At 46.2% G+C, this 60,948-nt stretch overlaps 1 protein-coding gene and 1 long non-coding RNA gene across 3 annotated transcripts; one reads left to right on the top strand and one right to left on the bottom strand.

Annotated features, from left to right (window-relative positions):
- Nucleotides 1–15,529: 15,529 nt before the first annotated feature.
- TBPL1 (TATA-box binding protein like 1) lies at nt 15,530–32,871 on the bottom strand. Its single transcript, XM_044291240.1, has 7 exons — nt 32,720–32,871; nt 26,513–26,691; nt 26,306–26,388; nt 25,502–25,565; nt 20,547–20,650; nt 20,368–20,462; nt 15,530–15,919 (listed from the first exon to the last, which is right to left on the bottom strand). Exons 2-7 carry the CDS (start codon nt 26,645–26,647, stop codon nt 15,840–15,842), a joined length of 561 nt encoding a protein of 186 aa, XP_044147175.1. The 5' UTR covers nt 26,648–26,691; nt 32,720–32,871; the 3' UTR covers nt 15,530–15,839.
- On the top strand, nt 32,085–42,962 carry LOC122935474. 2 transcript variants are annotated; one of them, XR_006388793.1, is made up of 3 exons: nt 32,085–32,772; nt 40,988–41,141; nt 42,219–42,962. It is a non-coding gene; the product is annotated as an uncharacterized LOC122935474 (long non-coding RNA). The 2 variants fall into 2 exon arrangements; XR_006388792.1 differs by lacking the exon at nt 32,085–32,772 and adding an exon at nt 32,981–33,094.
- Nucleotides 42,963–60,948: the final 17,986 nt, after the last annotated feature.

Below are 60,948 nucleotides of genomic sequence, written 5' to 3'. Positions count from 1 at the left end.
TGCCATAAATACAGTATTGCAGTTGTTAATATCCCTTTAAATTGTATTTTCAGCCCTTGATGTTGGTTCAGTCTGACAATGTAGCCCTCACCCAGAAAACGTTGTGCACCCCTGATCTTAATCAAGCATGAATATTTAGAGATACTATATGCTATCTGGGAATATTATTTTCACCAACTTCACGTGTCTGATACTATTACTGCCTTTAGATACTTCTTATAATAACTTGGAGTTATGCCCTTCTATACCTTTTATAATAATCTCGACTTTAGCCATTATACACTCACCTAAGGGCTCTTTCACACTTGCGTTCTTTTCTTCCGGCATAGAGTTCCGTCGTCGGGGCTTTATGCCGGAAGAATCCTGATCAGTTTTATCCTAATGCATTCTGAATGGAGTGAAATCAGGATGTCTTCAGTTCTGGAACGGAACGTTTTTTGGCCGGAGAAAATACCACAGCATGCTGCGCTTTTTGCTCCGGCCAAAAATCCTGAAGACTTGCCGCAAGGCCGGATCCGGAATTAATGCCCATTGAAAGGCATTGATCCGGATCCGGCCTTAAGCTAAACGTCGTTTCGGCACATTGCCGGATCCGACGTTTAGCTCTTTCTGAATGGTTACCATGGCTGCCGGGACGCTAAAGTCCTGGCAGCCATGGTAAAGTGTAGTGGGGAGCGGCGGAGCAGCATACTTACCGTCCGTGCGGCTCCCGGGGCGCTCCAGAGTGACGTCAGGGCGCCCCAAGCGCATGATATCACGTGATCGCATGGCACGTCATCCATGCGCATGGGGCGCTCTGACGTCATTCTGGAGCGCCCCGGGAGCCGCACGGACTGTAAGTATACCGCTCCCCCGCTCCTACTATGGCAACCAGGACTTTAATAGCGTCCTGGCTGCCATAGTAACACTGAAAGCATTTTGAAGACGGATCCGTCTTCAAATACTTTCAGTTCACTTGCGTTTTTCCGGATCCGGCGTGTAATTCCGGCAAGTGGAGTACATGCCGGGTCCGGACAACGCAAGTGTGAAAGAGGCCTAAAGAACTATTAGGAACACCATACTAATACGGTGTTGGACCCCCTTTTGCCTTCAGAACTGCCTTAATTCTACGTGGCATTGATTCAACAAGGTGCTGATAGCATTCTTTAGAAATGTTGGCCCATATTGATAGGATAGCATCTTGCAGTTGATGGAGATTTTAGGGATGCACATCCAGGGCATGAAGCTCCCATTCCACCACATCCCAAAGATGCTCTATTGGGTTGAGGTCTGGTGACTGTGGGGGCCATTTTAGTACAGTGAACTCATTGTCATGTTCAAGAAACCAATTTGAAATGATTCAAGCTTTGTGACATGGTGCATTATCCTGCTGGAAGTAGCCATCAGAGGATGGGTACATGGTGGTCATGAAGGGATGGACATGGTCAGAAACAATGCTCAGGTAGCCCGTGGCATTTAAACGATGGCCAATTGGCACTAAGGGGCCTAAAGTGTGCCCAGAAAACATCCCCCACAACATTACACCACCACCACCAGCCTGCACAGTGGTAACAAGGCATGATGGATACATGTTCTCATTCTGTTTACACCAAATTCGGACTCTACCATTTGAATGTCTCAACAGAAATCGAGACTCATCAGACCAGGCAACATTTTTCCAGTCTTCAACAGTCCAATTTTGGTGAGCTCGTGCAATTTGTAGCCTCTTTTTCCTATTTGTAGTGGAGATGAGTGGTACCCGATGGGGTCTTCTGCTGTTGTAGCCCGTCCGCCTCAAGGTTGTGCGTGTTGTGGCTTCACAAATGCTTTGCTGCATACCTCGGTTGTAACGAGTGGTTATTTCAGTCAACGTTGCTCTTCTATCAGCTTGAATCAGTCGGCCCATTCTCCTCTGACCTCTAGCATCAACAAGGCACTTTCGCCCACAGGACTGCCGCATACTGGATGTTTTTCCCTTTTCACACCATTCTTTGTAAACCCTAGAAATGGTTGTGTGTGAAAATCCCAGTAACTAAGCAGATTGTGAAATACTCAGACTGGCCCGTCTGGCACCAACAACCATGCCACGCTCAAAATTGCTTAAATCACCTTTCTTTCCCATTCTGACATTCAGTTTGGAACTCAGGAGGTTGTCTTGACCAGGACCACAACCCTACATGCATTGAAGCAACTGCCATGTGATTGGTTGACTAGATAATCGCATTAATGAGAAATAGAACAGGTGTTCCTAATAATTCTTTAGGTGAGTGTATATCTCTTATTTATTTGTCCATGTAATATTTATTTTATCATATGGATTTAAAGGGAACCTGTCACATTGAATGTGGTGTCTGAGCTGCAGGCAGCATGTTATAGAGCATGAGGAGCTGAGCAGATTGTATATAGTTGTGGGAAAAAATTCTGTATAACTGTATTTCATTTATATGAATTCCTGCTAATTCTGGGCTTTGAAGTCAAGGCACTGAACAACGGAACGCAATCACAGTCAAAACTGACTGCAATTGGGTACCTACTCGCGCGGGTTTGCCGCAACACACCTTATCCGGACACGCTCGTGTGATAGAGGCCTAAGTCCTTTTAGTGATTGACAGCTTTCCCTTTATGACTGTGTATGCACAGATTGACACTGTTCAGTGATTGACAGCAATCTGTGTATACACAGTCATAAAGGGAAAGCTGTCAATCACTAAAAGGACTTAGGCCTCTTTCACACGAGCGTGTCCGGATAAGGTCCGGATGCGTTGCGGCAAACCCGCACGAGTAGGTACGCAATTGCAGTCAGTTTTGACTGTGATTGCGTTCCGTTGTTCAGTTTTTATCGCGTGGGTGCAATGTGTTTTGCACCCGCGTGATAAAAAACTGAATGTGGTACCCAGCCCCAAACTTCTTCACTGAAGTTCAGGTTTGGGTTCAAGGTTGTGTAGATTGTATGATTTTCCCTTATAACATGGTTATAAGGGAAAATAATAGCATTCTAAATACAGAATTCATAGTACAATAGGGCTGGAGGGGTAAAAAAAATAAAATAAAAATTAACTCACCTTAATCCACTTGTTCGCGCAGCCGGCATCTCTTCTGTCAGTAAACCCACTGTCAGTAAAAATATACTGAAATATGAACAGATACATGTAACCCTTTAAGGCCCGGAAATGTATTTATTTATTTATTTTATGCGTTTTTGTTTTGCGCTCCCTGCCTTCCCAGAGCCATAGTTTTTTTTTTTTCTGTTCACATAGCCATATGAGGGCTTGATTTCTGCGGGACAAGTTGTACTTTTCAATGCCACTATTTAATATATGATGTAGTGGGGAAAAATTCCAAATAGGGTGAAATAGCAAAAAAGAAAAAAAAAAGAAAGAAATTCCACCACAGTTTTACGTTTTTATTTATTTATGATGTTCGATGTACGATAAAACTGACAAGTTACTTTTATTCTACAGGTCAGTACGAATCCGGCGATACCTTATATGTATAGTTTTACTTGCGTTTTGATAGTGATAAAAAAAATACAAAGTGGGGAAAAATTGAGATTTTTGTATAACTTACCAGTAAAATCTCTTTCTCGCTCTTCCTTGGGGGACACAGAAGACCTTGGGTATAGCTCAGCTCCCTAGGCGTGACACTAAGTGAAAACTGTTAAGCCCCTCCTCCACATCTATACCCTCAGCCTGAAGAGAGAGACTGCCAATTGAGAGTCCAAGTAGTGAGAAAAGGCAAAGTCCAACAAGTGGAACCAACAAGCCAACTACCCAATGGGTAAAACAAACTCGGAAACAGTGTAGAAAAAAACAATGAATGGGTGGGTGCTGTGTCCCCCAAGGAAGAGCGAGAAAGATTTTACTGGTAAGTTATACAAAAATCTTGTTTTCTCGCCCATTTTCCTTGGGGGACACAGAAGACCTTGGGACGTTCAAGAGCAGTCCAAGAGGGGAGGGACCACAGCACCAAGGCGAAGCACCCGAAGGCATCAAGGAACCGCCGCCTGCAGACCCAGGCGGCCCAAGGCATCATCCGCCGAAGCCCGAGTATGCACCCTGTAGAACTCGGTAAGGCGTGCAAGGAAGACCACTGGCCGCCTTGCACAAATGCATGGCCGAAGCCCAATGCCTCCGGCCCAGAAGGCACCGACCGCTCTGGTGAAATGAACGGTGACACCAAAGGCAGAACCCTGCCCTTGGTGCGGTAACCTCAGCAATAGCCACTCTGATAAAGCGGAGGAAAGCCACCCTGGAGGCCGTCAAACCATTGCACAGACCTCCGGGAAACACAAGAGACCGAACGTCGGCAAGAGTCGGAGATCTCCAAGTAAAAACTGCAAGGCCCAAACAACGTCCAAATCGGTGAAGTGTCCGTTCCTGGGGGTGGGAAGGGGAGGACGAATGCCTCGTTGAGATGAAAGGCAAACACCACCTTCAGAAGGAGGGAAGAGACGGGATGGAGAACAGCCCTGTCCTGGGGAAAGACAGAAGGCTCGGAACAAGAAGGGCCGCCATTCAGGCACCCATCAGAGACACAATGGCTACGGAAACACAACCGTACAGGACAGAGGGAGCAGAGAGAACTTCTGTAACGGCTCCAAGGGAAAGATTGGAGCGCCGAGAGCTCAGTATGTAGTTCCCAGGGCGGTACCAGAGGACAGTACAGAGGAACTAAAGAGCCACTCCGTGGAAGAAGGTCTTGACAGGCCCAGAGGGCCGGGCAACGCTGGAAGAGGAAGGACAGCGCCGACACTTGACAGTTCAAGTAGCAGAGTCCCAGTCCCAGGTCCAGGCTGGACTGGAGAAAGACAGAACCATGGGGAGAGAAAGGCAGAGTGGGGGGGATACCCAGCTTCCCACAGAACCCCAGGTAAAAACTCCAAGTCCTACAACAGATCCTGGACAAAACACGGCCAGAAGCAAACACTAGCGAGCACGCTGGAGTCGCCTGGGCAAGCGGGTGAAAACCCAATGTGATCAGGCGCAAACCAGTAACACGGGCATAAGGGTCGGCAAAACTGGTGGGTCGGCCCCCGAGCAACGTTGTCCCGTATCCACCCGGAGTGGGGGAGCAGAAGGACAGACGGAAAGGAACCGAAGGGTCCACCCAGCATCTGCCAGGACAAAACAGGCTAAAGTCCATGCCGATGTAGCCACCACAGGAAGACATTCTACAGTCCCGGTGTGGGAGAACTAAGGACAATCTTGACCGAAGGGTAGTCCTCCCAAGTTACCGAGAAGGTAAGTCTACAGCAGGACCATTGCCTAGAATGAAAAACGCAATCTGCACCCAGCGGGAGGACAGAACGCGGTAGACCCGGTGAATAGGCACACATCTAGTACAGCCAGTGTGAACAAGGGAGACAGTACGAGGCCAAAAGGAACACCAGAACCATCCACATGAACAACCATGCTCTCCCCAGAGGTGAGGGCAGTGAAGGAACAGCCTCTGAAGCCTGGTCGGGGCAGAAGCCACATCGCAGTGATCTGTACCGGGCGGGAGCCAAACAGAGCCGGCGAGAAAAAGCAGTCGAGACAGAGGCCGGCATAACAACCACCAACCGAAAGGAGGAGTGGGCAACAGGGAAGCCATAGGACAGCTCAAAAGCAGAGCCCTGCTACACTGTTAGACGCCCGGTTCACCGCCTCGCAGAAGGCGAATACCCTGAAGAACCCAAGGTGGAGGTCGTCCGGACCTGGGTAATCAAGCACCCAAGAGAAGTTGGGTGACCTTCCCGAGAAGAGCGGCCCGAACCTGGTAGCAGATCAGACTGAAGCGCAGAGGGCTCCAACAGGAAGGACTCATACCATACTGCATCCGAAGAGGAGGAAATGGTAGTAGGCGAGGGAACTGTAGTCCCGCCAGAGCCAACGTAGAATTCGAGGAGCGCTGCAGACAGCACTCTCGACCATGTGACCACTAGCGCAGGGAAGCAATGCCGCGGGAGGACAAATGGGTACGCATCTAGGAACCACAAACACTCCCCGTGCGGAAGGGCCAACGAAATAAATGAGTACCACCCAGCTCGGTGCAGTAGAGAGCAAGTAGAGCCCGTCCGGGTCAGGTGGACAGAATTCTCTCTTTAGAGAAGAGTGCAAGGAAAGGAGACATACGTACGAGCAGCCCCGTAAGCAGTGAGAAGGCCAACCCACCTATGGGAAGAGAAGGCATACACTGCCCAAACAATGCACAAGAACGTCTGCTCACTGCAAAAAAGTCACTCAGCGAAGAGGGCCAGCCACAGAGTGCCACAGTATCTACGGAAGTCCAAAGTGCAACTTGAAAGGGAGTTATGCACAAGACTAGTATGGCATGCAATGGAACGCAAGTAGTCCGCCCCGAAAGGGGGTGATGCCCGGTACAAAATGTACAAAATGTACAAAATGTACCTGGCAAACTGCAGTCGGCAAGAGTGCAAAGGGCCGCCCCAAAAGGGGGTGATGCCCAAGGCCGTACCTACTTCAGAGAAGTAGGGCATACCATATTTCGCCCAGAAGTGGGCCATGCACATGGCCACACAGTATCCAGCAGGAACGCAGGAGGTCCACCTAGTGAAAGGGGGACATGCACAGGGTTACCCTAGCATTAAGTGAGTGTGCAATAATTCACCCAACACCGAATTTTGTGAGAGTGCAACTACTCTGCCAATGAAGGGGGACATGTACAAGTCCAGCACAGCACATACAGTGGGATGCGAAAGTTTGGGCAACCTTGTTAATCGTCATGATTTTCCTGTATAAATCGTTGGTTGCTACAATAAAAAATGTCAGTTAAATATATTATATAGGAGATACACACAGTGATATTTGAGAAGTGAAATGAAGTTTATTGGATTTACAGAAAGTGTGCTATAATTGTTTAAACAAAATTAGGCAGGTGCATAAATTTGGGCACCACAAAAAAGAAATGAAATCAATATTTAGTAGATCCTCCTTTTTCAGAAATTACAGCCTCTAAACGCTTCCTGTAGGTTCCAATGAGAGTCTGGATTCTAGTTGAAGGTATTTTGGACCATTCCTTTTTACAAAACATCTTTAGTTCATTCAGGTTTGATGACTTCCGAGCATGGACAGCTCTCTTTAAGTCACACCACAGATTTTCAATTCTATTCAGGTCTGGGGACTGAGATGGCCATTCCAGAATGTTGTACTTGTTCCTCTGCATAAATGCCTTAGTGGATTTTGAGCAGTGTTTAGGGTCGTTGTCTTGTTGAAAGATCCAGCCCCGGCGCAGCTTCAGCTTTGTCACTGATTCCTGGACATTCATCTCCAGAATCTGCTGATACTGAGTGGAATCCATGCATTCCTCAACTTTGACAAGATTACCAGTCCCTGCACTGGCCACACAGCCCCACAGCATGATGGAACCACCACCATATTTTACTGTAGGTAGCAGGTGTTTTTCTTGGAATGCTGTGTTCTTTTTCCTCCATGCATAACGCCCCTTGTTATGGCCAAATAACTCAATTTTAGTTTCATCAGTCCACAGCACCTTATTCAAAAATGAAGCTGGCTTGTCCAAATGTGCTTTAGCCCACCTCAAGCGGCACTTTTTGTGCTGTGGGCAGAGAAAAGGCTTCCTCTGCATCACTCTCGCATACAGCATCTCCTTGTGTAAAGTGCGCCGAGTGGTTGAACGATGCACAGTGACTCCATCTGCAGCAAGATGATGTTGTAGGTCTTTGGTGCTGGTCTGTGGGTTGACTCTGACTGTTCTCACCATTCGTCGCTTCTGTCTATCCGAGATTTTTCTTGGTCTGCCACTTCGAGCCTTAACTTGAACTGAGCCTGTGGTCTTCCATTTCCTCAATATGTTCCTAACTGTGGAAACAGACAGCTGAAATCTCTGAGACAGCTTTCTGTATCCTTCCCCTAAACCATGATGGTGAACAATCTTTGTCTTCAGGTCATTTGAGAGTTGTTTTGAGACAGATTGAGAGAGAAAATTAAAAGAGGAGGGAAACTTACAATTGACCCCCTTAAATACTCTCTCTCATATTTGGATTCACCTGTGTATATAGGTCAGGGGTCACTGAGCTTACCAAGCCAATTTGAGTTCCAATAATTAGTTCTAAAGGTTTTGGAATCAATAAAATGACAACAGTGCCCAAATTTATGCACCTGCCTAATTTAGTTTAAACAATTATAGCACACTTTCTGTAAATCCAATAAACTTCATTTCACTTCTCAAATATCACTGTGTGTGTCTCCTATATGATATATTTAACTGACATTTTTTATCGTAACAACCAACGATTTATACGGGAAAATCATGACGATTAACAAGGTTGCCCAAACTTTCGCATCCCACTGTACAAGGCCATAAATCTCGTGAGCGTGCAAAATTCAGCCCATGGAATGAGGGGTGGTCACGCACAAGGCCAGCACCGTATCCAACGGGAGTGCAAGCGTTCCACCCATGTTAGAGGGCCATGCTCATGGCCAGCAACGTATCCGGTGAAAGTGCAGTATGCCGCCCAGAAAGGGGGGGGGGGGGTCATACACATGGCCAGCATAGCATCCAGGGAGAGTGCGAGCACCCTGCCATGTATGGGGGTCATACACATGGCCAGCAACGTACTGGCGAGAGACAAACACAGTCAGTGAGAATGTGTGTATGTCGCCTGAGGAAAGGAGGCATGCCCAAGGCCGGCAGCGAATCCAATGAGAGTGCAGCATGCTGCCTATGGAAGAGGGTCACGCACATGGCCGGCAGCGAATCCAGTGAGAGTGCGTACACCGCCCACGGAAGAGAGGTCATGCATATGGCCGGCAGCGGATCAGTGAGAGTGCAAGCATCCCGCCATGTATGGGGTTCATGCACATGGCCAGCAACGTACCGACGAGAGAACAACCACAGACAGAGAGAGTGCATGTATGCCGCCTGAGGGAAGGAGGCATGCCCAAGGCCGGCAGCGAATCCAATGAGAGTGCAACGTTCCGCCTATGGAAAGGGGTCACACACATGGCCGACAGCAAATACAGTGAGAGTGCAGCGTTCCGCCTAAGAAGGGGGTCATGCACCAGGCCAGCCCGCAGTCAGGGAGAGTGCAGTATCCGCCTAGGAGGTGGGGTCATGCACATGGCAGGCACCATAACTGGAGAGGGTGACGAATGCTGCCTACAGAAAGGGCTGCATGCACTTGGCCAGGGCCGTATCCGCCTAGAAGGGGAAAATGCACCTGGCAGCGCCGCAGCCGGGGAGCGCGACACCATGCCACCTATGGAAGGGGGGCATGTATACAGGCAGCACTACTGAGATGAGGCTGCAGCGTCCTGTGCAGCCCACAAGAAATCTGTTAGTTATCTATTTATTTATTATATTTTTATTTTTTATAACACAGCCTCCCTGAGGCAGAAAGGGGAGCCACCATACAGGGGCACATATTCTCTGAGAGGCAGGAAAAAGGGGGGTCAGCCATACAGGCCCTTTGGGAGCCGGCCTGTACCCAAAGGGTTAACAGGGATCCGGCCTGGGGGGGCAGCGCTGCGATTCTCTGGGGGCGGAGGAACCTCCAGGCGGGAAGAATTTGCACCTGGAGAAGTTCCCGCGCCCTCCAACAGAGGCCGAAATTTTGCGGCCTAGTAGGCCGTGAAGCCGGGGCCGCACAGTACTCTGTACCGCTGGGACCTGAGGCGGAGTGGCGCATCATACCGGCCGCGGGTGCCCACCCCGCGGGCCAGAAGAGTCAGGGGTCGGATGGAGCGCCGGAATTGCGGCCCAGCAGGCCGGAAAGCCTGGGACAAAATTTGCGGCGCCCGGCCAACCGGAATGCACCAACAGTCGCCCGGGGCCTGTTGGAGCATTGTGTTCAAGTCCAATGCCGGCCGCGGGAGCCCACCCCGCAGGCCGGAAGAGTCAGGGGCCCGGATGGAGCGCTGGAATGACGGCCCAGCAAGCCGCGAAGCCTGGTCCAAAATTTTAGCGCAGCCCGGCCGCACCGGAATGTCCATGCCGGCTGGAGGCGAGGCCTTACGCCACTGCCGTCAGGAGTGGGCCCCAGCCCTGAGCAACGCCCCGGTAAGGAGATGGGGGGACCCCGAGACTGGGTGCCCATGCGGATAGAGGAGGAACCGGCAGGAGAAGGGAGGCAATGCGGCAGAACCTATGTTGCAGCATTCTGCAGCTAGCGGTGGGGAGACAGCCAGCTGCATGTCCTATGGGGGCCAGGAGGGGGGGAGCAGGGAGCAGATTGCTGCCCTGTGGCACCCCAGGGGCCAGCCTAGGTCCAGCAGGGGAAGGGTCCAGAGGCACAGTATGTGGGTCAGGCACGCAGGAGACCGGGGTGGGGGGGACGTAGGGCTGGATAAGCCACTCTCTCACCATCAGCCGTCTTCATCCTCGGTCCGTTCCAGCAGGGTCGCCCCTTCAGCCACTGGCACCGTAGTGGCAGGACGCTGGAAGAGGGACTTGGCGTGCGGGGGATCCTTGCGCTGGCGGGATGCAGGGGAGCTAGGCTGCCCTGGTCCACCTTGCATTCTGTGGGGGAGGCAGCAGTGCGGGTGACCGGCACTGGCGCAGCTCAACCCCGGGAGAAACAGAGAGGTCTAGTGCGTCTCTGTTGTCCCTGATGGTCTGGAAGAAAAATAAAAAAGTAAAACTCAAAATTTAAAACAACAAGGAGAAAAACATGTGTCTCCTTGGACACTAAGCAAAAACTGTCAGTCTCTCTCTCCAGGCTGAGAGTATAGCTGCTGGAGGAGGGGCTTAACAGTTTTCACTTAGTGTCACGCTTCCTAGGGAGCTGAGCTATACCCAAGGTCTTCTGTGTCCCCCAAGGAAAATGGGCGAGAAAATGTTTTATTTTTGTTGCCATTTTTTTACCCCTATAACTTTTTTGTAATTATGTGTACGGAGCTGTATGGGGGTTTATTTTTTACGGGGCGATCTAAAATTTTCATTGATATGAAAGTATATGTATGACTTTATGATCACTTTTTATTAAAAAAAAAATGGTAGAAAATTAAGTGACCCAAAAACGTCAAATCGTCCATTTGGACACTTTTTTCTGTATGGGGAATATATTTTTATACTATGGATGTTTTTGCACATCTCGACACCCATGATGTGCATTTTTTATTTTTATTTTTTTTTTAAACTTTATTTTTATTGCTATTATCATAACCTCCAATGCACTTGCATTGAAATCTATGATGATTTTACTACTGTCCTATGGAGCCCTATTACCAGGCAAGGGCTCCATAGGAAATACCGTTATTCACAAAGACAGGGGCTGCTGCACACAAGCTCCAGCTCCTCCGAACGCTGCATGGGGGAGCCGGGGCATTACTGGAAGCGGGCACTTCCGGTGTTTCATGCGCTCAGATGCCATGGTAGGAATTAACCATGGCAACTGAGGGGTTAAATGTCCGCGATCAGCATTACTGCCAGTTGCGGGCATGAGCCGCGGGTGTCTGCTATAAGAAGCAGTCGACCATGCCTGGCTATGGTGCCGGCAGAGCTCAAGGGCGGGCGCTATCTATAAAGACCCTGCGAGCGCCGTACATGTACAGAGCTGGGCGTTAAGGGTTTAAATCAATGGGTACGTGTGCTGCCTGTGGCAAATGCGGACAGCACACGTCCGTGAAAAACAATGAGGGGAAAAAATAAAATGTAGACTAGGTCTAATTCAGCTATTTCCGGCCCAGTGCGAGTCTAACTTCAATGGAACGCATGTCACTTCCGGTATGGGAATTGCTGGAATGCATGCCATTCCTACCGACATTGTAGTCAGGAGGCAGGAGTTACCTTGCAAGGTGTGATCATATGACTCCCAACTGACCAACCATGAACAGTAACACCATCAGGAGGCGTTGGTCCACCGGAGGAGTCATAGAAGGCTATAAAAGGAGGCAGATTTTCTATGATACACGCCCTTAAGCACTTGGTTGTCCCATACCCCCTGATGACGCTGCTGAGTGCAGGGGACACACGTATGAAGTATAACATCTTTTAATATGCGGACTAGCAGATGGAAGCAATAGCTATTAGACTGGCTGTCCGGCACACCAGTCTGAGATAGGGAGCTACAATTTGAAAATATAACTGACCAGTAAATAACTGACAGTAGTGACTACATAGGTCAACACCTATGACATTAGTGATTTTAAAATCACTTTTTCATTTCATAGCCAGATTTTTTTTTTCAAAGGAAAAATGAAATAAAGTAGTAGTTTTAATTTACAGTACCTATTAGGGTGGGTTCACACGGTTTTGTCATGCATTTAACGTACACAAAAAAAAAGTGTATATATGTGAGGCATCTGTCACCACAGAGGTCCATTTAAGTTGTATAGTTTTTTTCTGTTTTACTACGTTAAAAACGTACAAAACGTGTTGTGAACCCAGTCTTAGAGGGGTGCCGATTTATCAGTGGGCGATTTTTTTTTCTCTCCCACTAAAAAGTTACAATACTACACATTCCTTTCCTATATATCGATTTCTTTTGAGGCCAATCAAAAGTCCTTCAGTAGCAACCTAGTCGACAATAAGAAGAAAGTACTGTTAAAAAATTTTAAGATGGATATTGGCCCCTTTTCCCTACATCGGCTGCACATATGGCATGTCCACCCTTAAGGGTCCATTCACACATCCGTTTTTTCTTTCCTGATCTGTTCCGTTTTTTCAGGAACAGATCAGGACCAGATCTGGACCCATTCATTTTCAATGGGTCCTGGAAAAAAATCGGACAGCACAATGTGTGCTGTCCGTTTCCGTTGTTCCGTTCCGCATGTCCGTTTAAATATAAAACATGTCCTATTCTTGTCCTGAAAAATCGGATCCTGGTACAATACAAAGTCAATGGATCCGCAAAAAACGGATGACATTCGGATGTCATTCCGTATGTCATCCGTTTTTTGCGGATTCCGTTCCTGGAAACACATAACAAATTTTTTTATTTATTTTTTTTTTCAAAGAAATCCAAACAACTTTATTTGATTATTGAAATGTATACATGTTTCCGTTTTTTGTGGATCCGCAAAAAAACGGATGACATACGGAAACATTTTCAGGAACAACGGATCCGCAAAAAACGGACCGTTTTTCAGGATGAAAAAAAACAGGACGTGTGAATGGACCTTAACTGTGTTTTTTTGAATCCCACTCACTTCTTAAGCAAGATCTGCACAAAAATCCATACAAGAAATTTAGCATAATGCCTTTTCACGTGGACGCAGCCTAACAGAATATTTTCTTCTATGTGGTTGCAGCATGCTTTTGTCTGTTTTGTATACCTATATATACACACATACGACATGCTATATGCTACAAACTGTTTTCTCATTTAGTATCAATTTAGAGAGCATACTACTGCCCTCTGCTGGGAAGAAAAAGCTATAGCACTTAACCATGACAATTTTTAACATCTCACACTACCATCAGAGGCTCCACACAATGATATTCTTCCCATTAAAAGGGTTGTCCCATATCAACATTTATGGCATATCACTAGGATATGCCACACATGTCAGATAGGTGTAGGTCTCACCTTTGGGACCCATTCCTATTTCTAGAACGGGACTCCTGAAGTGAAGGGAGATCAGCCACCCTCCATTCATTGCTATGGGAGTTCCAAAAATAGCCGAGCCAAGCTAATTCCAAGTCCCATAGAGTATTATTGCCATGGAGAAAACCTATTACTCTAAAACATTACTTTTATTCAATATAATAAATCCCCAAAAGTAAAAAGAATAAAAAAAAATTGATAAAAATAAAAAAAACATTGATGAAAGGGGTGTAGGCATTTCAGGGTCTACCACCAATAAGCAGCACTGCACAGTATACAGATGTGTCTATACCGCCAGTCATAGCAGGCAAAAGCCAAGATCCACAACATTAATGTCAGCAATTCATCTGTTATCAGCATCTATTCTTTCAGCAGGGTTCCTCACAATATAACGATGATAACGGCCAACATATCATCCAAGTGTAGACATCACATTTTATTCATTTCGCCACTGATGGCAGTGATTTTCAGACCATTACACTTGTCCCATTATCAGGCGATATAATCCTCTGGATGTAGAGAAACGTCTTCATTCACATTCCATCTGGTCATGCAGAGGTTCCTGGGGTTAAATTTACTCATCTGAATAAATGAAGCCCTGTGGATCAATTTGGAGTTAGATACCAGTCCTTAGTTCCACTTTTCAAGCAATGGATGCGTACAGGAAGCTGGCCCTATTGCTGCCAAGGCTTCCCCTACCTCATCGATGCTCAGCAACCCTCCAGCTATTGTAAAACTACAACTCCCACCATGCCTTGCTGTAGGTTGTCTGGGCATGCTGGGAGTTTTGCAACATCTGGAGGGCCGCAGGTTGGGACAGGCATGCCAATAGCACCACAGGTCATATCAGCACACAATATAGAGTATCAGTGATATGCTCCCCCTTAAACTCTTCCCCCCCCCCCCCCCAAAAGGGGTTTCCGGCCTTGGAGCATACAACCATTGGCGTCCTCCTGAACATAAAGAAAAAAACTACTCACTTGTCCAGTCGCACAGCACAACGTCACTACTGTGAGGTAGTGTTCGAAATGCTTAGACCTGTGATTGACTGGTGTTTCCTGTTTGTGCAGGTAACGGAAGTGGATGGAGACTGAGCAGTGGCGGGACCATGGACAGCCGAGAAAGTTATTCTGATGACGCACCCTCCATCTACAGATCATTGTCTTCCGCTGGATCTTCGGGTCCCATTAGGATTCATTCAGACGAGCGTGTGCAGGCCGGAAATGACTTTCAGCCTGTGAGCATGATCGTCCATTCTGTACACTGCACGTCTCGCATGGCATTATAATGCTGTGTGTCTCTGCATTTGCTTATTGCCACAGAATCACAGAGACAAAGCTGTCACTATGATTCTGTAGCAACAAGGTCATGCAGAGACACACAGCATTATAAATCAGTATAATGCCACGTGCTCCTGCAAGTCCTGAACGGAGTATCACGCTCACACACGGGATGCGATTCCCGGACTGCACTGCTAGAGTGAAACAGTCCTTATAGTGGATCCACCTAACGATCCTCTCTTGGGCGAGCCCATCCCTACTTACTACTAAAGGCAAACTAAAACTAGCCATAGAAATGGTGTGAACCACAGCCATCTGCTCCAATGGAATCAGCTGCCCTACAGAACCTTTGACTGCAGCATAGGAATATGAAAAAAATAGACTTGTTAATCAATTCATTTTTATTAAAAAATATTTACATGACCAAGAAGAAGAAGAAAAAACAAAAAAAAAAAAAAAAAAACATTTGTGCTATGACAACAGAACATTTATAAAAACACATTCGATGAGTGAGAAGAAAACTTTAACAGTTTCTTTGGTGCCCATATAAAAAAAAAAAATTAAAATTAAAAATTTAAAACCATAAAATGAAAATAAAAAAAAGACTATAAATAAACCACAAGCTCAAACAGAGGGGTTGCGTTAGTGCACATAATTACAGCTCTCTCCGTCAGAGTACATGGGAATCACTTCACAAATAAATAGCACAGTTGTTTCAAAGCAGCAGGTCCAAGTCTTGTAAACTGTCCTTTTTCTAAAAACACAGAAACGTCTCTGGATGCAGAGTCTGAACACTGTGATAGACGGCGGGTAATATAAAGAGTTGTCCCTTTGTTGGTCCTATTTATCTGATCAAGTTAGATTTCTTTACATCTAGAGCAGGCATGCGCAACCTGCGGCCCTCCAGCTGTTGTAAGACTACAACTCCCACAATGCCCTGCTGTAGGCCGTTCCGGCATGCTGGGAGTTGTAGTTTTGCAACAGCTGAAGGGCCGCAGGTTGAGCATGCCTGCTTTAGATGTCTTCTTAAAAAAAGGTGCATGGTCATAAAATCTCAATGCAGAAGTGGTTATTTACAAAATTTGTTTCCTGCTTCCAAATACACACGGGTAGATTTGCTCCACAGCGGTGGCAACGGACTTCACATCTGGACCTAAAAGGGGGGAAAAAAAAGAAAGAAAATTCTACGAATGAAAAATACCAGAGCAAGAACGAGCAGCATTGACATCAGAAGACAAAGGCTAATTGTGGGTATTTACAGGGGATACGTGGTTTATGCAACTGTAGGCATCATGCAAACAACCTTCATTTGTTCCGCATCAGATCCTCATTTTAAGAGGATGCATAAAACGTGGACAGAACACTGTGCGGAGTCTGTGCCATGTCCATTCTCAGCTTACACAGCACCCAGACAGAAACACTGCCTGTTTGAAAGCAGCCATATGCCTCATGCACACGAGTGTATTTTCGGTTCGCGTCCGATCTGCTATTTTTGCAGGTCAAATGTGGACCCATTCATTTCTATCGGACTGGAAAAACGTGGACAGTCCATAGATGTCATGCATGTGCCGACCACATCTACCGTCCCACAAAATAAAAAATTGCCATTTATACAGTAGGATGGAATGGAAAAGTGTGGGACACGCACAGCCGGTATCCATGTTTTGTGGATCCCATGTTTGCAGACCGCAAAACAGATACGGTCGTGTGCATGAGGCCTTACAGTCAACTCGTATTGTGTTTGCAGTTTACATCAGCACTATACATTGGGAGGATTTCCTGATGTACATCTCTAACAAATGCCTCAAATGTATCCATAAAGGGGGCTTATGTTGCACATAGGCTCACCAGTTTAAAAAATGTATACTGTGAGGTATCTATTGTATAACAGAGTGGACTGCGCTATTCTATGGATATAAATAAAAAAAAACAAAAAAAAAAAACCAACAACTCATGTATACTGCGCCAATTAAGACCGAAAGGACAGTTTTGGCCTGAAGCGATGCAATAAGTTAGACATGTCAGCGAGAGAGCTTTCCTGATGTCTATGACAGTGTAACTGCAATGCGAATATGGCCTTAAAGCAACAGCAGACTATTTAAAGTTAAAGGGTTTCTCCTCGGTTTTACCTAAATTCTGTGCATCATCTACCCGACCAGATGTGCTCCTGTGTCGTCCTGTTCTGCTGCATAATGTACATGCCGGAGGACAGGAAGAAACATCAGCGGACGACGTCACAGCCAGTCAAGCAGTCGTAGCCAAGATGGCGGAATCGGCGGCGCGACAGAAGGGTAAATTCTGCTGAAACTTTCTCTCTTCCATAGGTTAACAGATACACAGAATTTAGGTAAAGCCCGGAGAACCCCATTAACTATAGCTGCACGGGTAAAACTAAATCTTGCCATTACCAAAACGTTATACTTTTGAAGTGAGCACATGACTTTCCTGTCTCTATCCCTTCACCTACCTACCTACAGGGGCAGACTGGCCATATAACCTACGGGGAAATTTCCCAGTGGGCTATTGCACAGGGGGCTGCCCATGCCCTCCTCATGGCCGCTGGCCAGATACTTCAGTACTTCCTGAATTCTACTGTATCACCATCCTTAATATGGAGATAGGGCAGTAATATATGCTGCACTGTGGTATTTGGTTTTGTTGGGGCGGTATTTTGTGCTGCGCTATGATACTGCTGGCCCTGCCTACTTGTGGTTTGTGTTGGCCCGCGTTCTGTCAACTTGGAGTCACCTACAATTTGGGGCCACTTAGTTTTTTTTTCCAGGGCCACTTTAAAGGCGTTTTGCCACTTCAGCAAATAATATTTATTATGCAGAGAAAGTTTCCATGGTTACGACCACCCTGCAGTCCAGCAGCATGGCGGTGCTTGTACACTATAGATAAGTACCAGCTTACGTCAGCCCCCACGGTCCCGGCCACCAGAGAGGCAGGCAATTTTTCTTATAGTGTGCAAGCACGACCACCACTGATGGATTGCAGGGTGGTCATAACTATGGTAACAAGCAGTGTATAATGTGATGGAAAAATGTATGAAGCCAGCAAAGGAGGCAATATGGATAATCACAATACATTAGTAAGTGCCTTGTATTAACTTTCTCTACATGATAAATACCACTTGTGAAGTGAGACAACCCCTTTAAGACTGCCCCCGGTCAATTATCAGTGACAGAGTTATGTACATATGTATACACATTTAGGACTCATGCAAACAAACGTATTTTTGGCTTGCATTTCATAGGGATCAAATGCGGACCCATTAATTTCTATGGGGCCGCAAAAAAAATTGTGGACAGCACACAAATGTTATATGAGTGCTGTCCACATCCATTTATTATGTAGAGAAAGTTAATACAAGTCACTTACTAGTGAATTGTGATTGTCCATATTGCTTCCTTTGCTGGCTGGATTCATTTTTCCATTACATTATACACTGCTCGTTTCCATGGTTACAACCACTCTGCAATCCTTTTATTAAGAAAAAATAGCAGTCGCTCACGTAAGCTGGTACTTTTTTCTATAGTGTACAAGCACCGCCATGCTGCTGGACTGCAGGGTGGTGGTAACCATGGACACTTTCTCTGCATAATAAATGCTAGTGGCAAAACCCCTTTAACCAGTTCACATCCGGGCCATTTGCCCCCTTCCTGACCAGGCCCAATTTTAAAAACCTGACATGTGTCACTTTATGTGGTAATAGCTTTGGAACACTTATTTATCCAAGCCATTCTGAGATTGTTTTTTTGAGTCAATATATTTCACCTTTATTTATGAAAAAATCCCAAATTTACCCAAACATTAAAAAAATTAGCAGTTTTCTAAATTTCAATTTCTCTGCTTTTAAAATAGAAAGTGATACCTCATAAAATATTTATACGTCTACTTTATGTTGACATCATTTTGTAAATGTCATTTTATTTTTTAGGACGTTAGATAGCTTAGAATTTTAGAAGCTATTCTTAAAATGTTTAAGAAAATTGCCAAAACCCACTTATAAGGACCAGTTCAGGTCTGAAGTCACTTTGTGGGGGGCTTACATAGTGGATACCCCCATAAATGACCCCATTGTAGAAAATACCCCCTTCAAGTTACTTAAAACTGATTTTACAAACTTTGATAACCCTTTAGGTGTTACACAAGAATTAAAGGAAAATGGAGATCAAATTTTTTAATTTCACTTTTTGGGCAGATTTTCCATTTTAATCCATTTTTTTTCTTTAACACATCGAGGGCTAACAGCTAAACAAAACTCAATATTTATTACCCCAATTCTGCAGTTTACAGAAACACCCCACATGTGGTCGTAAACTGATGCAAGGGCACATGGCAGGGTGCAGAATAAAAGGAACGCCATATGGTTTTTGGAAGGCAGATTTTACTGAACTGGTTTTTAGATGCTTTGTTGCATTTGAAGCCCCCTGATGCACCCTTACAGTAGAAACTCCCAAAAAGGGACCCCATTTTGGAAACTAGGGGATAAGGTGCCAGTTTTATTGATACTATTTTGGGGTACATATGATTTTTAATTGCTCTATATTATGCTTTTTGTGAGGCAAGGTAACCCAAAAAAAATTCTGCTTTGGCCCTGTTTTTATTTTTTACAACACTCATCTGACAGGGTAGATCATTTGCCATTTTTGAAGAGCAGGTTGTTACGGACGCAATGATATCAAATATGTCTACTTTCTTTGTTTGTTTGTTTCAGTTTTACATAATAAAGCATTTTTGAAAAAAAGTTATGTTTTTGTGTCTCCATTTTCTGAACGTCATTTTTTTAATTTCACTGCCGATCGTCTTGTGCAGGGGCTCGTTTTTTGCAGGAAGAGTTGAAGTTTTTATTGGTACCATTTTTGATCATTCATTATAACACTTTATGGGGCAAGGTGACCCCAAAAAAATTGGTTGTTTTAGCAGTTTATTTATTTTGAAAGCGTTCACCTGAGCGGTTAGGTCATGTGACATGTTTATAGAGCAGATCGTTACGGACGTGGCGATACTAAATATGTATACTTTTTCTTATTTAAGTTTTACACAATAATCGCATTTTTGAAACGAAAAAAAAATAAAAAATGATGTTTTAGTGTCTCCATAGGTTTTTTTAGTTTTTTTTTTTACCAATTGTCTTAGTTAGGTTCTCATTTTTTTGCAGAATGAGGTGACTGTTTGATTGGTACTATTTTAGAGGGCATAGGCTTTTTTTTTTTTTTTTTTTTTTTTTTTACGGTGTTCACCCCCCTCGGGGTCACATGACCGCCGAGCCGAGACAGGAAGCACATAGTGCGTCCTGATCTTTACACACAGCGCTCGTTGAGCGCTGTGTATACAGAGATCTAGAAGGCAGGGATACCTGGGAACTGACCCTGCCTTCTCTCTGGGTTGCCCTGCTGTCACTGACAGCAGGCCCCCCGCTCTGCAGCTGCACGATTAGCGTGCAGCTGCCATCTCTAAATGGACGTTCAGAAACGTCCATTTAGAGATAGAGATCCACCTCCTGGACGTTTATAGTCAACGGGCAGATGGGAGGTGGTTAAGTTCCCAGTCCGCCACTGCCCAGCAACTTGTTTGTACCGCATGTACAGTTATTACCTGTGACTGTAATACTTCCGGTGGAGAAGATCTGCAGTGTTGATCTTAAAGACTTTATCCTATAGCAAACGGCAGGGTGAAGTTCAGGTTCATAACTGCAAATACAACAACATTTTTTAGTCTTAATAAAAACTGTGGGGAAAAATAAAAAAGGAAATACAATAAATGAGAGCACTTGCCTGGCATAAGGTCGGTTATTTTTCGTAAATTCCGGTAGTCTTATTTCAAAAGGCATAGTGCACACTGCCAGCACATTGACAACTTTAAACTCAGTGAATTTTACCTGTTACAACAAAATCAAATGTACCATGTGAGAGACAAGCAGCCGATGAGCCATACAGAAGGTACAGAAGTTGAAGTCTGTGGAGGCAGCCTGGCTGAACCCGACATGTGCCAGTGATGTATTCTCCCTCCCTACTGAAATAAATACCTACACTTTGCCATCTTCCCAGACTCCCCTATTAAAGGGGTTTGTCTAGGATTTAAATATTGATAGCCTATGGTCAAGATAGGTCATCAATATCAAGTCAGTGGTGGTCCAACTGCTGGAAGGGGCCATGCACAGCCTCCGCTGTCATGTCCACTGGTCTCATGGCCTTTGTGCAGAGCAGATTAGACATCCTATAGTTGTGCAGCTAGTTTTGTAGAAGAAAATTATCTATGAATTCTAATCTTGTGATGTAAATTGCTGATCCCCATGGACTTCTGAGTTCAAGGGGTGGTCTCACTTAACGATTGACACACAAGCAGGTATACCCTCTTAACCCCTTAGAGTTAGGCCTAGTTCACATGTCAGCGATTTCAATCAGTGACTGGGAGCCAAAACCAGGGGTGCAGCCTACGAAGATGTAATGTATAATGGAAAGATTTACGCAGGTTCTGTGCCTTTGATCTGCACCTGGTTTTGGCTTTGATGAAAATCAAAGACGTGTGAATTAGGCCTTAGTGGGAATTAACGCCTTTTGATGAATGACGTACTATGTACGTCATGATGTGGCGTTAGATAAGGCAACATGATGTGCACAGTACGTCATGAAATGAAAGTGTTACCGCAAGTATACTTGCGGTGACACCGGCATTTTAACAGGTGTCACGGACAGCGGAGCTGTCCAGGAACCCGCCAGAGGACCAATCACTGTGGTCCCTGTTTCACGATTGCTGTAATAGATCTGAGTGACCAATCGCAGCGCATCCTGCTTGCCGGCTGGGAAGAAAATTAAAAAATTAAAATAAATCACACAGCGCAGCTCTGATTTCCTCATTCTGACAAGTGAATTATTACACCACACAGTGCCCCAAACACACACACTGTTCCCCTGACACCCCATCCTCCAACCACCGTTACTCCCCACAGAACTTCAGTGTTTTGTTTTTTTATAAAATAGTGTAGGTTAGTGTTATATACAGTACAGACCAAAAGTTTGGACACACCTTCTCATTCAAAGAGTTTTCTTTATTTTCATGACTATGAAAATTGTAGATTCACACTGAAGGCATCAAAACTATGAATTAATACATGTGGAATTATATACATAACAAAAAAGTGTGAAACAACTGAAAATATGTCATATTCTAGGTTCTTCAAAGTAGCCACCTTTTGCTTTGATTACTGCTTTGCACACTCTTGGCATTCTCTTGATGAGCTTCAAGAGGTAGTCACCTGAAATGGTTTTCACTTCACAGGTGTGCCCTGTCAGGTTTAATAAGTGGGATTTCTTGCCTTATAAATGGGGTTGGGACCATCAGTTGCGTTGTGGAGAAGTCAGGTGGATACATAGCTGATAGGCCTACTGAATAGACTGTTAGAATTTGTATTATGGCAAGAAAAAAGCAGCTAAGTAAAGAAAAACGAGTGGCCATCAGTACTTTAAGAAATTAAGGTCAGTCAGTCCGAAAAATTGGGAAAACTTTGAAAGTGTCCCCAAGTGCAGTCACAAAAACCATCAAGCGCTACAAAGAAACTGGCTCACATGGGGACCGCCCCAGGAAAGAAAGACCAAGAGTCACCTCTGCTGCGGAGGATAAGTTCATCCGAGTCACCAGCCTCAGAAATCACAGGTTAACTGCAGCTCAGATTAGAGACCAGGTCAATGCCACACAGAGTTCTAGCAGCAGACACATCTCTAGAACAACTGTTATGAGGAGACTGTGTGAATAAGGCCTTCATGGTAGAATATCTGCTAGGAAACCACTGCTAAGGACAGGCAACAAGCAGAAGAGACTTGTTTGGGCTAAAGAACACAAGGAATGGACATTAGATAGGTGGAAATCTGTGCTTTGGTCTGATGAGTCCAAATTTAAGATCTTTGGTTTCAACCACCGTGTCTTTGTGCAACGCAGAAAAGGTGAACGGATGGACTCTACATACCCGGTTCCCACCGTGAAGCATGGAGGAGGTGGTGTGATGGTGCTTTGCTGGTGACACTGTTGGGGATTTATTCAAAAGTGAAGGCATACTGAACCAGCATGGCTACCACAGCATCTTGCAGCGGCATGCTATTCCATCCGGTTTGCGTTTAGTTGGACCATCATTTATTTTTCAACAGGACAATGACCCCAAACACACCTCCAGGCTGGGTAAGGGCTATTTGACCATGAAGGAGAGTGATGGGGTGCTGCGCCAGATGACCTGGCCTCCACAGTCACCGGACCTAAACCCAATCGGGATAGTTTGGGGTGAGCTGGACCGCAGAGTGAAGGCAAAAGGGCCAACAAGTGCTAAGCATCTCTGGGAACTCCTTCAAGACTGTTGGAAGACCATTTCAGGTGACTACCTCTTGAAGCTCATCAAGAGAATGCCAAGAGTGTGCAAAGCAGTAATCAAAGCAAAAGGTGGCTACTTTGAAGAACCTAGAATATGACATATTTTCAGTTGTTTCACACTTTTTTGTTATGTATATGATTCCACATGTGTTAATTCATAGTTTTGATGCCTTCAGTGTGAATCTACAATTTTCATAGTCATGAAAATAATAGAAATAGTTTGGAGTAGTGTTAGGGTAAGAGGTTTAAAAAACAAAAGTGTTAGGGTTAGCAGATTGAAAAATAAAAATGCTAAAATACCCCTTGTGATAATTAAAAACTTGGGCCTAAAGCAGTGGTCAGCAAACTGCGGCTCTAGAGCCACATGCGGCTCTTTAGCCCCCTGATATTGGCTCTTCCATGTGCGGGCTCACATGTACAGTGCGATAGCATTTTTGTTGCCCATAGCAAAAATAGGCAGGAGGGTGAAGACCAGGAAGCGGTGAAGGCTCTGTACTCACCGCTTCCTGGTCCTAGGTTGTAGGCTGTGCAGGGCTGCGCACAGTGTGAGGCGCTCTGTGGCGTCACGCTGTGCACACCAGTTCACAGCACAGCCGACAGCAGGAGGAACACAGAGCGCGGGTGGTGAGGCGCAGCGGCATCCAGGAGCCAGAGAGGCAAGTGCTTTTTTATTTTATGAAACTTGGGGCTGATCTGAGGCAATGGGGTGTTGAGAATCATAATGGGGGATATGAGAGGCATCATGGATGATAATGGGGCTCTTATCTGAGGTTTGATTGAGGGGGGTCATTTACTTTAGGGTCTGAGCTGACGTCTGATCTTAAGGAGGTCTTATTAACATTGGGGTTCTGATTAGTGGTCTGACCTGAGGTGTAATGAAAAATATATTTTTCCATATTGTCCTTCTCTAAAACCTACGTGCGTCTTATAGGGTGAAACGTTGTGGAGTGAAAGAAGATGTAGTGTCGAGGATTGAGAAATGAAGTAAATAACAATGTACCTTCGTATAGATTTGAGGTTTTAAGAAATTTGGCTCTCAAAAACAATAAAATCGCTGTTTTGTAGATATTTGGCTCATTTTACTAATAAGTTTGCCCACCACTGGCCTAAAGTGACATTTTCAGTAAAATATGTAAATTTTTCTTTTTTACAGCCAAGGGTTTCTAAATTCTATGAAGAGCATATTGGGCCAAAGTGCTCACTACACCCCCTTAAAAATTCCTTGGGGAGGGGGGGGGGGGGGTGTAGTTTCCAAAATGGGGTCACTTTTTGGGGGTTTCCACTGTGGGGTACCTTCAAATGCGACACAGCGCCTGAAAATTAGTGCCATGAAATCTGCCCTTCAAAAGCCATATTGTGCTCCATCTTGTTTTAAGCTCTGCCGTCCGTACGCCCCTATAGCAGTCGACAACCAAATATGGGGTGTTACGGAAAACTGCAGAATCAGGGTAATAGATAGAGTTTAGTTTGGCGGTATGTAAAATCAGTTTTTAATTACTTTAGGTGTGTAGTTTCTACAATGGGGCCATTTTTGGGGGGTTTCTGATATGTAAGGCCCACAAAGTAACTTCATAACTGAACTGGTGCTTAAAGTGGGTTTTAGAAATCTCCTTAACAAATGTAAGAATTGCTTCTAAAATTCTAAGCCTTCTAAATCTCCTTAAAAAATAAAATGACATTTTCAAAATGATGCCAACATAAAGTAGACATATGGGAAAAGTAAAGTAATAACTATTTTGTGAGGCATCACTGTCTGCCTTAAAAGCAGGGGACGGATCCGTTTGAAAATTGAGCCATATTGTGTCAACTTCAAACGGATCCGTCCCCATTGACTTACATTCTAAGTCTGGACGGACCCGTTTGCCTCCGCACGGCCAGGCGGACACCTGAATTCGGGTGTCCGCCTGCTGAGCGGAGCGGAGGCCAAACGGTGCCAGACTGAGGCATTCTGAGCGGATCCGCATCCACTCAGAATGCATTAGGGCTGGACAGATCCGTTCGGGGCCGCTTGCGAGAGCCTTCAAACGGAACTCACAAGCGGAGCCCCGAACGCTAGTGTGAAAGTAGCCTAATATTGTAACTTGAAGGACCACTGCATGTAGACATTGCTTTCAGGGCCTGTTCACATCTGCGTTGGAGGCTCAGTTCAGGGCCTGCAGGCAGGACTTTTTTTTTTCATTTATGTGCCAAATCCGGCAATTCCATTGTTCTGCTCCTCTGATGTGAACATGTCCTTATGTGAATTTCCTGATCTACCTCAGTCAATATGCTCAATTTCAGAAACCAAGCCATCCACATAGCAGCCATAACATGCATTGTACAACGGAACCCATAATTCACGCTACACCAAACTTAGAGAAAAATACTTTACCAAAAATCCAAGCTTCTGCAGAGAACGAGCCAATCTTCTAGCACCTAATTTGGCTTCTTCTTCACTGAAACACAGAAAACACAATCCAGGTCATCATTGGGTGGTCAAGGTCCAGTCTGGGTTTTTCTGCTTATTCAGACTTTTTATTTAAAATATTTTTAAACGTGTAAAAATGCCAAGAATGAGTTTGTGTTTTTTTACAAGCGTTTTTTGGTGGAGCTTTTTATGTTGTTACATGCTTTTTGCCATTTTTAAGTCCTATAGAGAATCAATGGGGGAAAAAAACACTAGAAAAATGGGGAATACGCAAAGAATGCTGACCTCCAAAAAAGCCACACAGTAAAATGTATTTTATGTAGTGCATTTTATATATCACTATAGATTTAATTGTGAAAAACATGTAAACGAGGAGATTTTCATCAAAGCGATGGGTGGTAAACAAGCCTTCTACTAACAATTTCTATATAGGTACATGCATTTCTACCACTCATGATTACTGCCCAAAAGTAGAAGATTGAAATGATTACAGACCACACCAAACATCCACTCACTGCCCCCTCCTACCCACGTGCTGGTAGACCCTGCACAGTGCCCACTATACTCATGTATGCTATAATATGAGAAGGATCAACCTTACTGCAATAAATTGCTGTAGTATTGTTATGGCGTCTCTGACCTACTGCATAGAGCTTTTACCGGAGATGAGCACCACTAACAGAATCGCTTGCCTGTTCTTTGCTATAGCTGTGACTACAGGAGGGGCTACTTGTCTCAGGGTGGCGCTAATAGGGAAGCACATTTTACCTGGTCGCTCCTGTACAAATTATTTTTCCTGATGACCAGATCGTTGCAGTTATTTTGGGTTTTCGGAGTTTCATCAAAACCTTCTAAAATGTAAGAAAAAATATAAATAGTTACAGCAAAAAGCCTTTATGCATCCCTGTGATTCCATCCTTCCCGATCTGCAAAACTGAGGACAGTAAAAAGGACGTTCTTCACCAGCATACTTACTCCAACTTCACGCTTGTAGATGACATTTACCCCCTCTAATGCAATCTTCCGCAGGTTTAAATGGCATCTTGTTCGGAACACGCAGACAACATTGGTAATTATGATATCTAATGCCACATCACTGTCTGCATCCATTGAGGTGACTTACTTGCAGCCGGCCCCCACCATGAGAATACGCCCTGGGAGAAAACAGAAGTTTATGTATCCTCAGAAGGTCAACACGTCAAGCCAACTTCATGGGTAAAGCATGCTTTGCCAGCTATTCTTCTAGCCTCCGGGTAGTGGAGAGGGGAAAGAGCATCTGCCAGACCCCACTGTTAGTCATGTGCATGATGCCTGTACATATTTAGTGGTCTGCAAATTATGGATACTGGTCATGTTGCATCCGTTTTTTTTTTTTTTACTTCAATGGGTCCCTGGTCTGTATTTTGGGGCCAAGTTCTATCTTTTTGTGGAACAGATATACAGGTCATCCATGTGCTTTCCGCATCCTTATGTCTTTCCCGCAAAATGATGGAATATGTCCACAAAATGCAGACCACAGACCCACTGAAGTCAATAGGACCTTCTGTAATCGACCATTTTAGTCGCCAAATCTGATTCTACCCGAAAATGACAAACTGGTGTATTAGCATAGGGAAACTGATCCCCCTCACTTCTTAGCACAGATACCCAGTACACTGGTGGTCACCGCATCCATAGCAATAGGATTGGGAAGTGGTCTCACGATTTACCCCCATGACCACTTTCCTGGCCGAGTCCTCTATCCCATCAGTAGACATGTGTAGTAGAATCTCCTGTAGCTAGGCATGTGTTGGATGCATTCAGCTCCAGTGCAGAACAGTATATAGCGGAGGAAGCGCTTTTGATTGCTATGGATATGAAAGCCGCAAGTGTCCGCATTTTACACAAGGTATCCATGGGATGGGAGCTTGAACTGGAATGAACCCACTCATTTATAGCCTTTTAGAGAGTTCTTCAGAAAGTGGCCAACTGGAGCTGAGAAATATGAAATTCAGCCTAACTTTATAGGGCATAAGACTACAATAGAGGAGGGCTTTCCTCTGTAAGGCCCCTTTCACACGAGCGAGTTTTCCACACGGGTGCAATGCGTGACGTGAACGCATAGCACCCGCACCGAATCCTGACCCATTCACTTCAATGGGTCTGTGTACATGAGCAGTGGTTTTCATGTATCAGTTCTGCGTTGCGTGAAAATCGCAGCATGTTCTATATTCTGCGTTTTTCACGTAACACAGGCCCCATAGAAGTGAATGGGGCTGTGTGAAAATCACATCACATCCTCAAGCAAGTGCGGACGGATGGTTGCTAAGAGACGTTTATATACCTTCAGTATTTTATCACGCGCGTGCAAGACGATTTAAATCGCATTGCACCTGCGAGATAAAACTGAACGCGATCGCATACTAAATTGAATGACTTGCTTGCAAAAACGCGCATTTTTCCCTGAACGCATCCGGACCTAATCCACTCATGCTCGTCTGGAAGGGAGGGGCCATAGAAGTGAATGGGGCTTCAGTGAAAAACGCATTGCATCCGTTTTCACCGATAGTTGCTAGGAGATGATGTTTGTAAACCTTCACTTTTTTTATCACACGCGTGAAGAACGCATCAAAACGCATTGCACCCTCGCGGAAAAAACTGAACACAATCACAGACAAAACTGACTGAACTCGGTCGCGAAATGGTGCGAGTTTCACTGAACGCACGCTGAATACATCCGGACCTAATCTGTCAGATGCTCCTCTGGATAGATCATCAGCATCTGATCGGCGGGGGTCCGACACCGGGGACCCCCGCCGATCAGCTGTTTGAGAAGGCAGCGGCGCTCCAGCAGCACCGCGGCCTTCTCACTGTTTACCGCTGGCCCAGTGACGTCACGACTTGTATCAACTTGCCTGGACGGGGCTAAGCTCCATTCAAGTGAACAGAGCTTAGCCCTGCCCAGGCCAGTGATACCAGTCATGACATCACTAGGCCTTCTCAAGCAGCTGATCGGCGGGGGTCCGGGGTGTCAGACCCCTGCCGGTCAAATGCTGATGATCTATCCAGAGGATAAGTCATCAGTTTAAACAAACTGCAGAACCCCTTTAAGCATTACTAAATTAAAGCTGCTTCCATTTTTAGGGTAGATGGGCGTCTGACCACAAGGATCCCCACCAAATCTGAGTGAAAAACATCCCATATTTCCTGACAATACACCTTTCTGTCCAAAGCTAGGAGTATATCCCAGAAAGGGCTCGTTCACACAAGCGTTTTTTGCGTTCCGCATACGGGCTGTTTTTTGTGTTCCATATACGGTCCGTATACAGAACCATTAATTTCAATGGTTACGCAAAAAAAAGTACTCCATTTGCATTCCAATTTTGTATTTCCGTTTTCCGTTCCATTGAGAGATAGAACATGTCCTATTATGTTCCGTGGCTCCATTCAAGTCAACTGGGTCCGCAAAAAAAAAAAAAAAAAAACTGAACACATACGGAATGTACTCCGTATGTCTTCCGTATCCGTTCCATTTTTGTGGAACCATCTACTGAAAATGTTATGGCCAGCCTAATTTTTTCTATGTTATTACTGTATATGCCATACGGAAAAACGGAACAGAACCGTAAACACTACTGAAAAAAAACAACAACTGGAAAACGGATCTGGAAAAACAAAGGCCTACAAAACACTGGAAAAAAAAACATTCAGTCGTGTGAACGAACCCTGTTAGCACAACTAATCTCGGGGGAAAGGTTTTCACACTCCTCCCTAATGACATCTGACCCATGTCACAATTCGCTCAGTTCCAAGTGTTCGTAATGACAGTTGTCCAGTGTAAATGAAGTATGAAATCATATGATTGTACTTCCTACGGCACAACCTGCTGCGAGGTCTATCACATCCTGGACAGTGACCTTTAGGCTGGTTTCACACGGGCGTTGCGGATTAGGGGCCGGATGTGTTCAGGGTGCGTTCAGTGAAACTCACACTATTTTGCAAGCAAGTTCAGTCAGTTTTGTCTGCGATTGCGTTTAGTTGTTCAGTGTTTTCCGCCCGGGTGCGATGCGTTTTGATGCGTTTTTCACGCGCGTGATAAAAAACTGAAGGTTTACAAACAACGTCTCTTAGCAACCATCAGTGAAAAACGCATCGCACCCGCAACTGTTTTTTTGAGTCCCTCACTCATCTCATGTACAGGACTCATCTCCGGTTAATTTGCATATGGATCAAATCGGTTTTATACACAATAAAAGCACACAGAGCTATGGGGACTGGGTATTGTGGATGTGCTAGCGGCCATCTAGCAATCCATGTCCTCATCTCTATACCCAAAATCCTGGTGACAGGTTCCCTTTAAGACGGTCCACCGCTCCATTCACTTCTATAGGACTGAAGGAGCACCTTCTACATCAGGCATGTCCAAACTGCGGCCCTCCAGCTGTTGCAAAACTACAACTCCCAGCATGCCTGGGTAGCTTACAGCTATTAGGGCATGCTGGGAGTTGTACTTTTGCAACAGAGGGAGGGCTTGGACATGCCTGTTCTACATCTATCCCATAGTAGTGTATGGAGCAGAGGACCAACGTGCGCACTACCATGTCATTCACAGACAGGACTCGGGAGACCCCTCCTCAGATCGCTGAGGGACCCTTTGTGATCAGATATTTATCCACCTATCTTGTGGGTAAGATGACAAATGCTTTTCGTGGGATACCTCCTTTAGGCCCCATTCACACGTCCGCAATTGCGGACAAGAATAGGCATATTCTATTAGTGCCGGCAATGTGCGGTCCGCAAAATAAGGAACGCACATTGCCGTGTCAGTGTTTTGCAGATTCGCACAACACTCTACGGACGTGTGAATAGAGCCTTAGGCTGGATACCCTTGCCATACCTTCAATATGCTGAGATCACACAGTTGGATGTAAAAGGCATATAAGAAGCCCAAGCGTGTATATTAGTGGTGCACAACCTGCGACCGCTATGCCATTCAGGCCCTGCACCAGGTACCCAGTGTTCCCTCTATGGAACAGTATATACTATAAATGTCTGACTGTTCAGCACTTTAGAAAGGAGGACAAGAGGCGGCCATTAATCTCTCAGATGTGTATACCCTAGGAGGGTTATCCAGGTTCTGAAAACTGATGTTCTATCATTAGGGCAGGTCATTAAAGGGGTTGTGGAAGTGAATAGATAAGATATCCCAGGGCGCAAGAATCCAGTCCAGAAGGTGATAGTGAAAAGATACTTTTATTGCAGAAGTACAACGTGTTTCGGGGAGTAGTTCCCCTTCATCAGGTACAGAACACTGCATATCAGCTTCTGGACTGGATTCTTATCTATTTACTTCTGTATCCTACCACTTCTTGGAGACCTCAGGTATCTCCGACAAGAAGTCATCCCTTCGCGGCTGCAGATCCACCAAATCGTGACTCCAGTACACGTCTTGACAAGCTTTCACTAGAGTTGTGCCTACAGGTAGCACAACCATCAAAGGTGAGCCTTGTACTGGAACCATTTATTTTACCTGTCTACCAACGGTATTACCCTATGGTGCGCCCTGTTTAATTTTCAATCCTGTGGATTTAATTAAAGGGGTTGTGTCACTTCAGCAAATGGCATTTATCATGTAGAGAGACACTTTCTAATGTATTGTGATTGTACATATTGTCTCCTTTGCTGGCTGGATTCATTTTTCCATCACATTACACACTGCTCGTTTCCTAGGTAACGACCACCCTGTAGTCCAGCAGTGGTGGTCGTGCTTGCAAACTATAGGAAAAAGTTCTGGCCTATGTGAGCTCCCATGGTCCCGGCCACCAGAGAGGCCAGCACTTTTTCCTACGTGCAAGCACGACCACTAGTGCTGGATTGCAGTGTGGTCGGAACCATGGAAACGAGCAGCGTATAATGTGATGGAAAAATGAATCCAGCCAGCAAAGGAAGCAATATGGATAATAACAGTACATTAGTAAGTGGCTTGTAGTAACTTTATCTACATGACAAACGTAATTTGCTGAAGTGACACAACCTCTTTATTATTAGGTCATGGGGCACCAACTCTCAGCATCCCAGCCAATCAGCTGCTTGAGGGGGGTCAGAGTCCTCTGTGGTGCTCCGCATCGAACCACAGCTGTACATTTAGCAGTGGCTGAGCATTGGTGCCATCAATTTTAAAGACCTGAATTGAATAAGGCTCCATTCACACATCCGCAATTCCATTCCACATTTTTGCTTTCATTTCTATGGGGCCGCACGATGTGGGGCCTGGATCCGGAATTGCGGACCCGCACCCCTGAGTCCACAATTCCGATCCCGAAAAAAATAAAACATGTCCTATTCTTGTCCGCAATAAAAGAATAGGCATATTCTGTTAGTGCCGGCAATGTGCAGTCCGCAAAATGCAGAACACACATTGCCGCTGTCCGTGTTTTGTGGATCCGCAAAACACACATGGATGTGTGAATGGACTCCAAGTCCTTTAAAGGGGTATGCCAGTAATTTCAAGTTATCCCCTAGGCACAGGATAACTATTAGATCAGTGGGGGGTCCTACTGCTGGCACCTCCACCAGTCTAGTACACTGAAGGGGCCCCCAAAATGAATGGCCTGGCAGGTTCAACACACGCACTGTGCTTCATTTATTTCAAGGCCCCCTGTGGGGTACAGAACCCCCCATTCTCATGATCAGTGGGGGTCCTACCTCTGATCTAACAGTTACTTTTGATCCTGTGGATATGGGATAACCTGAAATTACCTTAAAGTGTTATCGTGGCCCTTGGGAGTGTCATAATCTGATGCGCCCACTGGGCACCTCTGGTGTAAACTATGATTTTGGAGAAGCCCAGGGTATCCGGTCTACAGATCCCATTCCAGCAATCATCTGGGGGTAAATGGGCACTTCAGCAGAGCAGCCCATCAATAACTGGTGCACGATCCTTTGAATCCAGGGGTGATGGGAGACATGAGGGGGTGGATCTCCTTCCTGTAGGCTTGTGGGTGCACCTGTCACCCCCTGCCCTATACAATATACAGGGGATCTGTGCACAGAGCGGAAATCATGAGGCTGCATATAGCAGGCAGGTCCAGCAATGAGGTCATCCAATCCTGCAGGGCTACCACAAGGTGACCGGGTGACACAGATCCAGCATTGCCCCCGTAGTAATTAGTCGCAGCTCAGCACCCGCCTCCCCGGACATACCTGCTCCGGCACCGTCAGAGCCGGTACAGCCCGCGGCGCACGGCGATGAAAAGGTAAATAGGACTGTCCCGGAAGCAGTGGCGGGGACCTGGTTACCCTGGCGTACACTTCCCTGCCGCCCCGCCCACTGCTGCAGCCACCGCCAATCAGCGAGCCGTACTCAAGCCACCAGTGGTGTTCCTCGTGTTTCCCATGAAAGCCTTTGGAAAGAATGAAAGGCAGGCTGTGATTGGCTGGCAGCTGGGACGTGACGGTTGGTTGGGAGATGCTGGCTGGGTGCTCTTTGTTTGGAGAAGTTGGATTGATTATTCACGATGGATGCGGGCTTCCTGGGAGGGGATAGGAGCGAAGAGCAGGCCCCGAGGACTAGAAATGGTGACACGCACTGACCAGATTACTGAATAAACTAAGGAGGACAGGCCCTTTAAATAACACCAGGACTATGAGATTACAAGTCTGTCCTCTAGTTACAGTTTCCGTTAGGGCTCATTCAGACGGCGTATGCTGTCCGCAAAAAAGCGGATCCGTTTTTTTGCGGATTAGAGGCTGACCCATTCACTTCTGTGGGGGTCCTTTTATTTCATTACACTGCTCCGCAAAACATATAAAACATGTCCTATACTTGTCAGTAAAAATCGGGACTTGGCCCCATTGAAGTCTACGGGTACGCAAAAATACATGCTAAACTGTCCGCAAAAAAAAAGGATCCGCACGTTGCGGACAGTATATGGCCGTCTGAGTCCTTACAGTAAGGGTCCATTCACACGTCCGTATGTGTTTTGCGGATCCACAAAACACGGACACCGGCAATGTGTGTTCTGCATTTTGCGGACCGCACATCGCCGGCACTTGATAGAAAATGCCTAGTGTTGTCCGCAATTGCGGATAAAGAATAGGACATGTTCTATTTTTTTTTTGGGAACAGAAGTGCGGATGTGTGAATGGGTTCGCAATTCCGTTCCGCAAAATGCGGAACAGAATTGCGGACGTGTGAATGGAGCCTACGGCTGGGTTCACATCACGTTTTTGGCATCTGTTAAAGGGTTTCTACCACCAGAATTACTGTTATGTAGCTGACTGATATAGCGATGCGCTAATGTCAGCACTACATAACAGTATGTTATTTACCTTTCTCCCTGCAGCCGTTCTGATAAAAAAAAACACTTTTATAATATGCTAATGAGCCTCTAGGGCAGGGATGGAGAACCTTTTAGAGACCGAGTGCCCAAACTGCAACCTAAAACCCACTTATTTATCGCAAAGTGGCAATACGACAATGTAACATTTATCATTTAGCTATAATAGCCCGCCTACATTCAGTGCGCTGCCTGTGCTGTTCATAGTGTGCCCTGCGCTGATAATGGCACGAAACATCTAAGGCAATTTGGTACACCATAGACTTTTTCCAGGGTGCGGGTGCCCACAGAGATGGCGCCGGGTGCCGCCTCTGGCACCCGTGCCATAGGTTCGCCATCACTGCTCTAGGTGCTATGTGGGCGTAAAATCAGCACCTAGAGGCTCCGTCTACTCACCCTTTATCCCGCCCAGGTCCTCTGTTCTGCCCGCCCAGCTCCTCTTGGTTCGCAGCATTGCTGACGAAATACCGCGCCTGCGCCGTTCAATTCTGTATTCGGCGCAGTGAGTGAAGGACTCTCTCCTGATGCCGGCTTCCTCACTGTGACATAGTTGGCGCAGGCGCAGTCAGGAAGCCAGCATCAGGAGTGCATCATTCACTTCCTGCGCCGAATACAGAAGTGAACGGCGCAGGCGCGGGATTTTGTCTGCAATGCAGGGAACAGTGACATCAATCAAGAGGAGTGGGCGGGCAGAACAGGGGACATGGGCGGGATAAAGGGTGAGTAGACGGAGCCTCTAGGTGCTGATTCTACACCCACATAGCACCTAGAGCATATTATAAAAGTGTGTATTTTATCAGAACGGCTGCAGGGAGAAAGGTAAAAAACATACTGTTATGTAGTGCTGACATCAGCGCATCGCTAATGTCAATCAGCTACGTAACGGTATTTCTGGTGGTAGAAGCCCTTTAACGTATACATTGGGAAAAAGGATGTAAAAACAACACACCATGCTTTTCTATCCTGCAGAGTCCGGTAAAAAAAAAGTATACGTTAACAAACACGTTTTTACAATGGAACTTAAATGGATGGGAAAAACATGCCAGGTGGAGAAAGGTCATGTGACTCAGTGTTCAGTGCCAGTGTTGTGTCAGTGCACCTGTGCTGTGGTATCATGACGGCGCACTGCAGCAGATCCAGGTCTTCTATCTTCATTCAGCAGGACCTGCGCTGACATCACTGAGCGCGATTACGTCATCAAAGGTCCTTTTGCAGGTCCTGAAAGAAGACGATGCCGGCTGCGCGATCAGTTGGATAAGGTGAGTTTATTTATTTCTTTTTTAACCCCTAAAGCCACATTTTAGTAAGCATTCTGTATTAAGAATGCTATTAAATAATTCAGTAAATTGACTTTTATCAATTTACGAACATCATCTCCTAGCAACCATGTGTGAAAATCGCACTGCATCCGCACTTGCTTGCGGATACTTGCGATTTTCACGCAGCCCCATTCACTTCTATAGAACATACTGCGGTTTTCACGTTGATGCGTGACAAACATTGCTCATGTACACAGCCCCATTGAAATGAATGGGTCAGGATTCAGTGCGGGTGCAATGCGTTCATGTCACGCATTTCACTCGCGTGGAATACTCGCCCGTGTGAAAGGGGCCTTAGTGTTAGGGTGATATCAAAAATATTCCCACAATCACAATATCAAGAAATGTACCCATTTATCCCATACTACGGGGGCCACAAGGAGACATTATATTGTATCGGACAGCAAAGAGACATTATACTGTATGGGGGCCACAAGGAGATATTATACTGTATGGGGGCCACAAGGAGACATTATACTGTATGGGGGCCACAAGGAGACCTTATCCTTTATGAGGGCAACAAGGGTACATTGTATTGTATGGGGGACACAAGGAGACAATATACTGTATTGGGGCAACAAGAAGACATTATGCTGTATGGGTGCAACAAGGAGACATATTATATGGGGGCCACAAGGAGACATTATACTGTATGGGGACCAAAAGGAGACATTGTGCTCTATGGGGGCTACAAGTTGTAGCCCACAAACAGTATAATGTCTCCTTCTTGCCCTCATACAGTATAATACCATCTTGTTGCCCTTGTACAATATAGAGTCTTTTTGTTGTCCCCATCAAGTATAATGTCTTCTTTTGCCCCAAACAGTATAATGTCTCCTTCTTGCCCTCATACAGTATAATACCATCTTGTTGCCCTTGTACAATATAGAGTCTTTTTGTTGTCCCGATAAAGTATAATGTCTTCTTTTGCCCCAAACAGTATAATGTCTCCGTATTGCCCCCATACAGTATAATGTCTTCTTGTTGCCCCCATTACAGTATGTCTTCTTTTGACCCCATACAGTATAATGTCTCCCTCTTGCCCTCATACAGTTTAATGTCTTCTTGTTGCACCCATACAGTATAATGTCTCCCTCTTGCCCTCATACAGTTTAAATTTTTTTGCTGCACCATCTGGACAGAGACTCCCTCTGTCTTCCATCGGCACCCCACAAATGCGATCGCGGGGTGTTGATGTGTATGAAGGCTGCCTGGGTTCTGATGTAGGCCCCCAGACCAGCCTTCAGTTTTATGGGCCAGTGCGTCTTATAGGGCGAAGAATACGTTATTATATCTTTTTATCACTGCTGTGTCTTGGTCTTTGTGTTGTTTGCCGTGACACATTTGCCATGCTTGCTGGTTGCCTGGGGCAACGTGTAGTTTATTTTTTTATATATTTTTTTTTTAAGACAGACCAGACAGAACAACAACTAGACATACAACATTAACCCGTTCACACCACACATAGAATAGAGAAAGGAGGTGAAGGTGATATCGAGATGACATCGATGTCTCACAAGGTGGCCCTCAAGGACTGGGCAGATGGAACACCCAGGACAGGAGCATAGCTCCAGCACCAACAGAGGCTGGAGGACAACTAACCCCAGACTACCAGCCACAGGCTAAATAGCACCAAGTGACCACACTCAGCTAGGAACTTAACCCCACACGCACCAGACAGAGAAGGAGAAAGGAGCAAAGCACACACATGCTGCATAAACAACGTCTGTGCGATCAAGTGGATGAGGTGAGTTAAATTTTTTAAAATTTTAACCCCACAATTGACCTTTTACTTAACATTCTGAGTTAAAGAATGCTATTATTTTCCATTCTAACCATGTTATAATGGAAAATAATAAAATATACAGAACACCGATCCCAAACCCGAACTTCAGTGAAGAAGTCCGGGTTCGGGTCCGGGTGCCACAGTTATTTTTTTATCACGCGTGCAAAATGCAATGCACCTGCACAATAAGAATTAAACATCGGAACGCAATCGCAGCCAAAACTGACTTCAATTGCGTACATACTCGCACGATTTTCCCTGTTCGCAGACGCAACGCATCCAGACACGCTCATCTGCAAGGGGCCTAAGATCTTTTGGACTTCCATCCAAATAGCTCTTTGATTAACACTCCTTTTTTGGAATTTTTTTTCCTTCTTCCTTTTCAATTTCAGGATACTTGTTGCACTGTTAATTTTAATAAACAGCCAAACTGCTCTAATTTTTTAGTGCAAGTGAAAAATCATACAGAAATTTCCATTTCATCCACCATGACGGCCCACAATGAGATTGACCCTTGACCTCTGTAGGGGCAGGAACACATAGAGAGTTTAAATTCCCCCCAACCCTCCACCTCCTCAGTGCTTTCCTGCCCCTACAGGGGCCAACATGTGTAGAGAGCCCTCCTTCCAGGAGGGTAGTAACGTTATTCTTTTACAGGAATCTCCTGCTGGCCTCCCGCGGCATGGGCTAAGGCTGGTCAGCATGGAGCAACAAGGACCCTCGTCTCGGCTTATGCTGAGGCCTGCGGTCCTTCCCTACCTTCAGACCTCCTTCCTTCTTCCGTGAAGCAGTCTGGGGTGCCGGCTTCACGAGGTGTCTCGCGCACTGCACTTGGCGTCCTCTTTCTCTGCAGCATTTGACCGGCAGGGGAAGTAGGATGGAGCGTATTAGGAGGCGGGCCGGGCGGCACACGTACCCTTTAGGAGGCTGGTGCGGCGCAGGCACATGCCGTCAGCCGAGGCGCCACTTGATGACGTCAGACGCCGGGACAGAATTCAAAAGGAGCGCGGTTTCAGTCAGCCCTTGCCTGTAAGCACTGCGATGTCTGAAGCACCTACTCCCCGCCAGGAAGGCTCTGATCCTTCGGCCATCAGTACCGTGAGTCCCCTCTGGGGGGGGGGATTGTATTTCAAATTTTTTCTTTTCATTTGAATGCTAATTGCGGTATATCTGGTTGCTTCCTCACTTCCAGGGAAGCAAAGAGTCCAAATCCAAAGTAAAACTCTTAAAGTGCTGTGCATGCTCTAAAAGGCTCCCTGAGAATTACAAAAAAAAGGCTGTGCAAACCCTGTACAGCAGAAATATGGAAAGAAGAGCAACCAGCTATTCTTTCTGAAATGAAAACCTTTATTGTGGATGAGATCAAGTCTTCTTTGGCCACTATGTCTGCTCCCACTAGTAACCCCAACCATTCCAAGAAACGCAAACTTTCCGTTATCTCCTCATCAGATGGCGAGGATGTAGAGGAAGCCTCCGTCACATCCAGACAAATTCCTAATGAGGATCCCTTGTCAGAGGGGGAAATTTTGGAGGAAGATAAAAAATATTTTTTCTCCTCAGAGGAGATGGAGGAATTACTAAGAGCTGTCAGGTCCACAATGGGAATTGAGGATACCCCTAAGCCCCGTACTGTCCAGGATGAAATGTTTGGGGGTCTTAGATAAAAAATTTCCATTGTCTTCCCCATAAACGAAAACATATGGGAAATGATCATGGAGGAGTGGTTGGATCCAGAGAAGAGGCTAGGGGTCCCCAAGGAGTTTAGGAACAGACTCTGCTTTGACCCAGCGGAATGCAAAGTATATAATCAGACCCCTAAGGTCGACATACAGGTTGCCAAGGTGATAAAGAAAACTGCTCTACCTTTTGAGGACTCCTCTCAGTTGGGTGATCCAATGGATAGAAAAGCAGACGGGCTCCTAAAAAGATCCTGGCAGTCAGCAATGTTCGGAGTTAAGACAAATATTGCAGCAACATCCATAGCCAGGGCTATGTATATATGGCTAGGGGAACTTGACGAACACCTAAAAAACAAAACTTCCAGAGAAGAAATCAGGGATTCTATCCCACTCCTTCGATACGCCACAGCATTCTTAGCAGATGCCTCTGCGGAATCCATCCGTTTTTCAGCCAAAGACACTGCTCTCTCTAATGCAGCCCGGCGAGCACTATGGATGAAAGCCTGGTCAGGGGACAAAGCATCCAAAGCCAAACTCTGCTCTATCCCATTTTCTGGGGAATTTGTTTTCGTTCCCACTGTAGATAAAATTCTAGAAGTAGCAGTGGATAAAAAGAAAGGGTTTCCGGAAGACAAGGAATCTAAAAAGAAGCCCTTTCGTCAGTTTCAGCCCCAGCAAAGATCTTACAGGGGTAAAGGAAAAACTGGCAGATGGAGCTATCCTAAAGGGGGAAGAGGGAGAGGCTTCATACTCAATACCCAAAACAGACAGAATAAACAGCAATGACGCCAGAGTAGGGGGGAGACTGATAGGTTTTTTATCTTCTTGGGAATGAATCACCTCAAATCCCTGGGTTCTAAATGTAGTCTCCCAGGGCTACAAGATAGAATTCACATCAGTCCCCACAAGAAGAAGCTGTATCTCGACCCAGAACAAAACAGAACTTCCAAAAATATGGCAGGGCGTCCGAGACCTCATAGATGTAGGTGTAATTCAAAAGGTCCCAGTACTAGAAGAAAGGAGGATTCTATTCCAACCTCTTTCTAGTAAAAAAAACAGACCAGTTCCTTCGAACCATAATAAACTTAAAGCCTTTAAACAAATCCATTCTATACAGGAAGTTCAGGATGGAAACCATCCCATCCACAATTCCTCTGATCCAGAAAGGAGCGTTTATGTCGTCAATCGACTTCAAAGACGCATACTACCATATCCCTATTCATCATCTCTCTCAGAAGTACTTAAAAGGGATGGACAGCTTGATCCACCACTTTCAATATGTCGCCCTTCCTTTCGGCATCTCCTCGGCACCCAGAATTTTCACAAAAGTCGTGGTGGAGATGGTGGCCTATCTTCACCGGGAGGGTATAACAATTATCCCGTACCTCGACAATTTCCTAAAATCCCGTACCTCGACGAAACTCCTAATTCATACGCATCCCGAAATAGTACCAATCAAATCGTCACTTCATCCCGCAAATAATATGACCCTGCCTAAGATATTAGGTAAAAAAATATATAACTCGCAGACATTGGAGACATATTAGGTATCGCTGTGTCCGTATCGACCGCCTCAATAAAATATCACATGACCTAACTCCTCACATGAACAGTGCAAAAATTTTTTTTTTTTAAGTTGTAAAAAAAAAACATTTTTTCTCACCTTACTCACAAAAAGTGTAATAACCAGCAAAAAAAAATCATACGCATCCCAAAATAGTACCAATCAAACCGTCACTGCATCCCGCAAATAATAAGACCCTACTTCAGACAATCAGCCAACAAATAAAATAAAATTATGGCTTTCAGAATGTGTAGACACTAAAATCTAATTTAGTCAGCTGATTGGTGGGGGTGCCATGCACCATGCACACGTGGCGTCTCCGGTCTCTCTTTCTGCTAGTTGTTGATATAGCAACAGCAAACAGCTAGAGACAAGAGATCTTCATACAGCTGATTGTCAGGGATGCCGGGTGACAGACACACGCCAATCAGATAATGATGACCTTTGCAGAGGATAGGTCATCAATACAAAAAGCTCAGAGAACCCCTTTAACCTCTTCACTACCAGTGCCATACATGTACAGCGCTAGAGCAAAGTGCAAACATGGTGCCCACTTATGCCAACTAAAATAAACTCCCACACAGCTCAGTAGATCTAACTATACAAAGGTTATTGGTGTAAGAATATGGGAGTTACATATTTAAATTATTATTAAAAAATAATACAGCTATCTGAACAGAAAATTAAATAAAGTTAAGTCTCAAGGAAGATAGAGCAGAAAAAATGTAACTGTAAGTAAAAATATGTATGGTATACTAATTGATTACTCTATTTTTCTTTTTAGTAAAGATAATCAAGACCAGATGGCAAAGCTGCAGAGACCAATTTAGGCGTGAGCTGAACGAGAAATCAAAAAGTGGTGATGCACCTCTATCCAATTAGCCATACCTTTATACTCAGCAGCTCCAATTCCTAAAAGTTATTATGGATATGCGTCCGTAAGTAACTATAGTACATTTTTTAAAATAACATTTATTGACCTAAATGTTACACCAACAATTGGAGAAGGTAACGGTTATTGAGTGTGTCCGGCTTCTAGCTGCCAATCAATCACTGTGCCATAATTTATATAGCACAAGTGATTAATCAAGCTCTCAGTCCATGGGTTATCCAACCTCTGAAATGCCATCCCATATGTCCAGTTCCCTCACACAGATAGTACTTATCTCACTCCCAGGCACCCGCATCACTTCAGAATCCTGTGGCCTGCTATTGGTATATTCATTGCTACAGGTAGATGCTGAACTGGCCGTGCGTGGTTCAGAACTTTTGCGGGTGCCGTAGAGCCAGGCAAGTAGTATCTGTCAGAGTTGTTTCAGGCATATGGAGGACCATATCAGGGTTTTGATAACTAATTACTTATAAATGTATTTCTATAGAAGAACAAAATTTGGCATAGCTGTGCACTCAATTATTTTCTAAAGTTCAGTAGGAATGATTGGGAAAATGCTCTGCAGAAGCACATCCACAACTCAACTTCTATGGTGCTGATAAAAATAGACGAGCCACCACTTGGACTTTGGTGGAACTATCATTAACAACTTGCATATTAGTTGCAAACTCATTGAGGGCTACTGCACACGAAATTCTGCACCCCATGCTACGGCATGCATACGGCGGGTACGCAATATACACAGGCACCGGCCATCTGCAGCCCGCATCAATGATCGCAGACCCATTCACTTGAATAGGTCCGCCATCACGAAAATGCGGTGCAGAACGGAGGTATAGAACCCCACTGAAGCACTACAGCACTGCAAAAAAGTAGTGCATGCACTACTTTTTAGCATACCTCACAGATTACGGACCAATTCAAGTAGAATGGTTTAGGGACAGAGGTTTTCTTTACAGGCAATTGCCTGCTCACTAGCAGAGAAAACCACTGCAATTACAAGCAGCAATCTTCTCCACAGTATGAGAAGGAGCGATTGCTAATGGCATTGCTTATTCCCATATAAATTTATTTTCATCCTGCTGCATATTGATGTTATTTTTATTCTTCTATCTATTCCAAGGACTGTTGACAATCTGATGGATGAGGAAGAGGCACAACCTGGGGCTTCTGACAATCCTGAAAGACCTATAGAAACATCGATGTCACAGCCTCAAACTTCGACCAACGAAGAAGCAGGACCATCTATGCAGGTGGAAGTTTCTACATCACCGCATGTAAACCCACGCAGTGCTAGACCAAAGAAGAGCCAAAGTCAGCCTACTTCTGTGTCAATTACACGGGAAATAATAGATGCTCAGGTCCTGGAGTACTTGAATAAAACCAGAGATGAAACTCCAGAAGACGGCATGATGAAGAGCCTGGGCAATTTTTTTTCAGCTGGGTTCCACGAGAACGTCAACCCCATTGTATGTGTTCTATGAACTTATTGTTGGAGTTATACATGGGTGAAAATGACCCCTCAGAAGTCCACGAATATCTGGAGCAGGCACTATCTCGGCTTATCCAGAAAACACATTTGAGCCAAGCGACCTCAATGTCTACTAACTATCCTCATCCAACTAATTATCCATATCAAAATCCGCCTCCAACTCGACATGGCCAAGAATATTTTGCTCATGATCCGAGGCCTAATTATTCTGCCCAACGGCCACATCAACCTGAGCAAGTGGATGTTCGCCCACCATCTAATCCACCTACTGGATCCTTCTCTCAGGATCTTTACGATCTTTAATTATAGTAAAATTAAGTTTAAGTTTAAAAGTTTACTTGTTGTAAATCTGAAAAGCTCTTGATGTTATTTTAAAAAAAATTGCAGTAAAAATAAAAATATTGTTATTTAAAAATCTTGAATTTGTTATGGTTTATATAAGAACTAGAGATATGAAAGGTATAGGAGAATCGGCTGATGTACAGAGTAATGACAGTGCAGCGCCTCAACCTTGGATGAAAGAAAGACCAGGGACGGGTGAGTACCGGAAGCACTCGCAGCGCTTCACTCCCCGCTCCCGGCACCTAATGCATACTAGTGAGCGCTTCCATAATTTAAGCGCTCACTAGGATTCACTTTATAAGACGCCCAGCAATTTTCCCACCACTTTATTGGGAAAAGTGTGTCTTATAAAATGAATAATACTGTATATATATATATATATATATAGATAGATAGATAGATAGATAGATAGATAGATACAGTTTATACACCTGTATACAGCATCAGCCCTCCTAGGCACACACAAACCAGACATGGAGATCTAAGTACAAATTGTCTGGGGATGTAGGCTTGCTCAGATCCTTGTCACTTCATGTCATCCAAGACAGGCAGGAAGCAGTGGTGCTGGGACCTTGCTGTACACTGTGAAGGGGGGTCATCAGGAGTTATTTCAGGGCCGCCTTTTTACATGGGCCTACACCGTCTCTACTGCTCCATGTGTCTATCTTTTCTGGAGGAGAGGAGCTGCTGTTATACAGCCGTTGTGGGACATCTCCCAGCCTTCCTGAATGTCAGTGCTTTACTGTTGCTCAAATTGAGGAGGGGGCACCCCAGAAGTCATGGCGTGGTTATACCTGTTCCATTCATCCACAGAAACCTGGGGTATAAATTATCGTCTTAATCCCACTACTGGGACTTGCACCTACAACAAGAACGCAGCGTGTAGAGCTGTGGCTGGAGTACACCAGATTTCCCGGGATCCTTCCACCACCAAGTGCTGCTCCCATCTAAATGATTGGAGGGCAGCTGTGCATGCACAGTTCGCCCTCCGATCATTTCCCAGCTCTGTTATAATTGTCGGTGTGTCTCCCAGTAGTGAGACCCGCAACATGTGGTGAGTGCGATGACATCATCAAAGGTCCTTTATACTGCCTGAGCAATCAAGTGGATGAATAGAAATTTTATTTTTCCCCTGAAACACTATTTTCCTTAGCATTCTGTCTAAAGAATGCTATTATTTTCAATTATTATAAACATTTTATAATTTGAAAATTCTAAAATCAACAGAACACCAAACCAGAACTTAAGTTAAGAAGTCCCTGTTCGGGTCTGGGTACAACATTTAGTCTTTAATCACCCGTGTAGCCACCTATGTCTTAGGCCACCAGAGAGGCAAACGCTTTTTGCAATTGTGTGCAAGCAAGACAACCGCTAATGTATTGTACAGTGGTCAGTTACCATGGAAATGAGAAGTGTGTAATGTAAGAGAAAATATTACAGCCAGCAAGTGAATAAAAAAAAATTATATACTTACCTTTATTTTTTTATTAAACACAGCTCTCCTCTTTTCTCAATAGATGTAAAACACTGGTCTCAACATAGTGCAGGTACAATTGCATCTTAAATTTTTTTTTGTATTGACAATTTTTTAAGATGTCATTTGTAATGAGGCATTCAAAGGTATTAAAACCAAATTAAAAAAAATAGTTACAAAAAATTAAAAAAAATTATTATTTACTATCAATATAATAATTGTAAATTGATAGTGGAATTTGGAAATTACAAAATACCTCAGCCCGCAAGCCCACGTCAAGGGTCCTCATTCTTTTGCGAGTCCCTAATCTAAACTAACAACAGGGGTACTAACTAAGCTAAGAAAAATCTAATTTAATAGTAATTAAAATTTCAGAATCAAGCTGAAATCAACGACTTCCACGGATGGCTTCCAACTGCCACGGTAATGCCCCCTCTGGACTGCAGAAAAAGTCGGCATAGAGTTCCCGAACAGCAAGTCCTGCTGTTCCAGGTCGTCCAGTCCGGCTCTGGTCAAAAATGACAGAAGATGTCATATTTTGACCAATATCTGCATCTGAGGAGGCATCGTGAATGCTGGTGAAGTTGTGTAGCAGTACACAAGCCTGTATCACCAGGGTGGCATTGTCCGGATTCATCTGTATGGATGACATGAATACCCTCCACTTTGTGGACAGTATTCCGAAAGCACACTCCACATACTGACGGGCACGAGTCAATCGATAGTTGAAGAGACGCTTCCGGTCATCCAGATCACGTCTAGGGAAGGGCCGCATCAGGTGGGGTGACAATGCAAATCCTTCGTCTGCCACGATCACAAATGGAGCCGGCGGACCTGCAGATCCGGGAAGTCTTCTTGGTTCTGGCAGGGCAAGCCCATTCTGGAAACGCTAAAGATGCGATTGTCAGAAGTGCTCCCATAGGCCCCCGATGTCCACAATTACAAACCTGTAATTACTGTCAGCCAAGGCCATCAGCACTACAGAAAAATACTGCTTGTAATTGTAGTACTGTTACCCTGAGTGTGACGGCATCTTTACACGGATGTGTTTTCCGTCCAGTGCCCCAATGCAGTTAGGGAACTGCGCAGATTGTTGAAATCCCTCAGCGATACGAAGCCAATCTTCCACTTTGGGGGTGGGCATTAACGCTTCTCTGAGTTGCTGCCATATGACTTTACACGTTTGACAGACAATCCCAGAGATTGTTGAGATCCCAAGCAAAAATTCAAAGTGCAGCGAAGCAAACGAATTTCCAGTTGCAAGGAATCTGTGGAAAGAAAAAAACATTTTTTATATATTATATTTTTTAAGCACATTACAAATTTTACATTTTTAATTGTTTTTACCTCAACGTGACTATAACGCTTTGCTCTGCAGAGATACTGCGCCTCATACTCGTGTCCACAAAGTTCAAGTCTGGAAGTAGAGACACCAGCAGATTATCAAACGCCTCTATGGACATACGGCAGTAACTCTGGAACTTTAAGGGGTCCTGACGCAGGTCGCTGCATATTGTGTGGAATTGTCCCTTCAGATGACGCTGAGCGACAATAGGATGAACCCAATGTCGCCTCCTCCTCTCCGGTTCTTTGTCCAGCATCGCTGCTTGCTGTCCAAATTGCCGAGAAAGGAGCCAACGGAGGAGAACTATATCTTTCGGCATGATATCGTTTCAGAGAATGCTAGAAAAAATGCCTATATCAAGCAAAGATTTCACACAGAGCTCTTAACGACACGATGAACCAAACAAAATGGCACCTGAGGTAAAACCAGTCATTACTTTTATTATTATTATTTTTTTGATAAACCATTACAACTTTATTAGCATTTTTTATTTACATTATGTTATCCGTTTTTACGGATCCGCAAAAACGGGTAACATACGGATGACATACTGAAACATTTTTGCGGAACAACGGATTCGCAAAAAACGGACCGCAATTCCGGATATAAAAATGCAGACGTGTGAATGGACCCTTATAATGAGCAGATAAAAGGTCCAGAGTTCATTTCAAGTGTGCTATTTGCATTTGGAATCTGTTGCTGTCAACTCTCAAGATGAGATCCAAAGAGCTGTCACTATCAGTGAAGCAAGCCATCATCAGGCTGAAATAACAAACAAACCCATCAGAGAGATAGCAAAAACATTAGGTGTGGCCAAAACAACTGTTTAGAACATTCTTAAAAAGAAGGAAAACCAAAAGACCCGGAAGACCACGGAAAACAACTGTGGTGGATGACTGAAGAATTCTTTCCCTGGTGGAGAAAACACCCTTCACAACAGTTGGCCAGATCAAGAACACTCTCCAGGAGGTAGGTGTATGTGTGTCAAAGTCAGCAATCAAGAGAAGACTTCACCAGTGTGAATACAGAGGGTTCACCACAAGATGTAAACCATTGGTGAGCCTCAAAAACAGGAAGGCCTGATTAGAGTTTGCCAAGCGACATCTAAAAAAGCCTTCACAGTTCTGGAACAACATCCTATGGACAGATGAGACCAAGATCAACTTGTACCAGAGTGATGGGAAGAGAAGAGTATGGAGCAGTGGCGTAGCTAGAAATGACTGGGCCCAACAGCCAATTTTTTAATGGGGGCCCCCCCTCCACCAGTCATTTTTTCGCAACCCCTTCTTTTCATGCCGCCCCCATTCCTGTGACTAGTAAAGATCGCTCTCTCAGACCAGGCTCGGCAGGTGTTCCATCCGTTTCCTACACTGTCTATACTGTCACTGTATATCATTTCATTGTGTAATACTGTTAAGGGGGCCCTGACAAAATCTTCCCCTATAGGTACGCCCCTGGTATGGAGAAGGAAAGGAACTGCTCATGATCCTAAGCATACCACCTCATCAGTGAAGCATGGTGGTGGTAGTGTCATGGCGTGGGCATGTATGGCTGTCAATGGAACTGGTTCTCTTGTATTTATTGATGATGTGACTGTTGACAAAAGCAGCAGGATGAATTCTGAAGTGTTTCAGGCAATATTATCTGCTCATATTCAGCCACATGCTTCAGAACTCATTGGACGGCGCTTCACAGTGCAGATGGACAATGACCCAAAGCATACTCTAAAAGCAACCAAAGAGTTTTTTAAGGGAAAGAAGTAGAATATTATGCAATGGCCAAGTCAGTCACCGGACCTGAATCCGATTGAGCATGCATTTCACTTGCTGAAGACAAAACTGAAGGGAAAATTCCCCAAGAACAAGCAGGAACTGAAGACAGTTGCAGTAGAGACCTGGCAGAGCATCACCAGGGATGAAACCCAGCGTCTGGTGATGTCTATGCGTTCCAGACTTCAGGCTATAATTGACTGCAAAGGATTTGCAACCAAGTATTAAAAAGTGAAAGTTTGATTTATGATTATTATTCTGTCCCATTACTTTTGGTCCCTTACTAAGTGGGAGGCACATATGCAAACTGTTGTAATTCCTACACCATTCACCTGATTTGTAAATACCCTCAAATTAAAGCTGACAGTCTGCTTTAACGCACATCTTGTTTGTTTCATTTCAAATCCATTGTGGTGGTGTATAGAGCCAATAATGTTAGAATTGTGTCAATGTCCCAATATTTATGGACCTGACTGTACATTTCGCATAAACTTTATGTAGCTATATACAGTATGTGTGGTCTGAAAATGTAGAAAATCAAGTCTAAGTGGGACTCAAAGAAACATTTAAAGGGAACCTGTCACCGGGATTTTGTGTATAGAGCTGAGGACATGGGCTGCTAGATGGCCAATCCGCAATACCCAGTCCCCATAGCTCTGTGTGCTTTTATTGTGTAAAAAAAAGGATTTGATACATACAGTATGCAAATGAACCTGAGATGAGTCCTGTCCCTACCTGCTACTGAACACATGCAGCAAAATTTTAGGCATTGTTACTAAGGACCTTGGATCAGCATGAAGATACCTAGTATAAGGCCTCATGCACACAACCGTGTGTCCACCATCTGCAGACGTGGACCCATTCGCTTGAATGGGGTCCATGATCCGCATGCAATGGTCAACACTGCATGCTTTACTTTTTGCGGTGTTTACAGAAAACTCAACTAAGCACTCCGTAATGCTTCCATAGGCTTCCGATCCGTGCCTCTGTTCCGCAGCACACCATATCTTCGGTGATACGGTGCACACGGTCTGTGCCCTTATTTTGCGGACCGGCTGTTTTCGGACCACCGTACGGGCACGGACCTGCTATGGCCGTTTGAATGAGGCCTAAGGGACAGAGAAGAGCACAGGAGAGGTGAGAACTGATTTTTTACGACCACTAGGACACCCTACTTATCACTGATTTTGATAAATAAGAGCGTTAGATTTATAGAGCAAAAAATATATTTATGGTTAAAAATTTTTACTTTTTAAAATTGATATGAAAGTTAATAAATTAATTATACCATATTTAGTCTCTCCATTTCTACTGACTCCAACTGACATCCAAAACTAGCTTTGACTCTGACTCTCCGAATCCGTTGTAGCTCTTACCTGTGTGCGCTGTGTTTTATTTGTATTAATGTCTTTTTATAAGCTCAGCTGGTAACACTTCAGACATTGTACAGACAGATATTTTGTGTCCAGTTTGGAGAAGGCTTGCAGCTGGTGTTACATCAATGAAGTACTCTATCAGAAGTGTCCTTGAATGTTGCAATCCACTTCCTCTTCCTCTTTGTTTGCAGCTTGGAAAGGAGTGTACAGGAGTAAAAGTAGTCCTAGCAAGTCCTTAAATTCAATTGGCACCATGTAATGCTTAAATTCTCTTTTTGTGGTTCTGCGGAGGACATGAACTCTTGCTGCCAGATTCCTTCACAAACATAAAATTTAGTTGTTTAAAATAAGGTAATATTATAACATGGTTATAAGTAGGGATGAGCGAACTCGAACTGTATAGTTCGGGTTCGTACCGAATTTTGGGGTGTCCGTGACACGGACCCGAACCCGGACATTTTCGTAAAAGTTCGGGTTCGGTGTTCGTCGCTTTCTTGGCGCTTTTGTGACACTTTCTTGGCGCTTTTTGAAAGGCTGCAAAGCAGCCAATCAACAAGCGTCATACTACTTGCCCCAAGAGGCCGTCACAGCCATGCCTACTATTGGCATGGCTGTGATTGGCCAGAGCACCATGTGACCCAGCCTCTATTTAAGCTGGAGTCACATAGCGCCGCCCGTCACTCTGCTCTGATTAGCGTAGGGAGAGGTTGCGGCTGCGACAGTAGGGCGAGATTAGGCAGATTAACTCCTCCAAAGGACTTGATTAATCGATCGATCTGCAGCTGTGCATCATTGAGCTGCTGAAATTCAATTGCTCACTGTTTTTAGGCTGCCCAGACCGTTTGTCAGTCACTTTTTTCTGGGGTGATCGACGGCCATTTTGTGTCTTGTGGTGCGCCAGCACAAGCTGCGACCAAGTGCATTTAACCCTCAATGGTGTGGTTGTTTTTTGGCTAAAGCCTACATCAGGGTGAAGCTGTCACACCAAGTGCATTTAACCAGCAATAGTCTGTTTATTTTTTGGCCATATACTACATCAGGGGCAAGCTGCGCCTGTCACCAAGTGCATTTAACCCTCAATGGTGTGGTTGTTTTTTGGCTAAAGCCTACATCAGGGGGAAGCTGTCACACCAAGTGCATTTAACCAGCAATAGTCTGTTAATTTTTTGGCCATATACTACATCAGGGGCAAGCTGCGCCCGTCACCAAGTGCATTTAACCCTCAGTAGTGTGGTTGGTCAAGCTGTCACACCAAGTGCATTTAACCAGCAATAGTCTGTTAATTTTTTGGCCATATACTACATCAGGGGCAAGCTGCGCCCGTCACCAAGTGCATTTAACCCTCAGTAGTGTGGTTGGTCAAGCTGTCACACCAAGTGCATTTAACCAGCAATAGTCTGTTCATTTTTTGGCCATATACTACATCAGGGGCAAGCTGCGCCCGTCACCAAGTGCATTTAACCCTCAGTAGTGTGGTTGGTCAAGCTTTCACACCAAGTGCATTTAACCAGCAATAGTCTATTCATTTTTTGGCCATATACTACATCAGGGGCAAGCTGCGCCTGTCACCAAGTGCATTTAACCCTCAGTAGTGTGGTTGGTCAAGCTGTCACACCAAGTGCATTTAACCAGCAATAGTCTGCTCATTTTTTGGCCATATACTACATCAGGGGCAAGCTGCGCCCGTCACCAAGTGCATTTAACCCTCAGTAGTGTGGTTGGTCAAGCTGTCACACCAAGTGCATTTAACCAGCAATAGTCTGTTCATTTTTTGGCCATATACTACATCAGGGGCAAGCTGCGCCTGTCACCAAGTGCATTTAACCCTCAGTAGTGTGGTTGGTCAAGCTGTCACACCAAGTGCATTTAACCAGCAATAGTGTGGTTATTTTTTGGCCATATCCCAGTCTAATTCTGTCAGTAAATCCATACCGGTCACCCAGCGCCTAAATACTAGGCCTCAAATTTATATCCCGCTAAATCTGTCGTTACCGCTGTACTGTTGTGGCTGGGCAAGTTATTTAGTGTCCGTCAAAGCAAATTTTTTGTTCTGGGTGAAATACAATTCCCAATTTAGCAATTTCATAATTTAGTGGTTTCTGCTATATCAGAGCTATTTGAAATCTATCCCTAAAAGGGTATATAATATTCAAGGTGCACATAGGGTCATTCAGAATAACTTCACACACACGCTACTGTGCATTTCCAAGTCTAATTCTGTCACTAAATCCATACCGGTCACCCAGCGCCTAAATACTAGGCCTCAAATTTATATCCCGCTAAATCTGTCGTTACCGCTGTACTGTTGTGGCTGGGCAAGTTATTTAGTGTCCGTCAAAGCACATTTTTTGTTCTGGGTTAAATACAATTCCCAATTTAGCAATTTCATAATTTAGTGGTTTCTGCTATATCAGAGCTATTTGAAATCTATCCCTAAAAGGGTATATAATATTCAAGGTGCACATAGGGTCATTCAGAATAACTTCACACACACGCTACTGTGCATTTCCAAGTCTAATTCTGTCACTAAATCCATACCGGTCACCCAGCGCCTAAATACTAGGCCTCAAATTTATATCCCGCTAAATCTGTCGTTACCGCTGTACTGTTGTGGCTGGGCAAGTTATTTAGTGTCCGTCAAAGCACATTTTTTGTTCTGGGTTGAAATACAATTCCCAATTTAGCAATTTCATAATTTAGTGGTTTCTGCTATATCAGAGCTATTTGAAATCTATCCCTAAAAGGGTATATAATATTCAAGGTGCACATAGGGTCATTCAGAATAACTTCACACACACGCTACTGTGCATTTCCAAGTCTAATTCTGTCACTAAATCCATACCGGTCACCCAGCGCCTAAATACTAGGCCTCAAATTTATATCCCGCTAAATCTGTCGTTACCGCTGTACTGTTGTGGCTGGGCAAGTTATTTAGTGTCCGTCAAAGCACATTTTTTGTTCTGGGTTGAAATACAATTCCCAATTTAGCAATTTCATAATTTAGTGGTTTCTGCTATATCAGAGCTATTTGAAATCTATCCCTAAAAGGGTATATAATATTCAAGGTGCACATAGGGTCATTCAGAATAACTTCACACACACGCTACTGTGCATTTCCAAGTCTAATTCTGTCAGTAAATCCATACCGGTCACCCAGCGCCTAAATACTAGGCCTCAAATTTATATTCAGCTGAATTTGAATACAATACATTGGGCCAAATAATATTTTTGTTGTTGTGGTGAACTGATAACAATGAGGAAAACATCTAGTAAGGGACGCGGACGTGGACATGGTCGTGGTGGTGTTAGTGGACCCTCTGGTGCTGGGAGAGGACGTGGCCGTTCTGCCACATCCACACGTCCTAGTGTACCAACTACCTCAGGTCCCAGTAGCCGCCAGAATTTACAGCGATATATGGTGGGGCCCAATGCCGTTCTAAGGATGGTAAGGCCTGAGCAGGTACAGGCATTAGTCAATTGGGTGGCCGACAGTGGATCCAGCACGTTCACATTATCTCCCACCCAGTCTTCTGCAGAAAGCGCACAGATGGCGCCTGAAAACCAACCCCATCAGTCTGTCACATCACCCCCATGCATATCAGGGAAACTGTCTGAGCCTCAAGTTATGCAGCAGTCTCTTATGCTGTTTGAAGACTCTGCTGGCAGGGTTTCCCAAGGGCATCCACCTAGCCCTTCCCCAGCGGTGGAAGACATAGACTGCACTGACGCACAACCACTTATGTTTCCTGATGATGAGGACATGGGAATACCACCTCAGCATGTCTCTGATGATGACGAAACACAGGTGCCAACTGCTGCGTCTTTCTGCAGTGTGCAGACTGAACAGGAGGTCAGGGATCAAGACTGGGTGGAAGACGATGCAGGGGACGATGAGGTCCTAGACCCCACATGGAATGAAGGTCGTGCCACTGACTTTCACAGTTCGGAGGAAGAGGCAGTGGTGAGACCGAGCCAACAGCGTAGCAAAAGAGGGAGCAGTGGGCAAAAGCAGAACACCCGCCGCCAAGAGACTCCGCCTGCTACTGACCGCCGCCATCTGGGACCGAGCACCCCAAAGGCAGCTTCAAGGAGTTCCCTGGCATGGCACTTCTTCAAACAATGTGCTGACGACAAGACCCGAGTGGTTTGCACGCTGTGCCATCAGAGCCTGAAGCGAGGCATTAACGTTCTGAACCTGAGCACAACCTGCATGACCAGGCACCTGCATGCAAAGCATGAACTGCAGTGGAGTAAACACCTTAAAACCAAGGAAGTCACTCAGGCTCCCCCTGCTACCTCTTCTGCTGCTGCCGCCTCGGCCTCTTCTGCTGCTGCCGCCTCGGCCTCTTCCTCCGCCTCTGGAGGAACGTTGGCACCTGCCGCCCAGCAAACAGGGGATGTACCACCAACACCACCACCACCTCCGTCACCAAGCGTCTCAACCATGTCACACGGCAGCGTTCAGCTCTCCATCTCACAAACATTTGAGAGAAAGCGTAAATTCCCACCTAGCCACCCTCGATCCCTGGCCCTGAATGCCAGCATTTCTAAACTACTGGCCTATGAAATGCTGTCATTTAGGCTGGTGGACACAGACAGCTTCAAACAGCTCATGTCGCTTGCTGTCCCACAGTATGTTGTTCCCAGCCTGCCACTACTTCTCCAAGAGAGCCGTGCCTTCCCTGCACAACCAAGTATCCGATAAAATCAAGTGTGCACTGCGCAACGCCATCTGTAGCAAGGTCCACCTAACCACAGATACGTGGACCAGTAAGCACGGCCAGGGACGCTATATCTCCCTAACTGCACACTGGGTAAATGTAGTGGCAGCTGGGCCCCAGGCGGAGAGCTGTTTGGCGCACGTCCTTCCGCCGCCAAGGATCGCAGGGCAACATTCTTTGCCTCCTGTTGCCACCTCCTCCTTCTCGGCTTCCTCCTCCTCTTCTTCCACCTGCTCATCCAGTCAGCCACACACCTTCACCACCAACTTCAGCACAGCCCGGGGTAAACGTCAGCAGGCCATTCTGAAACTCATATGTTTGGGGGACAGGCCCCACACCGCACAGGAGTTGTGGCGGGGTATAGAACAACAGACCGACGAGTGGTTGCTGCCGGTGAGCCTCAAGCCCGGCCTGGTGGTGTGTGATAATGGGCGAAATCTCGTTGCAGCTCTGGGACTAGCCAGTTTGACGCACATCCCTTGCTTGGTGCATGTGCTGAATTTGGTGGTGCAGAAGTTCATTCACAACTACCCCGACATGTCAGAGCTGCTGCATAAAGTGCGGGCCGTCTGTTCGCGCTTCCGGCGTTCACATCCTGCTGCTGCTCGCCTGTCTGCGCTACAGCGTAACTTTGGCCTTCCCGCTCACCGCCTCATATGCGACGTGCCCACCAGGTGGAACTCCACCTTGCACATGCTGGACAGACTGTGCGAGCAGCAGCAGGCCATAGTGGAGTTTCAGCTGCAGCACGCACGGGTCAGTCGCACTACAGAACAGCACCACTTCACCACCAATGACTGGGCCTCCATGCGAGACCTGTGTGCCCTGTTGCGCTGTTTCGAGTACTCCACCAACATGGCCAGTGGCGATGACGCCGTTATCAGCGTTACAATACCACTTCTATGTCTCCTTGAGAAAACACTTAGGGCGATGATGGAAGAGGAGGTGGCCCAGGAGGAGGAGGAGGAGGAGGAGGAAGAGGGGTCATTTTTAGCACTTTCAGGCCAGTCTCTTCGAAGTGACTCAGAGGGAGGTTTTTTGGCAACAGCAGAGGCCAGGTACAAATGTGGCCAGCCAGGGCCCACTACTGGAGGACGAGGAGGACGAGGATGAGGAGGAGGTGGAGGAGGATGAGGATGAAGCATGGTCACAGCGGGGTGGCACCCAACGCAGCTCGGGTCCATCACTGGTGCGTGGCTGGGGGGAAAGGCAGGACGATGACGATACGCCTCCCACAGAGGACAGCTTGTCCTTACCCCTGGGCAGCCTGGCACACATGAGCGACTACATGCTGCAGTGCCTGCGCAACGACAGCAGAGTTGCCCACATTTTAACGTGTGCGGACTACTGGGTTGCCACCCTGCTGGATCCACGCTACAAAGACAATGTGCCCACCTTACTTCCTGCACTGGAGCGTGATAGGAAGATGCGCGAGTACAAGCGCACGTTGGTAGACGCGCTACTGAGAGCATTCCCAAATGTCACAGGGGAACAAGTGGAAGCCCAAGGCCAAGGCAGAGGAGGAGCAAGAGGTCGCCAAGGCAGCTGTGTCACGGCCAGCTCCTCTGAGGGCAGGGTTAGCATGGCAGAGATGTGGAAAAGTTTTGTCAACACGCCACAGCTAACTGCACCACCACCTGATACGCAACGTGTTAGCAGGAGGCAACATTTCACTAACATGGTGGAACAGTACGTGTGCACACCCCTCCACGCACTGACTGATGGTTCGGCCCCATTCAACTACTGGGTCTATAAATTGTCCACGTGGCCAGAGCTAGCCTTTTATGCCTTGGAGGTGCTGGCCTGCCCGGCGGCCAGCGTTTTGTCTGAACGTGTATTCAGCACGGCAGGGGGCGTCATTACAGACAAACGCAGCCGTCCTGTCTACAGCCAATGTGGACAAGCTGACGTTCATAAAAATGAACCAGGCATGGATCCCACAGGATCTGTCCGTCCCTTGTCCAGATTAGACATTAACTACCTCCCCTTAACCATATATTATTGGACTCCAGGGCACTTCCTCATTCAATCCTATTTTTATTTTCATTTTACCATTATATTGCGAGGCTACCCAAAGTTGAATGAACCTCTCCTCTGTCTGGGTGCCGGGGCCTAAATATATGCCAATGGACTGTTCCAATGTTGGGTGACGTGAAGCCTGATTCTCTGCTATGATATGAAGACTGATTCTCTGCTGACATGAAGCCAGATCCTCTGTTACGGGACCTCTCTCCTCTGCCTGGGTGCTGGGCCTAAATATCTGACAATGGACTGTTGCAGTGGTGGCTGACGTGAAGCCTGATTCTCTGCTATGACATGCAGACTAATTCTCTGCTGACATGAAGCCAGATTCTCTGTTACGGGACCTCTCTCCTCTGCCTGGGTGCCTGGGCCTAAATATATGACAATGGACTGTTACAGTGGTGGCTGACGTGAAGCCTGATTCTCTGCTATGACATGCAGACTGATTCTCTGCTGACATGAAGCCAGATTCTCTGTTACGCGACCTCTCTCCTCTGCCTGGGTGCCTGGGCCTAAATATATGACAATGGACTGTTCCAATGTTGGGTGATGTGAAGCCTGATTCTCTGCTATGACATGCAGACTAATTCTCTGCTGACATGAAGCCAGATTGTCTGTTACGGGACCTCTCTCCTCTGCCTGGGTGCTGGGCCTAAATATATGCCAATGGACTGTTGCACTGGTGGCTGACGTGAAGCCTGATTCTCTGCTATGACATGAAGACTGATTCTCTGCTGACATGAAGCCAGATTGTCTGTTACGGGACCTCTCTCCTCTGCCTCGGTGCTGGGCTAAATTTATGAAAATGGACTGTTGCAGTGGTGGCTGACGTGAAGCCTGATTCTCTGCTATGACATGAAGACTGATTCTCTGCTGACTTGAAGCCAGATTGTCTGTTTCGGGACCTCTCTCCTCTGCCTGGGTGCTGGGCCTAAATTCATGAAAATGGACTGTTACAGTGGTGGGTGACGTGAAGCCTGATTCTCTGCTATGACATGAAGACTGATTCTCTGCTGACATGAAGCCAGATTGTCTGTTACGGGACCTCTCTCCTCTGCCTGGGTGCTGGGCCTAAATTTATGACAATGGACTGTTGCAGTGGTGGCTGACGTGAAGCCTGATTTTCTGCTATGACATGCAGACTGATTCTCTGCTGACATGAAGCCAGATCCTCTGTTACGGGACCTCTCTCCTCTGCCTGGGTGCTGGGCCTAAATATCTGACAATGGACTGTTGCAGTGGTGGCTGACGTGAAGCCTGATTTTCTGCTATGACATGCAGACTGATTCTCTGCTGACATGAAGCCAGATCCTCTGTTACAGGACCTCTCTCCTCTGCCTGGGTGCTGGGCCTAAATATCTGACAATGGACTGTTGCATTGGTGGCTGACGTGAAGCCTGATTCTCTGCTATAACATGCAGACTAATTCTCTGCTGACATGAAGCCAGATTGTCTGTTACGGGACCTCTCTCCTCTGCCTGGGTGCTGGGCCTAAATTTATGACAATGGACTGTTGCAGTGGTGGCTGACGTGAAGCCTGATTTTCTGCTATGACATGCAGACTGATTCTCTGCTGACATGAAGCCAGATCCTCTGTTACGGGACCTCTCTCCTCTGCTTGGGTGCTGGGCCTAAATATCTGACAATGGACTGCTGCAGTGGTGGCTGACGTGAAGCCTGATTTTCTGCTATGACATGCAGACTGATTCTCTGCTGACATGAAGCCAGATCCTCTGTTACGGGACCTCTCTCCTCTGCCTGGGTGCTGGGCCTAAATATCTGACAATGGACTGTTGCATTGGTGGCTGACGTGAAGCCTGTGTCATGGAACCATGAACCAGACGTACAACAAGAGATAAGTGGAAAATAAGAAGGTTTTATTGAAGAGCAAGCCGTAAGCAAAGTCCGAACGGATGGCTAAACCGAAGCAGGGTCTTGCGGAGACAGAGGTCAGGAACCAGAAGGGTAGTCAGACGAAGCCAGGAACAGGAACCAACAGGGTAGTCAGACGAAGCCGGAATCAGGAACCAACGGGGTAGTCAGACGAAGCCGGAATCAGGAACCAACGGGGTAGTCAGACGAAGCCGGAATCAGGAACCAACGGGGTAGTCAGACGAGGCCAGGATCAGGAACCAGAAGCAGCAGCAGTCTTGGAAGCATGTGAACACAGGAGGACCAAGCAAGGAACTGAAGCCACAGACCTCCTATATATATGAGCTAGGCATCCAGCTCCTCCCAGTGGGAAGGAGGAGCCGCAGGGTGGGAGGCTACAAGAAAACCCAGAAACCAAGATGGCCGCCAGCACATGTCAAACGAAGGGAACAGCAAGGAGGTAAGACCATGACAGTACCTCCCCCTCAAGGGCCCCTCCTCCGCGGAGTAAGGAACGGTTTCTGAGGGAAGCGTGCGTGGAAGGCTCGGAGCAAGACAGGAGCATGGACATCTGCGGAGGGAACCCAGGAACGCTCCTCTGGACCATAACCACGCCAATGGACCAAAAACTGCACCCGGCCGCGGACCAGGCGTGAGTCCAGGATATTGCTCACCTCATACTCCTCACGATTGCCCACTTGGACCGGACGAGGCCGAGGAATCGAGGAAGTGAAACGATTACACACCAGTGGCTTCAACAGGGAGACATGAAACACGTTGGAGATCCGCATGCCAGGAGGAAGCGCAAGGGCATAGGCTACCGGGTTTACCCTGCGAAGCACTCGGAAGGGACCAACAAAGCGAGGCGCCAGCTTGGGAGTGGGCACTCGAAGGTTGAGGTTGCGGGTGGACAACCATACGCGGTCTCCGACCTGGTAGGAAGGAGCGGGCGCTCGTCTGCGATCAGCCTGGAGTTTCTGGCGCTGCGCAGAGACCTCAAGGGACCTCTGGATCTGTACCCAAGAAGCACGTAGGACGGAAAGGTGATCCTCCACAGCCGGAATATCCTGGGGAGAGAATACCTCCGGTAACACGGCAGGTTGGAACCCATAATTGGCCATGAAGGGAGACGTCCCAGAGGAAGAGTTCACCGCCGTGTTCCTGGCAAACTCAGCCCAAGGCAGGAGGTCAACCCAATTGTCTTGGTGATCGGAGACATAGCAACGAAGGAATTGCTCCAAGGCCTGATTGGATCGTTCTGCGGCCCCATTGGACTGAGGGTGGTAGGCCGAGGAGAAAGAGAGATGAATCCCCAACTGGGAGCAAAAGGCGCGCCAGAACCTGGACACAAACTGACTCCCCCGATCCGACACAATCTCCTTGGGCAAACCGTGCAACCGGAAGACCTCCCTGGCAAAAATCGAGGCCAACTCTTGTGCAGAGGGTAACTTCTTGAGAGGAACACAGTGGCACATTTTGGAAAACCGATCCACAATCATGAGAATGACCGTATGGCCTCGGGATGCAGGGAGGTCCACAATGAAATCCATCCCCAGGTGTGACCATGGACGCTCCCCGGTGGCTATGGGTTGCAAAAGGCCCAACGGAAGGTGCCGAGGGGACTTACTCTGGGCACAAACGGAGCATGCCGCTACATATGCGGCGATGTCGGAACGTAGAGAAGGCCACCAGAACAGACGTGAAACCGCCCAGGACAGCTGATTCTTTCCAGGGTGCCCCGCGGCCTTGGAGTTATGGTAGGTTCGCAACAACCGAGTGCGCAACTCCTCAGGCACAAAACATCTGCCGTTGGGTCTCCCAGAGGGAGCACCAGATTGAGCCGCCAAAATCTGCTCACCCAGAGGAGAAGTCAGGCTGGTGCGAATAGCGGCCAGGATCTGATTCGGGGGTATGACCGTAGTCGGAATCGACTCCTCCCCGGACAGCTCGGAGTACTGCCGTGATAAGGCATCCGCTCTGATGTTCTTGGAGCCGGGTAGGTAGGAGACCACGTAATTAAAACGTGACAAGAACAGAGCCCATCTGGCCTGACGTGGTGTCAATCTCTTGGCCTCAGAGAGGTAGGTCAGATTCTTGTGATCCGTCAGGATGAGAACCGGAACCACCGAGCCCTCGAGCAAGTGCCTCCATTCTTTAAGGGCCTGCACGATGGCCAATAACTCCCTGTCACCAATCTGATAGTTGCACTCCGCGGAAGACAGTTTCCGGGAGTAAAACCCACAAGGAAGCAGAGGACCCTCTGGTGTTCTACGCTGAGACAGGAGGGCGCCTACTCCCGTCTCAGAAGCGTCCACCTCGAGGACAAAAGGCAACCCAGGGTTGGGATGCGACAGAATCGGAGCCGACACAAAGGCGGACTTTAGAGCCTCAAAAGCTCGGATGGCCTCGAGCGGCCAGACCTGAGGATTACTGCCCTTCCTGGTCAGATCCGTGAGAGGCTTGGCTAGCATGGAAAAGTCCCTGATGAACTTCCGATAATAATTGGCGAAGCCCAAAAAGCGCTGCAGGGCACGAAGCCCACTGGGCTGGGGCCACTGTAAGACAGCCGAAACCTTCTCAGGATCCATGGAGAACCCCTCAGCGGAAATGATGTAACCTAAGAAGGTTACCTGGGATCGGTGAAATTCGCATTTCTCAAGCTTACCGAACAGCTTGTTCTCTCGTAAGCGTTGCAACACTCGTCTGACATCCAGAATGTGGGCCTCCATGGATGCAGAATATACCAAGATGTCATCCAAATAGACCACCACACACTGCTGCAACAGGTCACGGAAAACATCGTTGATGAATTCCTGAAAGACTGCGGGCGCATTGCACAACCCAAAGGGCATAACCAAGGATTCATAATGACCGGTCCTGGTGTTAAACGCGGTCTTCCACTCATCGCCCGCCTTGATCCTTACCAGGTTATATGCCGCCCTCAGGTCGAGTTTGGTAAAGACCGTGGCCCCTTTGAGGCGATCGAACAGCTCGGAAATCAAGGGTATCGGGTAAGCGTTCTTGATCGTGATGCGATTGAGACCCCTGTAATCGATGCAAGGCCTCAACTCGCCGCCCTTCTTTTTCACAAAGAAAAATCCAGCCCCTGCCGGGGACGAGGATTTGCGAATGTGTCCGCGTGAAAGCGCCTCCCTCACGTACTCCTCCATGGCCTCATTCTCCGCTACCGACAGTGGATAGACTTTGCCACGAGGAGGAACGGCACCGGATTGTAACTCTATGGCACAATCGTATGGGCGGTGCGGAGGTAGGGCAACCGCGCGCACCTTATCGAATACATCCCGGTACTCTTCGTATTCAGGAGGCAACAGAGAGTCCGAGGAAGTACACAGCAACTTGACAGGCCCATGGATGCAACTAGCCCCACACTGCGGTGACCACGAGAGGATCTCGACCGATCTCCAATCGAAAGTCGGATT

This window comes from Bufo gargarizans, chromosome 4, assembly GCF_014858855.1.
Source record: "Bufo gargarizans isolate SCDJY-AF-19 chromosome 4, ASM1485885v1, whole genome shotgun sequence".
In the NCBI taxonomy this organism is placed as follows: Eukaryota; Metazoa; Chordata; class Amphibia; order Anura; family Bufonidae; genus Bufo; species Bufo gargarizans.
This window is presented reverse-complemented; position numbering and strand designations above follow the sequence as displayed.

What these genes read in the sequence shown, in the direction of transcription:
- TBPL1 (XM_044291240.1), bottom strand. Translation starts at nt 26,647, where the DNA reads ATGGATGCAGACAGTGATGTGGCATTAGATATCATAATTACCAATGTT. An exon ending in TCTACAAGCGTGAAGTTGGA is followed by an intron (nt 26,389 to 26,512) that starts GTAAGTATGCTG and finishes CTTACATTTTAG; the next exon opens with AAGGTTTTGATGAAACTCCG. An exon ending in ATTTGTACAGGAGCGACCAG is followed by an intron (nt 25,566 to 26,305) that starts GTAAAATGTGCT and finishes TCTGTGTTTCAG; the next exon opens with TGAAGAAGAAGCCAAATTAG.